Consider the following 72089-nt stretch of genomic DNA (forward strand, 5'->3'; position numbering starts at 1 on the left):
AAATAGGTGCCAGATATTTCTCCAGCAAAGAGGAGTTTATCAGGGATCAGCAGAGAACTGCAATTCAGGGTCTGCAGCCATGGTGAGCCACCTGCAATCCCTGAACAGCAAGGGAAGGAGAAGGCTTTTATAGAGAGGAATAGGAAGTTGGGAGGGCTATAGTAAACAAAGAGTTCATGGCTTTTCATTGGCTGAGTCCTTGTCAGAAAAGAAGAGGAGTCTTTCTTCTTCCTGTTGGACTCTGCTATCATTGCAGGGTGTGAGAGTTTCCCCTTCTGGTCTCCTAACTCTACTTAATTGGGGTTTCTATTTATTAATTTTTACATTTCTTCTTTTGATCAAGATCTTTCTCTGAAAGCATCACTGAGTAAGAGTCAGGTTTTCTAGTTTTAGTGGCTTTTTGTCCCTCAATGTCAGGAAAGACCTTTCCTTGGTGTAGTGTCTCACATAAAAGGGAAAGTGCACAGATTGGAAAACTGTTCAGGTCACACTAAAGTAACAAAGAGGGGTAGGAGGGAGAACTGTCAGGCACTTTTTATGTAAAATCCATATGTTATCAAGATCACAGATACTGGAGATCATCTGAAGTGTTACGCCATCATCAAAGGTTTGGCAACAAACTTCCAACAAGCCTGATACAGATATCTCGAGAAAGCTGTCTCATCAGATGTCATCTGTTTCAATTCCAGAAAATCTTTACTTTCAAGTTGCCAAATAATTTTCAGGTCCAGTCGGGGTCTGGTACTTTCTTTAGCTGTGTCACATGAATCCAAGAATCTATTCCTAGGAGTTTGGGAGCACAAGTCTGGTTAGCGGTACCTGATGGGGCCCTTTCCAGTGAGGTTGAAGAGAGTCCTTCTGAAGGTGTCTTTTCCAAATATATATAAAGGTTTGACCATAAGAGAGAAATTTGGAATTCAGTTTCGGCAGTAACCAACTAGACTGAGAAAACCTCAGAGTTGGTTCTTAGTTTGGGGTTTTGAAAAACTTAGGACACCTTGAAGTCTATCTGGATTTAGGTGTAGCCCTTGTTCTAATATCAGATGTCCTAAATATCCAACTTGGGATTGGGCAAACTGTAATTTTTCTTTGCCAACCTTACCTCCCTTTAAGGCTAAAAGTTTTAGCAGAGGAGGGTTGAGATGGAGAGAAAACAAGCAAATCATCCACATATTGCAAGAAGGTAGAACCTCTAGGGAAGTTTATATCATCCGGATCAACTTTTAGGATTTGTGAGAAATAAGGACCCTCAGTAAAACGCTGAGGCATTACTGTTCAGGTGAATTATTTTTATTCCCAAGTGAGGCAAAAAAGTATTAGCTAGCCTCAACAACTGGGATACTGAAGAATGTACTCAGTTACGGAAAAGAATTGACTTTTGGTGGGAATGGATGTTGGTAATGTATAAGGGTTAGGAACAACAGGGTATCGAGAGATAATAATGCTGTTTGTTGCTCAGATCTCCTGGACCTCCACCCTCAGCCCTTAGGTTTTCTCATTGGTTACAGGGGAGTATTACAGAAGCTAGTACACGGATAATGAGGCAATAAGCCTTGTAATCTTCTATTATGGGCTTTATTCCTTGAATTGCTTCTTTACTTATGGGTATTGATTAATTCTGAAAAGAGGTTTTGAGGGATCTATTTGAATCTTAATAGGAGGTGTGCTGTGAATTTTGCCAAAATCAGTTGACTATTTTGCCCCTAAGGAAAGTGGCAGCCAATTCAATAGGGACAAATGATCAGTGTTTTCAGAATCTGTTCTAGTACCATCACCAGAGACAGAACAAATAAAATATATCTAAGAGTCATTTAATTCACCTGGTAGTTACTTTGATGACTACTGTCAAATTCTAGAATTATTTCCCCCTTTTGAGGGAAAAAAACTGTGGCATGATACTCCTTTTAGAATTCTCAGCCTAATAAATTGATAGGGGTGGAGGAACTAAGAAGAAAAGGGTTTGTATCTCCCAAAGGGCCTAAACAAAAAGCAACAGGTTCAGAGACAGGATCCTCTTGAGGTTCATTAAAGATCCCACTATTTAAACTATTTTCGAATTCGGAGGCAGGAGCTGCTTTATAGTAGTGGGGCTGAGCACCAAGAGTGGAGCTCCAGTGTCATTTAGGGCTGGAGGAGATTCATCCACAATCTGGAGAAAAGTCCTCAAGCCAATTAAGAAAGAGGATTGGAAAGAGCTCCTGTAGCTCTTCAGATCCCCATTATTGAGAATTGGAAGGATATGAGAAAGGCTGGTTAGAGGGCTGAAAGCACTAAAGTGCTTAAATATGTAACAATCTCTTTTTCAATGTTCTGGCTTTTTGCAATAATAGCAGAAACTAGGAGGGTTTTGCTTTCATTTAGGAGCCTCCATTTGTTGAAGTTGAAGATTAAGAATTTTGGTGGCCTTCCTTTGACGTGACTCATCTAGAATGTGAGAGAGATGCTTTGCCAGCTAAACTAAATTTGGAGTGGACCTAGCTTCCCATTTCATCCTGGTACTTCTTGTCCTGGTTCAGTCCAATAATAAACATAGAGTTAAAGCTACCTGGGTGAAATCAACATCTTAAAGAACACCAGAATTTTCTTCAAAATCAATCTGAAGTCGATTGTAATAATCATGAACAGGTTCATCAGATTTTTGTGTGCAATCCTGAATTTTGTTCAACGGGCTCTGGAAAAGCCTTAGGAATTGCTCAGTGAAGTAGCCTAGCAATTGCTTGAGCCTGATCATGTAATAAGTTACCAGACTGGCCTCCCAGTTGTAATTCTAGAGATCTTTTAGAATTTTCCTAATTAGCAATTTTTATCCAATGCTGGGCCTGGCCCTCACCAACAAGCATATGAACTAGCTGATATAAGCCAGAGAATCCAGGTTGGTAAGTTTGAATAACTATATTAAACGCCTCAGAAAATTTCTGAGGATCTTCATTTACTTTGGGAAAATCTTTGACTATGGCTTGAAGTTCAGCTTTAGTCCAGGGAATATAAGAAATTAAGTGTTTAGCCTCTGTATCTTCAGATGGTTTGGTTTTAAAGGGACAGGTTCTGACAAGATCAGAGGAAAAGGGAGTGGGAAGAGTTTCAGAGAAAAGGAGAAGTTTGGCAAGAGAGTTAGCATAGGGGGATTGAGGGTATAGAGGAGGCATAGGCAGCATAGAAGGGAAGGAGGAAGTTGGTACAGGAGGTGAAATCCGATCATGGGAGCTGAGGGAGAGAAACGTGATGGTGCCAGAGGTGGAGCCTGAGATAATGAAGTCAAGGAAGAGGAACCTGAGGCTTTGGGGCCCTTCTACCTTTCTTTAATCATTTGTTTGCCTCAGTTAATCTTAAAATCTTATTTTGCAGAGAGGCAATTTCAGACTCTTAATAACATTGGGAACCAACTTAAGTATTCCACTCAATTCTGGACATTTTTTTTTTTTTTTTTGGCGGTACGCGGGCCTTTCACTGTCGTGGCCTCTCCCGTTGCGGAGCACAGTCTCCGGACGCGCAGGCTCAGCGGCCATGGCTCACGGGCCCAGCCGCTCCGCGGCATGTGGGATCTTCCCGGACCGGGGCACGAACCCGTGTGCCCTGCATCGGCAGGCGGACTCTCAACCACTGCGCCACCAGGGAAGCCCCAATTCTGGACATTTTTGAGCTATTGTTATCCAATTTAGTTTTAAGAAACTAAAGTTTGGGGATTTTAGAAGTTCCTCATAATGGCCACTGATATTCTAAATTGCCTTTCGTCAGATCAGTCCATTTCACTAGAAATGTGCAAAAGGAAAAACCATGGCTTTTAAATATAAAATCAGCTGGAGTCCTTGCAGGAGGTGCACCCTCAAAATACTTAGATAACTGGGATCCCATTTCTCAGGGGTTTTCCTCTAGAGTAAAGAACAATTTTCCCACAGCTTAAACAGCTCTCAGCACAAACAGCTCAGTTCAAACAGCTTGCAAGCTAATCCCAGCCAGTCCTATGGAGACAGCTTGGTCCCCGAGGAGGACAGTCTCCAGAGGACAGCCCTTTCCAAAGAAATAGACTGAAGGCTGAAAATCAGGCACAGTTTCAAAGAACAACCCCTGTTCCAAAGGGAATGGGCTGATGGCTAACCAGCTTCAGTGAAACAGTCTGATCTCAAAATCAGACAGAAGTGCCAAAGGAGTACTTGCATACAGAACAAGGCCTTAGCAGGAAAGACAAAACATTAAAATAGATCCTGAAAAAAACCTGGTGAGCTTCAAACACAGAGGGCATGAGCTCGGATCCAGGAGAAAGATGTAACTTCAAACCTCAGGGCGAATGAGAGAGCAGTGAGTGACATTGGGCTCAATGTGGGTACCGCACCTGTTTCCTCACCAGCCCCAGAGGTATCTGGCATTTTCACTGGTCCCCCTGTAGGCCACCAAAATGTTCACTTAAAACAAATAGACTGCCAGATATTTTCCTAGTAAAGATGGGTTTATTCTCAGCATCTGCAGAGAATTACAATTCAGGGTCTGCACCCATGGTGAGCCACCTGCAAGTCCCCGCACAGCAAGGGAAGGAGAACACTCATAGAGGGGAAAAGGAAGTTGGGAGGGCTGTAGGAAACAAAGAGTCCATGGCTTTTCATTAGCTGAGCCTTTACCAGGAAAAATAAGGAGTCTTTCTTCTTCTCATTGGGCTCTATCATTGCAGAGTATGAGAGCTTCCCCTTCTACTCTCTCAACTCTATTTAATAAATTGGGGTTTCTGTTTAATTTTTACAGATTTTATACCTAAAGCACAGGCAACATAATAAAAAATAAACAAGTGGGATGATATCAAGCTAAAAGGCTTCTGCACAACAAAAGAAACAAACCACAAAGTGAAAACATAACCTACAGAATGGGAAAAAATATTTGCAAACCATATATCTGACAAGGGGTTAATATCTAAAAGAAATATAAGGAACTCATACAACTCAATAGCAAAAGGCAAATAATCCCATTAAAAATGGGCAAAAGGCCTGAATAGACATTTTTCTAAAGAAGATATACAAATGGCCAACAGGTACATGAGAAGATGCTCAACATCACCAGTCATTAGGGAAATGTAAATCAAAACCACAATGAGATATCACTTCAGATCTGTTAGAATGGCCATCATCAAAATGACAAATGCTGGTGAGGGTGTGGAGAAAAGGGAACACTTGTACACTCTTGATGAGACCGTAAACTGGTACAGCCATGATGAAAAACTGTATGGAGGATCCTCAAAAAATTACAAATAAATCTACCATGTGACCCAGAAATTCCACTTCTGGGAATATATTCAAAGGAAAGAATTTGGGAAAGAATATCTCGAAAAGATATCTGCAACCCCCATGTTCATAGCAGCATTATTTACAATAGCCAAAGTATGAAAATATCTTAAGTGTCCATCAATGGATGAATGGATAAAGAAGCTGTGGTATATGTACACAATGGAATATTATTCAGCCATAAAAAATGAGGAAATCCTGTCATTTACAACAACATGCATAGACCTTGAGGGCATTATGTTAAGTGAAATAAGTCAGACAGGGAGAGACAAATATTGTATGATCTCTCTTACATGTGGTGTCTTAAAAAACCAAACAAACAAACAAAACCTCATAGGAAAAGAGATCAGATTTGTGATTACCAAAGATACAGTGTGGGGAGAGACAGAATTGAAGGAAGATGGTCAAAAGGTACAAACTTCTAGTTACAAGATAAATAAGTACTACAGATGTAATGTACAACATGGTGACTATAGTTAATACTGTATGACATGTATGAAATTTAACAGAATAAATCCTGAAAGATCTCATCACAAGAAAAGATTTTTTTTTGATTTTTCATTGTATCTATATGAGATTATGGATGCTAACTAAGTTTACTGCAGTAATTATTTCACAATATATATGCAATTCAAACCATTATGCTGTTTGCCTTAAACTTATTTGGTGATATGTGTCAATTATATCCCAGCATAACTGAAAAAGAGAAAAGAGAACTCAGGTTTTTTTCTTTCTTTGTTCCACCACACACGATTCCTTCTATGGCTGCTCGGCTTTATGAACCTAGAATGGCTGCCAAAAAGCAAGACAGCAGTGGTCCTTGCTCAAGTCAAGTGGGGAGACAGTAATAAAGAGAAATCAATGGACCGATTCCAGGAACCCCAAGCAATCCTCTCCTCTTGAACCACACTCTGTCCTTCCTTTCCTTTCCTCCTTTTCTTCCTTCCTGCATCTATTCTGTCTTTCCCTCTTTCCTCCCTTTTTTCCCTCCCTCCCCCTCTCCCTTCTTTCCTTCTTTTTTCCCTTTTCTCTTTCTTTTTTCCTCTCTTTCTGTGCCCTTCATTCTTTCAACAACAATCACTTATTGAGTGTCTGCCATAGGCCTGTCACTGTCCTAAGCTTTAGGGATACATCAGTGCACAAAACAGTAAAAAATCCTGCCTTCATACAGCTTCCATTCTAGTGGAGCCAAGCTGCTCCCACAACTAAACAAATCACTGGTCAGAAGAAAGAGATGACGATGCTTAGAGACTGACCCGTGCAGACCCAATACACCTCATATATTTTTGAGATCTCTTATAGATATCAAATCTTCAAGCATCTCAGAGTCTATAGCAGGGAGAAATCATGCCCTATTTCTCAATATCTGCCTTATTTGGGGCTTGTCAGACAAAAAATTTAGTTCTTCAATGGCGTGCACTACGTAGTCATCACCAGACATATTTGTTTATTTTATGTTACAATATGTTGTTAGTAAAATTTAAGCTCATTTGCTTTCTTTGGTTGTCATTTTAAAATCCCAGACCTTGCATTTATCTTGGTTCATTATGTAAAAATAATTTAATGTTTTAATCATGGACTACATGATATACTATAACAGTAATCTTTAAATGCCCTTTTCATTAAAATTTTATATTGCACACAAGACCTATAAGTCCCTGCTGCTACAGCACATCATCTCATAACTTTATCTAATAACAATGTCTGGTGGTGATTTTCAATTAAATTGAGTCACTCGTAATACATAAGAGTAAATGGATCTGAGCCAAGGTTGCTGATTCCACTTCGAGGGTGGCTTCACGATCCTACCAAAGCAGAGTCTCACCTCAGTTTCCACAAAATCCTGACTCCCATCAGAGTAAAGCAATATGTGAATAGCCCAGAACTAAACTGTAAGTTTATTTTAATTATAGTATCACTTCAATATAAATTAGACAGAAAAATTTGTAGTAAGATCAATAATTTAAATTGCTGGGAGATTTCACAATTGAAAGACCACTTTCACTGTCAATTTTATTTCAATCTGTGTCAACCAGATCATACCAGTCACCAAATATACCTACAAAATCTTGGGACTAATGAGCATGGGTCATGTGTCAGACTGCCATAACAAAAACCACAGGCTAGGTGGCATAAACAACAGGAATTTTTTTCTCACAGCCCTGGAGGTTGAAGTTCCAGATCAAGGTCTGGCAGAATTTGGTTTCTGCTGAGCTCTCCTTCTGGCTTGCAGACAGCTGACTTCTCGCTGCAGTCCTCACACAGCCTTTTCTCTGAGCAAGTGGACAGAGGGAGAGAGGAGAGAGCTCTTTCTTCCTCTTATAAGGCCATCAATTGTATCGGATTAGGACGCCACCTTGTGACCTCATTTAATCTTAATTCTCTCCTAACAGCCGTATCTCCAACTACAATCACATTGGGAACTGGGGCTTCAAAATATGAATTTGGGAGGGGACAAAATTAAGACCACAGACCAGTAGGTCAATAGACTATCCCATCACCCCAACTACAAATTCAGAGCTGGAATCCAAAAGCTTTGTGGGAAATATTCTATTAACTTAGCTAAGTCCATGTAAAAGTCTCTATACTCAATTCATAGTCAAAATCTATCGAACAGTTGATCTTCTGTGATGAACTTATTGACTGATTAGAGTAAGATGATTGTCTACATGTTGAGTAGGAGGCTGGGTGCCTACAGCAGCTGGTAAAATAATAGAAAAAATAAAAGATGGTCCTCTACTCCTGTGAATTACTATACCAGGTGAAATAATCATCCTAAAATTTTAAATAATTAGCCTTCTCATGTAGGTTGGTAGAGAAGTAATATATAGAAATCTAATGTGTTCTAAAGTATGAGATGCCTGGATAGAATCATAATTTATCAATATCTGAGGATTTAAAACAGATATTTGGCTAATTTAACAAAACAATTGATACAGTAATTTATAGTAGAAAAATCTGATAAAACAAAATGAGTATCGCTCTTTAGAAGAGTTGCCAAAGAAAATGTGGAAAGAGAAGGATAAATGTAAAACTGCTTACCTTAGCAACTGAATAATTTCATATAGATTCATTGGGTACTGGGCCACTACCATATTTCCCAAACAATTCATAAAACATGTCCTGGACATTTTTCTCATTTTTGGTAACATATTTGCCAAATGTTTTACTAAAGACATTTACTAGACATTGAATTGTATTAATATATTTATATCATATCGCATTTTTCTCTTTTTGCTTTTAGATCTATAGGCTTGCTGACCTCAGAGGAGAAAAGGAATAAAAATAAAAATGGGAGCATTTGCTCATTTTATTGTGTAGTTTGTTTTTTGTTTTTTTTGCGGTACGCGGGCCTCTCACTGCTGTGGTCTCTCCCGTTGCGGAGCACAGGCTCCAGACACGCAGGCCCAGCGGCCATGGCTCACGGGCCCAGCCGCTCCGCGGCATGTGGGATCCTCCCGGACCGGGGCACGAACCCGTGTCCCCTGCATCGGCAGGTGGACTTCTCAACCACTGCGCCGCCAGGGAAGCCCTGTGTAGTTTTAAATTCTTGGAAATTACATGTGATTTGGGACTCAAGTTACTAACAATTCTGTGCTGTTGAAATTATGCATCCAAGCAGAGGTAACTAATGCAAGGCAGGAGAGGTATGGGCATTTACACCTACATTCTGATGGAATGTTAAAGAGTCAGGACTGTGAATGTATGTACTTTCTGCTTTTGATAAGGTGGCTGGGAAAGCCTTATGACACTTTACTGCACCTGGATTTAATATGACTATGGAATTGCATCACAGCATGGCATATTCCTGCACCAGAATTGCTGTTCTTATAAGCAAACATAGTAAATCCTTACTATAAAAAATATAAAATAAAATAGTCATTATGCATTTCCATCCTGAGGGTCCAATATACGACTGGGATTTAGAGTCACAGTTACAGCAGAGAGAAAGTTAGAACTAATATTTTTCCACTGACCAGGACACTTCAATTTCAGCAACAAATAGTGACTGAATCAATAAGGCATGTATTATTAAAAAGACAGTTTACATTTTCCAATCATAAACAAAATCGTAACAGGAAGGCTTATGGAGAAATGATGCTGTGATTTAGTTTAAGTGTTTAAGCATAATTTCATAAACATAAGTGAACAGAAGGTTTTCTAGAAGAAGCAGACTAGAAGCTGTTTCCATTTCCATAGCACACCTACTCACTGGATGTCATGGAATGCCACTGACTTGTGAATACGGACCTACACCTCCACACAGCCTCCAGAAGCGAGGACGCTGTCAATGACCCCATAAGTGTGTGGCCGTGCACCCATAAAAGTCTTACTTCTCGTGCACCTACACACAGACTTCACACTACCTCTCAGGACATGGCACCCTGGCTCTCAATTCTCGTGGTCTTACTCCACAAAGAATCATCTTCCTGTCATTTCATCATCATTCCTTTTCACTGTAACACTCCTATTCTTCCATTTTCTCCTGTAAACACCAACATTTGTTTTTCTTTCTTTTGCCTTCAATGGAAGAAATCTTTTTTCTTTTTTTTAACTTTTTATTTTTCATTGGAGTTGATTTACAATGTTGTGTTAGTTTCAGCTGTGCAGCAAAGTGATTCAGTCATACATATACATGTATCTCTTCTTTTTCAAATTATTTTCCCATTTAGGTTGTTACATAATGTTGAGCAGAGTTCCCTGTGCTATACAGGAGGTCCTCGTTGGTTATCTATTTTAAATATAGCAGTGTGTACATGTCCATCCCAAACTCCCTAACTATCCCTCCCCTCGACACTTCCCCCCGGTAACCATAAGTTTGTTCTCTAAGTCTGTGAGTCTGTTTCTGTTTTCTAAATAAGTTCGTTTATATCATTTTTTTAAATTCCGCATATAAGGGATATCATACGATATTTCTCTTTCTCTGTCTGACCAACATCTTACCACTTGTAACTCAGTCTGAATTTTCTCATTCATCACACCTTGCCTAGTTTTCTCCATTATTTTCTCCCTATCATCCCTACCAACAGCCTCCATCCTCAGTGTTCTGGATGGTATCCCTTTACCTCTTTTGGTAAATGCCTCTTTTTTTCTTAAGGGTTTTTATTTCTCTTTATTTCTTTAAAATCACTGAACTTAGGACTTGATGATCCATGACCCCGACAGCCCTCTCACGTGATCGTTACTTTCTTCCATTGCTCTCCATTTAGTAGACAAATATTATTGCTGCAGGCCATTAATTTGTCGTCTGCTAGTCTCCTAACCTTGTGTTCATCATTTTATACATTTTATATAGATCCATCTCCACCTTCTCAGCTAAGTTTAGTACCCAGCTCATAGGCATCTTTGCAAATTCTCTGCCTTCCTCTAAGTGATTTCAACAGCCATATCAGTAATGCCTCAGGCTCCTTCACTGTCTCCAGTCGCAGATAACAGTCTTGTTTACTTAACTCAGCAATTACTTGTAGTATTCCTATATTTTAAAATACTTCGGCCAAGTTGGGAAGCTTCAACTCTGTGTTCATTTTCTGTTGCTGCTGTGACAAATGACTACAAACTTAGTGCAAACAATGGAAGTTTATTCTCTTGCAGTTCTGGAGGCCAGAAGTCTGAAAAGGCCTCATAAGTCTAAAACCAAGGTGTCAACACCTGGATTCCTTCTGGACGTTCCAGAAAAGAATCCATTCCTTGCCTCTTCCAGCTTCTGGTGGTGGCTACAGCCACACAACTCCAGCTGCTACTTTCGTTCATCATTTTGCCTTCTCCTCTTCTGTCATCCCATGTGCTTCTGCCTCCTTGTAACTACACTCGTGATTACACGTATGTTCACCTAGACAATCAAGTATAAGTTCCCTTTCTGAAGATGCTTAACTTAATCAAATCTATAAAGTCAATCTTGTCATACAAAGTAACGTTCCCAGGTTCCAAGGGTTAAAATGTGCATATCTTTGGGGGCAATTGTTCAGCTACCACAGGCTAAATGCCCCAAGCACAACATGGCCATTCGTAGGAATCATCAGGAAACATCTCCAGAAACAATGGCAGTAACAAACACCAAAGTCAGGGAGCCAGTTTCTACATGATGTCAGCATAGCGAGGCGTCATTAGGCACCAAAAGGAGGGACCAATGGCAATGGCAAGGCATTAGCAGTGTCTGACCATCCACGGCATGGTTACTCTATGTGATCTGGTGTGCCCTGGTTAAACACAGGATTAGCAATTTTATTTTCATCACGTTTTCTTTGTCCTGGTCTCTGAGGATTATGTGCCCTGTACCCACCATGCTCAGTTTCTGACACTCCCTTTCCTGCATTTCTTCTCTCTACCTGAAACACCTTTTATTTAATCTTCCACCTATTCCTGTGCTAGATACCCAAATTCCCAGCCTTTCTTTGGATCTTTCTCTACCTTTTCCCTCACGTGTTAATCTTTTTTCTCTGATTTTTTTTTTAATATTTATTTATTTGGCTGTGCCGGGTCTTAGTTGCGGCACGAGGGATGGCATGCGGGATCTTTATTTGCGGCATGCGGGATCTAGTTCCCTGACCAGGGATGGAACCTGGGTCCCCTATATTGGGAGCGCGGAGCCTCAACCACTGGACCACCAGGGAAGTCCCTAATGGGAGTAATAAATGTTTAAAACAGGAGTTCTGATTTTTAATGAGAGTTCAATAAATAGGCATTTTGGACACTGTGTTGTAAATATACATCTTTTCACATAGTAGCTATAACCACCACAAAGGTTTTATACAAGTTTAGGATTCAAACTACTTGTTTATGAAAGTGTATTTATTACAGAAGGTGAGACAACAGTTCCACCTGGCAGCCTAATCCATATAGCTCAGGAAGACAAGCTCCACAAAGCACCTGACCATTAAATGCTTGAAGCTGTCCTTGGAGAAGCAGTTTCTTTCTCGACTATGCAGAAATTAGGTTATCCCTGAACCATGAAATTTGATTGTTCTTATCCTAATATGCATAAAACTACATTTTAGGTTCTTCTGGGCATGGGTGTCATTTGTTCAGAATAATTATTTCTGCATGACACAGGATTGTGTACATCTAGAGAGCTATAGCAACAACAATGTATAACTGCAAAAGGTGATTGCTGAACAAATATTGGTCAACTTTTTAAAAACTCAAATGAAGAATTTGTCTCAATTACAACCAAACAGTAGTGAATTCCAACTATGAATTTTGCGTTACAGTCAAAGTAATTTTCATTATTTGTTCTAAGTATGTAAAAGCCGTTCTAGAGAGAGGCTTTGTTCCTGTATTATAATACAGATAAAAAGAACCGTTGTCATCCCTCTATGACCCTTACATACAAATAATCACTTATCCTTAACTTTACCATTTTAACTTAAAGACATTTCAATAATAATCTTTCCTAAACTTAATAAAAACTACTCCGTGATTCTTTCTAAAAGCAACTATCAAAGTTTGCATGAATTTTGCTACTTGACATGGTTCCCTCAAATTCAATTTTTGTATAACTATTTAAATTTCTTTCTTCTCATTATCTAATAGATTTTGAGGAAGGAAATTGAGAATTTTAGCTTTTAACAAAGGTTGTGTTGGATTTTTGATTCTAAAGTGAGGCAATTCTGAAATTAAATATATGAATTATGACTGATAAAAAAATACATAGGTAGCAATACACAGGTATCTATAAATACCAAGAATTGAGAAGATTGTATTAATGAACCAGGGAAAAAATACTTTGAGATGAAATAGTCACAAGAATAGAAGCACACAGTATAGAAACATGATTTGGATACTTATCTTAGTCTTTACTCCAGTGTGTACCTCACAAATAGAGGCAAGGAAAACTCTCAAACTTGAGAACGTAAAAAGAAAGCCTTAAAAATTACATCCACAGTCTTTTAAAATGTAAACAGGAGGTTTTGTACACAATACAGTGCATGTCAGAATAGAAATGATTACCACAGATAGTTAAGAAAGAAGAATTTTAGTGCTAATCAGAGGAAAAGAGCACTTGAAATCAAAAGCTAATTACTCAGTATATAAATGTATGAATATGCGCATTAATGTAGCTTGCTAGGATTTTTTGAGTTACTTAAAAAGGCAATTTTAAGTGTTTTTACTTAAGTTAGCTAGTCATTTTAGTAAATTAGTAAGCAATTCAGTAAATAGTTAATAATTTATATATTTTTATGTTAATCCTCAAACAACAACTTGTGGGAATTATATCCAATTGTACTCCGTTCTGGTAAAATTGTTGAGCCATGCAGGTATCAGTAAAAAGAGGGAACCAAGAACTTTAAAAATGCCACTAAGCCATCTTGCCTGACTGCTTATAAACTACCAATGCCACTCATGACGGCTGAACATATATCAGGATATTCCCAGATATGAAAGCAGATAAATGTTAAGAATTCAAACTTCCTTCTAATACAAATTTTTAAAATCAAACAAATGTAGCCTATTGACCACCAGATAAGGTTTGTTGAGTAAACACATGTAGTTATTTTTACTTCCTCCTAAAATTTGATTAAAACTTCAGCGAAGAGTCTTTTAAGGTATAAACCTATTACAACAAACAGAGTAAGAGAAGAAAACAGAGCAACTATTTTAGAAGTTGGATGGCAGATGGAAAAATGGTAACTAATTTAGCACATTGAGAAAGCTGAATCTGAAACTGCTGGTATGAAAAGTTTAAGAAGCAACCTCATTTAAACATAGATCCCTAAAAACCTGAATAACTGGCGGAAGAATATATTTTTGGAAATGAATTAAATGAACACTAAAAGCATAAGAATTGGTTGAAAACTTGCTTTAAAAGCATTAAGACCCAGATCTTCTCTATTCAAAGGCTCGAGGTTACTGTTTCTCTCTTTCACTGACAGAGAACTATGGTTATATTTTGTGACAGCTTTATTGTGATATAACTCACATATCATACAATTTACCCATTTAAAGTATATAATTCAATAGTTTATAGTAAACTCATAGAATTGTGTAACTGTCATTACCATCAATTTTAGAACATTTTAATTACCTCAAAAGAAGCCCCAGACTCACTAACTACTACCCAATTCCCCCATTCCTCCCAGCTCTAAGAAATCATTAATCAAATTAATTAAAATTCATTAAATTTTAAATTAATTAAGCTTTCTGTCCTTATGTATTTACCTAATCTAGACATTTAATATACATTAATTAATCCAATATATGCCCTTTTATGAAGCTTCCTTCACTTAGCATAACACTTTTAACTCATCCATGTTGCAGTATGTAGCAGTACTTCGTTCCTTTGTATTGCAGAATAGCATTCCATTGTCCGTATATACCACATTTTGTTTACCCACTTTTCCACTGATGGCCATTTGAGTTGTTCCCACTTTGGGGCTATTATGAACAAAGCTGCTGTGAATATTTGTGTACATGCTTTTGTGCAAACATATGTTTTATTTCCCTTCGGTATATACCTAGAAGTGAAATTCTTACGACATGTGGTAATTCTGTTTATCATTTTTAAAAACTAACAGACTGTTTTCAAAAGTGGCTGCACAATTTTACATCCCACCAGAAATGCATGATATCTCCGACTTCACATCCTCACAAAAACTTGCTATTGTCTGTCTTGTTCATTTAGTCATCCTCATGGGTATGTCATTGTGATTCGTATTTGCACTTTAGAGGATATATATTTTTTGAGATAGTATCAAAATTCTCCCACCCTGTGAGAGTCCACACATACAGAGGAATTAAGTACAAAACTGTGTATTGAATATGGAAAGCTTCACTCTGCTCCCCAAACTCTGGCAGCTACGTGCATATCATCCAGGCAGGTGAACGGAAAAAAATCCTCAGGCACTCTGAATAGCCCAGGAGTAAGTGGCTACGATACGGACAGCAAACATTCCTCAAACAAATATCCCACAATAAAGTTCGAAATTGATAAGCCCCACCCATACACTCAGAGCTTCCCATCAACTTTTCACTGTTTTAATTTTAAATATGAGCTCTCAGCCAAGGATTACTACCCATTTTTAAAAGCCTATAAAATCAAGGTAAAAACCAGCCAAAACAGGAAAAAAGTAATTTGGGCTAAAAGAAAAACAAGTAAGAACTATGTAGGGAGGAGAAGACTTTGAAAAGATAATAAATCTTAACTATCATTAACATTCTGAGAGAAACAAGTTATTGCATCCATGAACCCACATCCTATACACAGGATGCTATATAAAGAAATATTCAGAAAACAAAAAGTAATAGCTTTCAGAGTTTACAAAAAAAGTAGACATGAAAAACTCAGTGGATAGTTCAGAAGAAGGAAATTTTCTAGAAAGTATGCCAAAAAGATAAGAAAATGAAAAATAGGAGAATAAGTGAAAAATAGTAGAAAACCTTCAGTAGATTCAATATCGAAATAATAGATGTTCCAGAAATAAAAAGCTGAGAAAATAGAGAGAAGAAACCAATAACATCATTCAAGACATTTTCAAGGTGCAGAAGGACCTGAGTGTCCCGTTTGAGAGAGTCCACAAAGAACCACAGTGAAATTTCATAACACTAGAAGCAAAGAGAAGATCCTTCAAACATCCAGAAAAGAATATGCAAAGACAGGCTTCTGGAGGCAGTGAAAGGAGTGTAGTAAACTTTTGATCATCTCCTCAAATCCCTTCATGCAAAAAATATTATTTAAAGAACAATTAAGACACTTCAAGAAAATAATATAACAACCAATGATACCTTCAATAAAATGAGATAATAAGGAACCATTCAGGTGGGGCTAAAATACCAACAACAGCACAGCTCTTCTAGCTCCAACTGTTATCCAGTGTTAACAGTGATGAGGAAAAATACAGAAAGATGTTATAAGCCACAGAACAGAGTAATCACCAATTAAATACTCACCCCCATAAGGAGAGGAACACAGAAACACTGAACGGAACCCTATGTGAGTAAATCTGAGAACAGTCAACGAACTTTGCAGAAGTCCTCTTAGGCTCCAAATAAGAGGCTAGTGCACAGAAACTCCAGGACACCACTAAGAGGAATGTAAGAAATTCAAATAATGCAAAAGAGGCTGAATCACCAGTGGAATGCAAAAATATCCAATAAGTCTTCCCTTTTATTCACACTAAAGTAAAACTGCAGAAGCAGAAGTCACACTGGGAGAAGGGAGAACACTGGGGATCACAGGAGAAATGAGGTTGAGATACTGTGTGGCAGAAGAAACCAAGAGAGCATAGAATACTGTGACAGCAACCTAGAATGTTTAACAGTGAGATCACCAGCTCAAAGAGCAAGGCTGGTAGAGTTCTGGACAATATAGATACAGAGGCAGGAAACTTACCTGAATCAGATCAGGCTAAGCCCTGGGAGATGTATAAGTGGCTAAAACATTAGATAGATGGATGGATAGATAGATTGATGATACATAGATAGAACTAAAGGAGGAAGAAAGAGGAAGGAAGGAAGGAAGGAAGGATGGGAGGGAGGGAAGGAGGGAGGGAGGGAGGGAGGGAAAAAGAAAAGCTCTTGAACTCTGAGGGGGAAAAGCTACTTCCACCCATCCATGCCTCCTGTACAGAAACATCTTCCCTAAAATCCAGGAAACTCAATCTCATGTAAACATGTGAAATAAATAAAAAATAAGATTACAATCAAAACCCATATAAAGACATAAAGTTAAAGATGAAAAAAATCCAAATTATCTCACAACAGATAATGAAAAACACTAACAAACCATGACTACAAAGAAAATGAAAGTAGCATATTATTTCAGAAAGGGATACAGAAATTAAGAAAATTATCAAAGCTCTGAAAGGACAGCATAAGTCAAGATGAGAACATCTCAGATGACATGACTGGACAGCAGAAGGCTATAAATTTTTTCGAAAGCTAACAGAACTTGGGACTTCTCTGGTGGTCCAGTGATTAAGACTCTGCACTCCCAATGCAGGAGGCTTGGGTTCAACCCCTGGTCGGAGAACTAGATTCCACATGCATGCTGCAACTAAGAAGCCTGCAAGCCCTAACTAAAGATCTCATGCGCCACAACTAAGACCCGGTGCAGGCAAAATAAATAAATAAATATTAAAAAAAAGAAAGAAAGAAAGAAAGAAAGCTAATAGAACTCATGAATAAAAGAGAAGAAAATGAAAAATTGGAAATGAAGACTAAATTCAAAGAAACACAATATACAAGTATAAAGTAAAGTAAGAGAAATAGAGGAGAGAAGAGAAAGAAGTTACTCTTATGAAAAAGAAATAAAGATAAAAAGAAATTTTTTAAAAGCAGAAGATAAAGAGAATACACAAAAAAAAGCTCATTTGGGTATAACTGAAAACACCTAAAGAAGGCAAATAAAACAATTGAACAAAACAAAAATTTTAAGTACAATAAAAAATTTTTTTCTTGTATCTACATATTGAGCGCTGGCAAAATATGGCCCAGTGTAGTCAACACCAACCTATATTTAGTAAAGCTACCACTGGACTTTAATGATATGGCGGGGGAGGGAGGGAATTGAGGACATTCAGACAAATGCACTATATCACCAATATGAAAAAAAAAATGTTAGATTGGCCCCAGAGTTTCCAATAACATTTTATAACCACAGCAAGTAGAGCCTATCTCCATATCTGACCCAGTCTCACACACTCCCTCTCCCCAAACACTTCCCTTATGTTCAGCGTTCAAGGTAGATTATCAGCAAAATCTCTATTTTGAACCTCTTTTCTGAAAATTCCCTCCACTTTCTTGCTCCAGTGGAAACTTGATGATTCCCTGATGCCACTGCTTCTCCTCGATCCCTCTCAAATGGAGCCTGTGTCCTCTCCTTGCCTTTTAACATGTAGGAATGGGTATCTTCCTTACTCCATACAGCTGCTTCCAGATCATTAAACTTCTCTCCAGGCTCCTGTGAAGCCCACTGCATCAGTCTAAACCATCGCATGGTGGGCTGGATATTGGACCCCCAAAATATCCAGGTCCTAACCCCTGGAACCTGTGAATATTTTCTTACATGGTAAAGTCTTCGCAGATGTGAGTAAGTTAAAGATCTTATATGGGGAGGGAGGGTATCCTGGATTATCCATGTCAGGTACACCCTAAATGTAATAACAAATATAAGAGGGAGACAGAGATCTGAGAAAAGAAGTGGAGAAGGTAGTGTGACAATAGAAGCAGAGATTTGAATGACATGTTTTGAAGATGCAAGGAGACACAAGGCAAGGAATACAGGAAGCCACTGAAAGCTGAAAAAGACCCAGAAATAGATCCTTCATTCAGAGCCTCCAGAAGGAACCAGCCCTGTTGACACTTGGACATTTTGGAATGTGATTTTGGAATTCTGACTTCCAGAATCACAAGTTGGTGGTACTTCTTTACAGCAGCAATAGGAAACGAATATATCCCATTTGGATGCAGTCATCTACAGCCGTCCAGGCCACCGAGTCTCAGCTCGTTCCTAGAAGATTGTAACACCTGGCTTAATATCTTACCCAGTGACACTATGCTTTAATATTTATTATTACAATATCCACGGATGCTAAGATATTTCGCTGACACTTCCCAAATCCTGGCCTCTTAATTCCTTGCCCTCTTCACCCCCAATAATCCTGTCTCACGCAGGGGAGAGTGAGCTTGTCAGAGTGAGCACCTGTCTCTCCCAGCTGTGCAGGACTCTGCCTTTTCCCTCTGACCCCATCCAGGGTGCTGAGCCTTGAGCTGTATGATTAGGGGGCAGGGAGAGGCTGGGAGACTGGCAGGTAAGATTCTCTGGGGGCATGAAAGACACATGGGTCCTACTAACCAGGTCATAGCCTCCAACAAAAAGTCCTCCCACAAGTCTCTGGGGCACCTCTCCTGTGAATCCTCCCAACTGGCCATGGGCACCCCGATACCTCATGTGATTCACCCACCCACCTCTGCTCCCTGCTCCCTGTGCAGGCTCCCAGTGGTGGCTAGAGGGAACTTTGGCAGAAGGCTAGTGAGCAAGCAAAGAAAGCCAGCCCAAATCTGCAGGTTAGGGAGAGACGACAAACTTAAGCTGTAGCACTGCCCTGGGGAAAGCAAAAGGGAAGCTGTCAGCACTCAACCTGGTGTGTTGCAGGATTGAGAGAAGTGCACAAGCTCAGGAATTCTACAAGAGTGCTATTGTCGTCACTCGCCACTCGTCTTATCCAACCTATGAGTATTTGACACAGTTTATCACAGGCCTCCTTCAAACACTTTCTTCATGTGGGCTCCAGGACAATTGCTCTGCTCTCCTCCTAACTCCCTGGTTACTTATTCCCAGTTTACTGGCTTGTCCATTTATTCATTTATTTACCAACTCTTTAGGTATTGACACTTTCTCTGAATATCAGATACTATTCTAGGTGCTGGAAATACAGCAATAAACAAAACAGACAAAAATTTCTGACTTAGGGGAGCCACATTCTAGTGACATAACATTAGTTTATCGATAGAGAGGGAAAGAATTCCTTTGCTTCTTTACTTCCCTTGGTCTCTGCTCAAATATCCCGTGATCATAATTTCAGAGAAGGCATCTCTGATATGGGTATTTGTCATCACACAAACCTCCCACTTCTTTCCCCGCTTCTCAATTAATTTTTCTCTCAAGCGCTTATCACCGTCTGATGAATTACATATTTTACTTATTTATTTATATCCTGCTCTTCTCACTGAAATGTTAAGCACCTCAAAGCCAGGGCCTTTATCTCTTTTGTTCATTGCTCCAACCCCGGCATACAGCACAAAGTAGAAGGTCACAAACGACTCGTTGACTCTGTAATCCTGAAGAGCCGCAATATCACATTTCATAGATGAGGTTTTATACAGCTGATCAAAATCACACAGTAGGTAGGCACTGGCAAAGCCCAGAAGCCTAATAAAGAAACCTTCCTCTTTTCTTCACTCTACCTTTAACCAGCCCTGCAAAAAACTGTCATTGCCAAAGAAGAGGGGGAAAATCATGCGAACCATTGCCCTTCAGTTGCTTTTTATAATATAAAAAAAGTAGAAGATATTGAAAAAGCTGGGAATCTTTTGAAAAATTAACAGTCTTCAGCCCATTTAGTGTTTAGACCTATGTTGAGTGTCTAAAAGAAAGTGCATACAAAGGCAGAGCGTCCAGGCCAACTTGTCTCATTCTTTCCCTTTCCCTTTCTTCATATGCCTTGTAGCTTGATTCACTCCAGTGGAAGAGTACAAATATTCACTGACCTATTTGGTATGGATAATGAACAACCCACCGGTGTGAGATACTCAGAGGCTGAAATGTGAAAGGAAGTTACTTGGAAGGAAGAATGCACAGAAATAGGAGTGATATTGAGAAGGCAAGGCAGCGCTCGTGTCAAGGAGCTGCCCTGGAAATCAGTGCTGGCATTGTCCCACTGAGTGCTGCACTGAGGAACGCAGACCACTAGTTACGTCTAAAACTGTAAAAATATCGAGGTTGTACACAGTTACATAGTTATTTGATTCTATACCATTTTGAATTTTTGTTAAAAGTTTAGGTCTCAGATTTATCCAAAAGTACTTTTATTTCTTCAATATTTTCTGAAGAAGTTATCCATCTGATACAGGAAGGCATTTCTACTCTCATTATCTATTTTAAATAGTCAATCCCTTAACTGCCAACACTAGCCAAACGAAGAATTAAGGTAAAATTTGAAGACTACTGGGATGGTTGTCAACTATTTTATTTTAAAAATTATCTGTGTTGTGCCTCTTCACTTCACTTGAACTCTGAGAATGCTGACCAGACTGCAAACTCCTTGTCCTAACTGGATAAACTTCCTTGGACTGTGAGGGAATGGAGAAACAGAGGAAGGTGTTAGATATTTCTCCGTCCTACTAGGGCACAGGACTCTGAATTATTCCCACAAACAATGTCCAGAAACCTGAAGAAAATAATTAGTGAAACTCTAGAATAAGCCATCAAGTTAGGGAAAGAGTAGAACAACTCAGTATAGCCTCGTTGGTGGTTGAAGAATAACCCCCAAGGCCGGTCTATGATTCTGTTAACACAGCTTCCAGAGAGCTCTGGGGAACCAGCCCTGTTTCCTGTTCTATAGCCTCAAGTTCAGGAACTTACCTGGACAGGACTTATTCAGCCAGGAAAGCACAAGGGTAATAAATGAGAGATGTATTCATGCCTGAGTGTTCTGCTCTCTGCTTTTCTCAGCTATCACCTTATATATTGTGTATAAGACTGAGAATTATGAGATAAATACAGCTAACTCAGAAGAGGCGGTCCTCTCAACACACATCCAGATGACTTAGGTATAGTTTGTAGACATGCCCCAGCCTCAAACATATGACATGTAGAATGCTGACTTGGGGAATGGGGCTGGCCATTGTGCCTCCTGAGATTCTGAAGGGCTCTCGCTGACTCAGACATTGCCCTCCACTACTGTCAACCCTGCTGACATCTGGAAGCTAACATCTCCATAAATGTCCTGAGGACCACTGCTGACTGTACCAACTTCCCTCCGTATTATTTGGAAAAGGAAATCTTATTTGATTGACCCAACAAGTGTATTTGTCTTTCTGCTAGTACAAATCTACTGGGACAATTGACAATTGTCAATACAGAGTTTGTGCTTGGAATTCAACATTTTGCAGTGGGGCTTCAGCTGACAGGAAAGGAAAAGCCCTGTTTTAATATCTTCTTCTACACACATGCATGTTAAGTCATACAGAGAGCTTTATACATACACATATATACATGTATGTATAAAATATGTATGAAATTTATATAGACATATATTTATACATGTATGTATATTTGCATATATGCATATATACATTATAATACATTCAAGGAGGTTTCCTAATTGCTTTTAGAGTAAGAATGGTGTTACAGAAGGAAAGAAATATAGGCTTAAGTAGTTTATTAAACAAAGATTTTTAAAAAATATAAACATATATGATTTGAAGGGACTTGGCTTGCCCTTTATAGTAAAAATATTTTCCCAAGAATGCAGTTACAGATTTTCATATTTTCAAACTCTTCCAGGGAGACAAGGAAGTACAAAAGCACCACTGAAGGCAGCAGATGTGGGTGATGCCCGAACGCTGCCACTTAGAAAGTTTATGTGAAATTGAACCAGGAGCTGAAAGCTCTGATTCCCAAAACCCCTACTTTCAGAACTGAATTTTCCTCAGTCTGCATCTCACAAAATATTCAAGCCAACTTTGCCAGAAAATCAGGAATCTCAGCATGTGGATGAAATTAAGAAAGATCATATTTTTAGAAAACATATTGGAGTTTTACACTAAGCACTAAGCTATTTAAGATCATTGACTTTAAGATTTAATCAATGAATGGGATTTTGGGCTATAAAAGATGATTATTTAAAATGCAGGGAATTTTCTCTTCCATGAACGTAGTTAAACAGCTCTGATCTTTGTCCTTCGCCCAGCTCTAGATCAAATATGTGTCCCAGGATAAAGCTCTCTGAGCAGAGGTGCAGCCCACAAGCCATGAGGAAAAGAGCTAAATGAAATGTGGACACCAGGTGCCACTCAGGCTGTGTTATCAAAAAAAAAAAAAACTAGTCATCTTATCAGGTATATATCAAGTAATATTTTTAACACTTAACATAGTTGAAGATTATTTATTAAAAGAATTATGGTTTATAAATGTCATTATCATATTGTACTATTTAAAAAGTCAACTGATTATTACTCCTGAAGGATGAAAAAGTCTAGCCAGAAAGCAGCATGCTTTCTAAATAGAACAAAAACCATTAGTTTTGACACTCTTTCTGCTAGAGTACTAATTAATGTGGCATTTGCCTAACAGTGAAGAAACACTCCACCAAAAAAACCTTTATATATATATATATATATGTATAATAAAACTGTGATTGTTTACTATTTGAATTTTATTAGTAAAACTAGTACTGCAAATAGCCTCTTCTTGGCTTGACTTATATTAGACAGGCTTTCCTTCCACATAAATGTATACATGTACAAATATACATTTACCTATGTTTTTTCTTTTAAACCTTTATAAGGCCTTTCCTGCTATGTGCCAGGTACTTGCATGTAAGCCTTATAAAATCCTATGAATCAGGCTTTATTATTCCAATTTTATTGATGAGAATAATGAAACTTGGAACCTGTAGGTAGGTAACTTGCTTAAGGTCTCACATCTAGTGAGTGGTAGAACTGGAACCAAACCCAGGTCTTCTGAATCCAAATCCTAAGTTTGTTCCACCATATGCATGTTATCCAATTATATACACGTACGTGTTTTATCTTGTAAAATTATGCAGGAAGAGAAAATGGTCTCTGGAAAATCCAAACATAGAGGTAAGTTGAACTGAGTGTGTCTTTCCTTTTTCCTCTGTGTCCCTAACTCTCCTTCTTTTGGTTATACATTTGGCACTGCAGAATATTAACATTGCCCAGGAAAATTCAGGGAAGTTGAAGGTGAGCAATGAGGATTCTCCTATACTATTAAATACTTTCACAGTTACTCCATTTGACTGGAAGATACAAAGAGGCTTCTCTGTGACATCCATCGCACTGCCCAGAACTGCTCCAAGCTTGGTCTCAGTGACAAATACTTGAAGTTAATCATCTGTTTGTCTCCACATTTCCCTTGAAGACATTGATCAAGCTGTGTTGACAGAGCTGTGATGAAATATCAGGCTCTGGGAAATGCTGAGCTGGCTTTGAATCTACCATTATTTGAGCACAAGGCAACAGCTTGAAAGACATCTGTCATTTTTCTTTGGCTTTAACTCTCCTCTTCAATTTGAGGCCACATATGTTTTAGTCAAAGTTGTAAATTCTATAATTGTCCCAGATTCTTATCATGAAGTTCATGACTGACAATGGGCAAAAACAGACTTTCATGCTAATAATAACATTATTTAAGCAACCAAAGGTCAAAGAATCCTATCATAGTAGGACTCGGGGGATAAAAACTCATTTACGTCCTGTTACCTAAACAGTGAAACAAAACTCCTTTCAGCTTCTTTATATATTATAACATCTTCAAGAAAAAAATGATAAAGAGAAGAATAATGAGAAGATATTTGTCTTACATGGTATTAAAATTATTCCAAAATTTAAAATTAGATATAAATGCTCAAATATACATTTTTCTATTTTGTTTCTGTTTTAAAACAAATTATACTTGCTTATGTTACTCAATATTTTTAGAGGTAATTACATTTCAATATATAACTCTGTATCACTCTTTTATATGGTATACATTTCAATTAATCATCTTTTCCAATAAATTTCATTTAAAACATGTTAAAAAGTAGCAAGCATGCAAAAATTATTATGCTACTGTTGTAGATACAAAAACTAAAGGAAAGAATTTTGTCTCTGATATAGTGATATAACCCCTATTCAGACCCACCCTCTGGTTTATGCTGATACCAACCAGAAACTCTGGGCAGATACAAAAAACACCTAAGGAGTCTAAAGGATAGACAAAAGCAGGTATACTGTGGAAGGTAGGCGAAATTGGAGAAGCAACCAGAATTTTCCTTCCCCCTTTCTTTGTGGCTTTGCCCTGAGGTGGGAGGGACAGTGCAGGCAATGAAATTAGGGGGGAAAAGTAGTGACATATTTGTCCATCAGGTAAACAAAATACAGATATTTTCAGAAAAAAAAAAAACTGTCTCCCACAGACCTGCACTACAAGAAGTGGTAAAGGAGACTCTGGACCAAGATGGCAACCTAAGAGTCTCCTGAATTTCCCTCTTCTCACAGATACACCAAATATACAGCTACACATGGAGCAACTTCCTTTGAGAGAAATCCGGAAATTAATGAATGACTCCCATACAGCGGGTGACTCAGAAAATACTCACATCAAAACTGGCAGGAAGGAAAAAAAAAAAAATTTGCATAGGGCTTCCCTGGTAGCGCAGTGGTTGAGAGTCCGCCTGCCGATGCAGGGGACACGGGTTCGTGACCCGGTCCGGGAAGATCCCACATGCCGCAGAGCAGCTGGGCCCGTGAGCCATGGCCGCTGAGCCTGCGCGTCCGGAGCCTGTGCTCCGCAACGGGAGAGGCCACAACAGTGAGAGGCCCGCGTACCGCAAAAAAAAAAAAAAAAACTGGCAGGAAGGGCTGAGACACACTCTCACAAAAACCCCACCCCTGGCACAGTGGCCTACAACTGGGAGAGGACCCTTATTCCCAGTTCCTCCTAAGTACCATAAGGTTTAGACCACACATCTAGTGCCCCAACTCTTAAGGCTGCCACAGGGGAGACAGGCCCCTAAATCACCTACTTCTGAAAGCCAATGGAGATGTGCTCATGAATGCACAAGACTACAGCAAGTGAAGAAGCAGCAGCTAACAGGTGAAGTGAGTGAGCAGGCTTTCCCAGCAGGGCTAAGCACAGAGGGAGCAACAAACACACCCATCTCCCAGTTCTTGCCTGGATGGAGTTTGACTGCAGACTTCACAAGCTACTGCCTCAGGCTCCTGCTTCTATTTAGTAGCCTCTGGGTACTGACTGCAAACCTTCCCAGAGCCTGAAAGAGCCGGTGGGCACTTCTGTCATGTTCCAACAACAAAACCGAGTCATCAGCATCTCCCTGGAAGGAACCTGTCCAGGCATCTAGCACCTCAATTTTCATGGCTGCTTTCCAAGGGATGGACCCCCAAATCGCCTAGCTCTGACATGCAACAAGACTTGAATTCATGAGTCCCACAAGACTATAGCAAGAGAAGAAGCCGTTTTCAAATGCGCACAGGCGTACTCCCCAAGGCTATAAGCCTAGGCTCAATGCAGAGGAAGCAGGCAAACACTCATCTCCCAGTTTCTCCCTGGAAGGGATCTGACTGCACACTTTCTTAGCTGCTGCCTGAGGGTCCAGCTTCCAGTCAGACTGCACCTAGCTGCTGTCTGTGATCATCCCTTTGGATCATCCCTTTGGCACAACTTCAAATACTGGGAGTCGCTAAAAACAAAGACGATGACTTTGACAATCACAAAGGTTTGAGAAGCAACCTGGAGCTCAAGCTGGGCTGATTGACGAGGTTCATCTCCAAGAGACCAGTCTGTCAGGATGGAGAGAGGTGGCTCTTTTATCTTATGTACAGAAACCAACAGAGTCAATGGAAATGAAGAAATAAGGGAATATATCCCAAACAAAAGAACAAGATTAATCTCCAGGAATCCATCTTAATGAAACGGAGATAAGGGATTTAAGCAAAAGAGAGTTCAAAATAACAGTCATAAAGATGCTCACTGAGCATCAATGAAGAAATCACAAGACAAATTAGAAAATAGTTTTAATTGAATAGTAATGAAAATTCAGCATATCAATTTGTGGGATGCAGCTAAAGCAGTGTGTAGAATGCTTATTTTAGAAAAAAAAATAAAGAAGTGTCTAAGACAATGTCCTATGCTTTCACCTTAAGAATCTATGAAAAGAAGAGTAAAATATATCCAAAATAAATACAGTTGACCCTTGAACAATGTGGGGATTAATCTGCGTATAACTTATAGTGAACTCTCCATATCTGCCATTCCTCCACACCCCAGGTTTCAACCAACCACCGGTGGTGTAGTTCTGTAGTATTTACTATTGAAAAATATCCGTGTATAAATGGATCTGTACAGTTCAATCCCACATTGTTCAAGGGTCAACTGTAGAGGGAACGAAATAATAATGATAAAAGTAGAAACTACTAAAATAGAAAACAGACGAGAGAAAATTAAGAAAGCCAAAAATATTTCTTTGCAAAGATCAACAAAATTGATCAATCTTTAGCTAAACTGCTAAAAATAGAGATAAAGCTTTTTATTTTAAAAAAATAGAGAATGCTGAGCAACTCATTTTATATGGCACGCAAAACTCTAATACCAAACCTGCTGAAGACTTCACACAAAAAACGTATAGACCAGTATCTCTTCTAAACATAGATGCAAAAATCCTGAAGTAAATATTAGCAAACCCAGTTGATCAATGGAGTATATATGCAAATATATACAACATAACCAAGTAGGGTTTACACCATGAGTGTAAGATTGGCTTAAAATTCAAAAGTTATTCAATGCAATTCACCGTAATAACAAAATAAGGAAGATAATATAACCATTTCAATTGAATAAAATTTTTAAAAATTAATACCCAATCATACAAAAACCCTCAACAAACTAAGAGTAGCAGGAAACTTTCTCATTCTGATAGAGGGCATATAAAACATCTACAACTAATGTAGTACTCAACAGTGAAAAACTGCCCCCGAACGCCTTGTATAGGAAAAAGCTAAAGACACCTACATGCACCATTTCTTGTCAAATTGTAGTTAATGTCCTAGAAATTACAATAAAGCTATATAAAAAAAAAAAGAAAATGAAAGTAAAAACACAAAGAACAGAAGGAAAAAATAATATTGTCTCTATACCCCTATGATTGTACATGGAAAAAAATCCAAAAACAATTACTCAAATTAATACATTAGATATGCAAACGTGTAAGATAATGTTAACTGTATTTTGTTAATCAATTGCATTTTTCTACACTACCAGTAAAAAGGCAATCAGCTTGACTTATGATAACATCTAAATCACAAAATATCTAGGAATAAATTTAACCAAAGGAGCCCAAAACTTCTACAGTGAAAACTATAGAACATTTTGCAAAAATTTAAAAAGATCTAAAGAAATGAAAAGATACAGCATGTTCATGGATTGAAAGACTCAATATATGTCCATTCTTCCCAAAGTGGTCTATAGATTCAATGCATTCCCAATAAAATATTCCAGCAGACATTTTATACAAATTAACAAGCTGATTTTTAAAATTTGTATGGAAATGCATAATTCCTAGCCAAATGATATTTTTAAAGCAGAACAAAGTTGGAGCACCTAATCTACATGATTTCAAGTCACAGTTATCAGGATAGTTTGGTATTGGTGAAAGGGAAGATGTATAAAGATCAATGGAACATAACAGAGAGTTGAGAAATAAAGTCAATTGATTTTCTACAAAGATGCCAAGGCAATTCAATGTTGAAAGGAAAATGCTATTAGTTTTCTTCAAATGTCTGATGAACCTTGGTTGGTGGTGTACATTTATGAAAGAAGGACCATGTCAATTTGCATGGTTAACAGGTATGGGTACTTTGTCTTTGGCCCTTGTAACTTTCTGGCTGTACAACAGGCCTCCCTCCCCTGTACAACAGGAAGGCTGAATGCTGTCTCTGTGTATTTACACTGAGCATGCCTATAGAAGGCCTATAGACCAGCATCCTGAGTCCTAAAATAAAAGGGTCTTTAACTCAGGGTGGGCATGGAGAGTAATTTAAACTGTTTCCCTGCTGAGAAGATGTACTTTCTTTCTACTTCCCTCTCAGACCAAAGCATTCATTCCAGGTGCTCACTCCAGACACATTAGTTAATTTAGAGAGAAATCTAAGGGATGAAAGTGCAAACTCACAAGCAGTGCTTCGGTTGATAACTCCTCCACACTCATCACACGCCTTTGTATGTGTTGCCTCTAAGCTTGAAATATCCTTGGCATTGTTTCCTCTGTCTGCAATAGTTTTCCCAATTGTTTTGAGCTGTGTGTTTCTCTTCTCTTGTTTCTCTGAGATCTCAAAGGCATCTGCTTTTTTATTTTCAGGAACTTCTACCAAAGACTTGTCTGCTAATGGTTTGCTTATTTTAACATCAGTGCTGCTACAGGTTAATTTTTTTAAATACATTTTCTGAAAGTTTAAGGATTTTAGGTTAGGAAGAATGCAAACATATTAGCTCAGTCTGCCAGTATTACCAGAAACAACTTAATGAGTAATTTTCAATGTTTATAATATATAGTGAAATGTGCACTTGTATTCAATATTGTTAGGCATGAAAACAAATGAACATAAATTTTGTACAAATTGTCATAAAAAAATGAGGCATATGAACATGCAATTTTATAACACATATAAATACATTTTAAACATTCATACTCTTTAAATATAAATATTAAAATATATTTTAAACATTTCTTTATAGAAATCTCATACCACTCAGAATGGCCATCATCAAAAAAGCTACAAACAATAAATGTTGAAGAGGGTGTGGAAAAAATGGAACCCTCATGCACTGTTGGTGGGAATGTAAATTGATACAGCCACTATGGAAAACAGTACGGAGGTTCCTTAAAAAACTAAAAACAGAACTACCATATGGCCCAGCAATCCCACTACTGGGCATATACCCTGAGAAAACCATAATTCAAAAAGACACATGCACCCTAATGTTCACTGCAGCACTATTTACAATAGCCAGGACATAGAAGAAAACTAAATGTCCATCGACGAATGAATAAAGAAGATGTGGTACATATATACAATGGAATATTACTCGGCCATTAAAAGGAAGGAAATTGGGTCATTTGTAAAGACATGGATTTGCCTAGAGAGTGTCATACAGAGTGAAATAAGTCAGAAAGGGAAAAACAAATATCGTATATTAACGCAAATATGTGGAATCTCGAAAAATGGTGTATATGATCTTATTTGCAAAGCAGAAATAGAGACACAGACGTAGAGAACAAATGTATGGATACCAAGGGGGAAAGGGGGGTGGGAGGAATTGGGAGATTGGGATTGACACATATACACTATTGATACCATGTATAAAATAGACAACTAATGAGAACATACTATATAGCACAGGGAACTCTACTTAATGCACTGTGGTCACCTCAATGGGAAGGAAATCCAAAAAAGAGGAGATATATGTATATGTATAGTTGATTCATTTTGCTGCACAGTAAAAACTAACAAAACACTGTAAAGCAACTATGCGAAAATAAAAATTAATTAAAAAATATATTCCTAATAGCACTCTACACCAAAAAAAATAAGAAAAAAAAATCACACCTTGAGCAAGGTTGTTTACTCAAGCATTATTTATGAAGGCAAAAAAATAGTACATCCAAGATATCTAACAATGATTAAATAGTGTGTGGCACATCTACATGTTAAAGTATAGTAGTGTATAGAAATAACAATTTTAAATCCAAAAATATTTAATATTATGTGGAAAAGTTCACAAATAATTGATAAAAATCTGAATGTTATACATAGTACTGTGTCAATTTTTCATATATTTAGTTATGTGTACACATTCTTAAAGGACTTGAAGGAAATATATTAAAATGTAATCAGTGGGACTTCCCTGGTGGTGCAATGGTTGAGAATCTGCCTGCCAATGCAAGGGACACGGGCTCAAGCCCTGGTCCAAGAAGATCCCACATGCCACAGAGCAACTAGGCCCGTGCACCACAACTACTGATCCTGTACTCTAGAGCCTGGGAGCCACAACTACTGAGCCTTTGTGCTGCAACTACTGAAGCCCACGCACCTAGAGCCCATGCTCCACAACAAGAGAAGCCACTGCGATGAGAAGCCCACACACTGCAACGAAGAGTAGCCCCCAGTCACTGCAACTAGAGAAAGCCTGCACGCAGCAACGAAGACCCAACACAGCCAAAAAAATTAATAAATTAATTTTAAAAAATGTAATCAGTACCTGGTTGTTGAGTTACTTTAACTTAATCGCTGGCTATTATTGTCTCTTCCATGAAACCTAAAGTATTTGGTTTTTCATTTTCCAACTTTCCAACACAAGCACATATTATTATAATCAGAAAAGACAGTCATAAAAATGTTCTTTTAAAAAGGTAAGTTCATTTTTAAATATTTTTAATATTTGGCAAAAAAAATTTCATTCCCCAAGCTTCAAGTTAATCTAGGTATAGGTCCTTTTTATTGCACTATTTATAATGAAAGCTATTCAGCCTCTCATGGTCAAAATTTTATTTTCAGAGTACCTTCTGGTTAGTTCTGCTTTGTCTTGATGATGCCTATTATTATCTCTGTGTGGAGACTCCATCAAAGTGTTCCTCACGCTACCAAGAAGGATTAATTCAAAGCAAATCCACAAATGTTGATTAACAATAACTGAGAACTCTACATAAAATAATTTTACACCTTATTTTTCAATCTCCTACCTTACTAATGAATTTTTGAAAACTTAAAACTGAAGGCCTTAGAACTGTGGTCTTCTGTGTCTTCTCCTGTCTGTTGGAAATGATTAAGTAGCTTATTAAGACAATTAGATTTGGACCTCTAACTAATCGTTTTTACTGTGGCACAATATCCTATTAGACATCCCCAAATATTGTGGGGCTTTCTTTGTTCAAAGTTCCAGCTAAACTATGTTAATGAAAACCAAGAAACAATGGTAATTAATTATCAAGGATCAGCTCATTTAAAGCACCATCTAGAAGATGGCAGAGTAGAAAGATGTGCGCTCACTCCCTCTTGCATGAGCACCGGAATCACAATTAACCGCTGAAGAATCATCGACAGGAAGACACTGGAACTCACCAAAAAAGCTACCCCACATCCAAAGACAAAGGAGAAGCCGCAATGAGACACTAGGAGAGGCACAATCACAATAAAATCAAATCCCATAACCACTGGGTGGGCGACTCACAAACCGGAGAACAATTACACCACAGAAGTCCATCCACTGGCGTGAAGGTTCTGAGTCCCACATCAGGCTTCCCAACCGGGGGTCCGGAAACAGGAGGAGGAATTCCCAGAGAACCAGACTTTGAAGGCTAGTGGGATTTGATTGCAGGACTTTGATAGGACTGGGGTAAACAGAGACTCCCCTCTTGGAGGGCACACACAAAGTAATGTGCACACTGGGATCCAGGGGGAAGGAGCAGTGACTCCATACGAGACTGAACCAGACCTACCTGCTAGTGTTGGAGGGTCTCCTGCAGAGGTGGGGGCAGCTGTGGCTCACTGCAGGGACAAGGACACTGGCAGCAGAAGTTCTGGGAAGTACTGCTTGCTGTGAGCCCTCCCGGAGTCTGCCATTAGCCCCACCAAAGAGCCTGTAAGCTCCAGTGCTGCATCACCTCAGGCCAAACAACCAACAGGGAGGAAACTCAACCCCACCCATCAGCAGACAAGTGTATTAAAGTTTCACTGAGCTCTGCCCACCAGAGCAACACCCAGTTCTACCCACCACCAATCCCTCCCATCAGAAAGCTTGCACAAGCCTCATAGTTAGCCTCATCCACCAGAGGGCAGACAGCAGAAGCAAGAAGAACTACAATCCTGCAGCCTGTGGAAGGAAAATCACATTCACAGAAAGATAGACAAAACGAAAACGTAGAGCAGTATGTATCAGAAGAAGGAATAAGACAAAATACCAGAAAAACAACTAAATGAAGTGGAGATAGGCAACGTTCCAAAAAAAGAATTCAGAATAATGATAGTGAAGATGATCCAGGACCTCGGAAAAAGAATGGAGGCAAAGATCGAGAAGATGCAAGAAACGTTTAACAAAGACCTAGAAGAATTAAAGAACAAACAGAGATGAACAATACAATAACTGAAATGAAAAATACACGAGAAGGAATCAATAACAGAATAGCTGAGACAGAAGAACGGATAAGTGACCTGGAAGATAGAATGGTCGAATTCACGGCCACAGAACAGAATGAAGAAAAAAGAATGAAAAGAAACGAAGGCAGCCTAAGAGACTTCTTGGACAACATTAAACACACCAGTATTCGCATTTAGAGGTCCGAGAAGGAGAGGAGAGAGAGAAAGGACCCAAGACAATATTTGAAGAGATTATAGTCAAAAACTTCCCTAACATGGGAAAGGAAATACCACCCAAGTGCAGGAAGTGCATAGAGTCCCAGGCAGGACAAACCCAAGGACAAACACACCAAGACACATAGTAATCAAATTGACAAAAATTAAAGACAGAGAAAAATTATTAAATGCAACAAGGGAAAAACGACAAATAACATACAACAGAACTCCATAAGGTTAACAGCTGATTTCTCAGTAGAAACTCTACAAGCCAGAAGGGAGTGGCACAATATATCTAAAGTAATGAAAGGGAAGAACCTGCAACCAAGATCACTGTACCTGGCAAGGATATCATTCAGATTCAGCAGAGAAATCAAAAGCTTTACAGATAAGCAAAAGCTAAGAGAATTCAGCACCACCAAACGAGCTCTATAAAAAATGCTAAAGGAACTTGTCTAAGCGGGAAACACAAGAGAAGAAAAGGACCTACAAAAATAAACCCAAAACAATTAAGAAAAGGGTAATAGGAACAAATATCAGTAATTACCTTAAATGGGAATGGATTAAATGCTCCAACCAAAAGGCACAGGCTCACTGAATGGATACAAAAACAAGACCCATGTATATGCTGTCTACAAGAGACCCACTTCAGACCTAGGGACACATACAGTCTGAAGGTGAGAGTATGGAAAAGATATTTCATGAAAATGGAAATCAAAAGAAAGTTGGAGTAACAATACTCATATCAGATGAAATAGATTTTAAAATAAAGACTGTTTCAAGAGACAAAGAAGGACACTACATAATGATCAAGGGATCAATCTAAGAAGAAGATATAACAATTATATATACACCCAACATAGGAGCACCTCAATACATAAGGCAAATACTAACAGCTATAAAGAGAGGAAATTGACAGTAACACAATAATAGTGGGGGACTTTAACACCTCACTTACACCAATGGACACATCATCAATGCAGAAAATAAATAAGGAAACACAAGCTTTAAATGACACAGTAGGCCAGATAGATTTAATTGCTATTTATAGAACATTCCATCTGAAAACAGCAGACTACACTTTCTTCTCAAGTGCACATGGAACATCCTCCAGGATAGATCACATCTTGGGTCAAAAATCAAGCCTTAGTAAATTTAAGAAAATTGAAATCATATCAAGCATCTTTTCCGACCAAAACGCTGTGAGATTAGAAATCAATTACAGGGGAAAAAGACATAAAAAACACAAGCACATGGAGGCGAAACAATACATTACTAAATAACCAAGAAATCACTGAAGAAATCAAAGAGAAAATCAAAAAACACCTAGAGACAAATGACAATGAAAACATGATGATCCAAAACCTATGGGATGCAGCAAAAGCAGTTCTAAGAGGGAAGTTTAGAGCAATACAAGCCTACCTCAAGAAACAAGAAAAATCTCAAATAAACAAACTAAACTTACACCTAAAGGAACTAGAGAAAGAAGAACAAAAAACACCCAAAGTTAGTAGAAGGAAAGAAATCATAAAGATCAGAGCAGAAATAAATGAATTAGAAACAAAGAAGACAATAGCAAAGATCAATAAAACTAAAAGCTGGTTCTTCGAGAAGAACAAAGTTGAGAAACCTTTAGCCAGACTCATCAAGAAAAAGAGGGAGAGGACTCAAATCAATAAATTAGAAATGAAAAAGGAGAAGTGACAACGGACACCACAGAAATATAAAGCATCATAAGAGACTACTACAAGCAAATCTATGCCAATAAAATGGACAACCTGGAAGAAAGGAACAACTACTTAGAAAGGTATAACCTTCCAAGACTCAATGAGGAAGAAATAAAAATATGAACAGAACAATCACAAGTAATGAAATTGAAACTGTGATTAAAAATTTTCCAACAAACAAAGTCCAGGACAAGGTGGCTTCACAGGTGAATTCTATCAACATTTAGCGAGGAGCTAACACCCATCCTTCTCAAACTCTTCCTAAAAATTGCAGAGGAAGGAACACTCCCAAACTCATTCCTGAAACCAAAACCAGACAAAGATACTACAAAAAAAAAGAAAATTACAGACAGTATCACTGATGAACATAGATGTAAAAATTCTCAACAAAATGCTAGCAAACAGAATGCAACAACACATTAAAAGGATCATACACCATGATCAAGTGGGATTTATCCCAGGGATGCAAGGATTCTTCAGTACATGCAAATCAATCAATGTGATACACCATATTAACAAATTGAAGAATAAAAAACCATATGATTTTCTCAACAGATGCAGAAAAAGCTTTTGACAAAATTCAACACTCATTTATGATAAAAACTCTCCAGAAAGTGGGCATAGAGGGAACCTACCTCAACATAATAAGGCCATATATGACAAACCCACAGCAGACATCATTCTGAATGGGGAAAAACTGAAAGCATTTCCTCTAAGATCAGGAAGAAGACAAGGTTGCCCACTCTCACTGCTATTATTCAACATAGTTGTGGAAGTCCATGGCAATCAGAGAAGAAAAAGAAATAAAAGGAATACAAATTGGAAAAGAAGAAGTAAAACTGTCACTGTTTGCAGATGACATGATACTATACATAGAGAATCCTAAAAATGCCACCAGAAAACTACTAGAGCTAATCAATCAATTTGGTAAAGTTGCAGGATATAAAATTAATGCACAGATATCTCTTGCATTCCTATACACTAACAATGAAAGATCAGAAAGAGAAATTAAGGAAACAGTCTCATTCACCATTGCAACAGAAAAATAAAATACCTAGGAATAAACCTTCCTAAGGAGGTAAAAGACCTATACTCAGAAAACTATAAGACACTGATGAAAGAAATCAAAGATGACACAAACAGATGGAGAGATATACCATGTTCTTGGATTGGAAGAATCAATATTGTGAAAATGACTATACTACCCATAGCAATCTACAGATTCAATGCAATCCCTATCAAATTACCAATGGCATTTTTTACAGAACTAGAGCAAAAAAATCTTAAAATTTGTATGGAGACACAAATGACCCTGAATACCCAAAGCAATCTTGAGGGGAAAAAATGGAGCTGGAGGAATCAGACTCCCTGACTTCATACTATACTACAAAGCTACAGTATAATCAAAGCAAGTGGTACTGCACAGAAACAGAAATATTGATCAATGGAACAGGATAGAAAGCCCAGAGATAAACGCATACACCTATGGTCAACTAATCTATGACAAAGGAGGAAAGGATATACAATGGAGAAAGACGATCTCTTCAATAAGTAGTGATGCGAAAACTGGGCAGCTACATGTAAAAGAACGAAATTAGAACACTCCCTAACACCATACACAAAAATCAAATCAAAATGGATTAAAGACCTAAATGTAAGACTGGACACTATAAAACTCTTAGAGGAAAGCATAGGAAAAACACTCTTTGACATAAATCACAGCAAGATCTTTCTGACCCACCTCCTAGAGTAATGGAAATAAAAAACAAAAATAAACAACTGGGACCTAATGAAACTTAAAAGCTTTTGCACAGCGAAGGAAACTCTAAACAAGACGAAAAGACGACCCTCAGAATGAGAGAAAATATTTGCAAACAAATCAACAGACAAAGGATTAATCTCCAAAATATATAAACAGCACATGGAGCTCAATATTAAAAAAACAAACAACCCAATCAAAAAAAGGGCAGAAGACCTAAATAGACATTTCTCCAAAGAAGGCACACAGATGGCCAAGAAGCTCATGAAAAGCTGCTCAACATCACTAATTATTAGAGAAATGCATGTCAAAACTACAATGAGGTATCACCTCACACCAGTCAGAATGGGCATCATCAGACAATCTACAAACAACAAATGCTGGAGAGGGTGTGGAGAAAAAGGAACCCTCTTGCACTGTTGGTGGGAATGTAAATTGATACAGCCACTATGGAAAACAGTATGGAGGTTCCTTAAAAAACTAAAAATAGAATTACCATATGACCCAGCAATCCCACTACTGGGCATATAACCAGAGAAAACCATAATTCAAAAAGACACATGCACCCCAGTGTTCATTGCAGTGCTATTTACAATAGCTGGGTCATGGAAGTAAACTAAATGCCCATTGACAGGCAAATGGATAAAGAAGATGTGGTACACATATACAATGGAATATTACTCAGCTATAAAAGGGAACGAAATTGGGTCATTTGTAGAGACATGGATGGACCTAGAGAGTGTCATACAGAGTGAAGTAAGTCAGAAAGAGAAAAACAAATGTCATTTATCAACACATATATATGGAATCTAGAAAAATGGTACAGATGAACCAGTATGCAAGGCAGAAATTGAGACACAGATGTAGAGAACAAATATACGGACACCAAGACGAGAAAACGGGGGGGGGGTGGTGGGATGAATTGGGAGATTTGGATTGACATATATACACTAATATGTATAAAATTGATAACTATTAAAAATAATAAATAAAGCACAGTCTCTTTCCTTCTTCCTCCCATCCTCTATCTCTCATGTCAGAATCTGGATATTGACAAAAAGTTGTGGTATGAAGAAGTCAATTTTCCCTGTTTTTATTTAAGGTAATTAAGTTAAACTTCGTATGGTTTCTAGATTTTAAAATCCCTCCTCATCCATGTCTGGCTAACTTTCCTTTCAACAGTTCTCAGCTTAAATGTCGCTTTATCACAATCACACATAGCCAATTGTTTGATTATGTGCCTAATGACTGTCTTCCTCACTAAACTGTTGTTCTTATGACACCAGAAACCCTACCTGCCTTTTACCCTATTGAACTTCTTATACTTACCTGACACATGGCAGGTGCATGATAAAAATTTCATGAATGGGTTAATTATAAATCATCTTTTCCTTCTTGTCACAGTTTAGTCAAATTTAGGGACAGTTCATAAAAACAAATTTTACTCAACATTTAGCTTTTCGCATCTTTTAAAAATTTTGTTTAATTCTATACACAAGGAAGTAAAATAATTGGAAGAGTACTGGATTAGTGTTTGGAGACATATCTGCCTGTGCTGGCTGTCATTTCTTAGTCATGTAGTCATGTGATCTTGGCTAGTCAATTATATTCTCTGAGTTATAATTTCCTAATCTACAAATTGAAAGTAATAATACTTTTCCCATATGCTTTACATAGTTCTTAAAAGGATCAAGAGAGAATTAAAGTGAAATTACTTTACAAACTCTAAAATACAAACCAAAAGTAAGAGGATGTCATTCTAACAGTTTTTATATATGGAGGCTTTTCATTTTTATTGATTGCCTCTCAACACATACATAAAAAAAAACACTTGTAGGTGAAAATGAAAACCATTATAGCACTCTGTTATAGCCCATCTCATTATAACATCACTGAATACACCACTGACCTGTCACCTAGCTAAAAGAATCAATTACAGCAAAAGCATAAATTTTCAGCACTGTTTCTCAAGCAAGACCAAGAAGTTCCACAGTGCTTTTATATTTGATGTAAAGAATTTTCAAAGGAAATAATGAAATTGAGCCTCACCAAAAAGTGCACTCTCTTTCCCTGTCCCTCTGTCTTTCCTTCCTCCCAGAGGTCTGAGAATTGAATTTACAGTGATAGAATCATCCAGAAATGGGTCTGGCCATCAGACATACAAGCTAAAAACAGAAATGTCTTTAAATGATTAAAGATTGAAAGCTTTTCCTCTAAGAGCAGAAACAAGAAAGGGTGCCCACTCTTACCGCTTCTATTTTAACATAGTATTGGAAGTCCTAGCTGGAGCAATCAGGCAAGAAAAAGAAACAAACTCTTCCAAATTGGAAAGGAAGAAGTAAAATTGGTTGTTTGCAGATGACATTATCTTATACATAGCAAACCCTAAAAGCTCTATCAAAAATCTATTAGAAATAATAAACGAATTCAGTAAGGATGCAGGTCACAAAATCAACATACAAAAATCAGCTGCATGTATACACACTAACAACAAACTATCTGAAAAAGAAACATTCTCATTTACAATAGCATCAAACAGAATAAAATACTTAGGAATAAATTTAACCAAGAAGGTGAAAGATCTATACACTGAAAACTACAAAATATTGTTGAAATAAATTGAAGAAGACACAAATAAGCAGAAAGATATCTTATGTTCATGGATCAGATGAGTAAATATTTTCTAAATGACCATACTATCAAAAGCCATGCAATCCCTATCAAAATCCAATGGCATTATTTACAGAAAGAAAAAAAAATCCTAAAATTTGAATGGAACCACAAAAGACCCTGCATAGCCAAAGCAATCTTACAAAGCAAAAAGTTGGACTCATCACACTTCCTGATTTCAAACTGTACTGAAAAGCTATAATAATCAAAACAGTATGGTAAAAACCAGTATGGCATAAAAAGACACATATACCAATGAAATAGAATGAAAAACCCAGAAATAAACCCACAAAGATACAGTCAACTAATATTTGACAAGGGAACCAACAATATTCAATGGGGAAAAGACAGTCTCTTCAAACAATGGTGTTGAGAAAACTTGACAGTCATATGCAAAAAGTGAAACAACATAAAATGAAATGTATCTTAAACCACTCACAAAAACTAATTCAAAATTGATTAAAGACTTAAGAGTAAGACTTGAAGCCATAAAACTCCTAGAAGAAAACAGGAAAATCTCCTTGACAGTCTTGGCAATGAATTGTTAGATATGACACCAAAAGCATGAACAACAAAAGCAAAAATGTACTAAGGGACTACATTAAACAAAGCTTCTGCAAACCATCAACAAAATGAAAAGGTAACCTATGAAAAGAAAGAAAATATTTTCAAATCATACATCTGATAAATATCCCATACATGCCAGTGAATCATACAACTCAATAGCAAGAAACAAAAAACCTAATTTAAACATGGGCAAAGGACCAGAAGTAGACATTTTTCCAAAGAAGACACACAAATGGTGAGAACACACATGAAAAAATGCTCACTAATCATCAGAGAAATGCAAATGAAAACTACAATGAGATGTCATCTCACACCTGTTAGGATAACTATTATCAAATAGATAAGAGATAAGTCCTAGCAAGGATGTGGAGAAAAGGGAACACTTGCACACTGTTGCTTGAAATGTAAATTGGTGCAGCCTCTATGAAAACCAGTATAGAGGTTCCCTGAAAATTAAAAAAAGAACTACCATATGATCTAGCAATTCCACTTCCATCCAAAGGAAATGAAATCATGATCTTGAAGAGATATCTGCACCCCCATGTTCATTGCAGCATTATTCACAATAACCAAGAAATGGAAACAACCTAAGTGCCCATCACAAATGAATGAATAAAGAAAATGTGGTATATATATACAATATATATATGATCTCACTTAAAACAAACAAACAAACAAACAACCCATAGCAAGATAGAGTAGATTTGTGGTTCCTAGGGGCAGGGAGTAGGTGTGTGGAACATGGGTCAAGGTGGTCAAATAGTACAAGCTTCCAGTTATAAGATGAGTAAGTTTTGAGGATTTAATGTATAGCGTGGTGACTATGGTTAACAATACTACATTGTTCACTTCAAAGTTGCTGAGAGAGAAAATCTTAAAAGTTCTCACAACATACACACTAAAAAATGGTAACTATGTGAGGTAATAACTGTGTTAACTAACTTTATCAAGGTAATCATTTTGTAATATATATGCATATCAAATCATCATGTTGTACTCATAAAATTTACACAATGTCATATTTCAATTATATCTCAATAAAGCTGGGGGAAAATATTAAATGTCAGCATATTAAGTCAATCCATCTTTCAGGGGGTGGACTTCATCAACCTAATAGATAAAGAATAATGTATAAAATTAGAATTCCAATTTAAAAATAGAAATAGTGTTGTCCAACCTCCTTAAACACATCAGCAAAAGCAGTTCTCTCTCCCAAAGGCAGATCCTCAAGGAAAGTCAAACCTTAATGGGAAGAGTCCTTGGTGAGAACAGAATCACAACAAAAATAAGTTATATAATTTAAGTAATGGCTTGAAGCATGAATCTCCACAATAAATCCATTAGCCAATATGTTCTTTCTGTGTTTAGAATTGACACAGTCTCTGTCTGCTTCTCTGGGTCAACTTTTCCTAACTTCATGCTGAATAATGTCTCCATTGACTATCATTTTTCCTTTAGATGTATTTAGGTATTCAGTCAAGTCTTACTCTGACCCTGCCAGTAAACCTGTTTTTTTTATTTTTTCATTTGACTATGTATTTCTGCTCTGAGCCACTATCTATTGATTTTATAATTTAACTCTCAAACGACAATCTCATTATCCCTGTTTAAAAGCTCTTAGGGGTACTTCACAGCTGCCCCCAAGTACCACCTTCAATAAAAACGAGAAAAAAAAAAACAACATTATCCAGATATAAGCTGAATTGCCTATTGGTCAAAAGACATTGAATTATTAAGCTAGATCTCAACTATAGGAAAGAAAAAACAATAAAAGTGGTATCTGGACAAAATTATATTAAATAACAAGACTAGTGAAGATCTCAAGAGATTTTTTTATGACCTGTTTTGACAAATGATTCAACTAGATCTTAGGGAACATAGAATAGCTTTTCATTTAAGGCATTAATGTGGGTAATGAAGTAGCAAAATAAATGAAAATTTATTTCTTACACCTTATTAATTCACATTAAGAGACTGACTTTCATTTATAATTCAACAGTACTACACTTTTTCATTGATATCTGACTGTACATTTATAAAGCATCACCACCGATAAGCAATTAATTTTAATAATAAAATATTGAAAACATATTTGGGTTACCAATCATCTCATGAATGAGACTTTTAATAGAGTCACAAACTGTATAAAAAAGAATATGGACAATGGTACAACTCAAATATCTACAAATCTAATGACTGGGATAAGATGTCAAAAAGACGATCTAGGAGCATATAATTAAAGAAACAAGTTTTCGTTTTGTTATGAATTTTTATAGATTACACTGTCTTAGTGGAAGTTAAGATGATAGGCATTAATGTCACATTAATGTATTTTGGGTTATCACCAAGGAAAGTAAATTTTATGTCTATATTATAAATCTCTATTTTAGAAAAACGTATTCATAGTTTTAATAGATATCTCCAAAAGAGAGCAGGATTTTTTTTCAATAAAATATTTAAAAAAGAGAGAAACCCACAATGATACACAAGAAAGGATGCTTTTTTGCCTCTGTCCTAGGTTATATGAATTCTAGTAACATTTTAATAATTGTTATCACACTCATTGTTGTAATAGGAGCATAAGTCCAAGATAATTGCCACAGCATGCCTGCGTTTATTTCAAGCCCATTTTACTATTCATTCATGCCAGACTCATCCCCCAAAAGATTTACGTTTGGTTTTTTTGCCATTTTGGGTGTGTCAAAAGAAAGCATGCAAACATCCAAAATTCTGTACCTTGAGGGAAAGCTACTTTGTAGCATAGTTTTTAATCTATGTGAAGAAAAAGCTCTCACACACTTCAATCTATAAATTTTTGGGGGTGGAGAGGGCGGCAGTTGTATTTATCAAATGTAAATTCCTAATCCCTAGGTGTTTTATCCTTGAAATCAAGCATGTTTCTGAACCAGTAACCCCACCACCCCTTAGCTTCTGATAATAGACTACACCTCATTTTGCTAGTTAGCCATGTTATCAACATCATGGATTAAAATGTCACATAGGGTGATGTCAACATCATGGTGGCATAAGACTCTCCTTTTGTCTCTCTTCTTCAATGTGCAACTGGTAAAACGTCCATAACTCAACAAAGGTTTCTCTGCCCAACACACCAGGATGCCAGAGAGATCCACATATATGTAGAGCTAAAAGTGACTGTTAGAACATATAGAAGAGATGGATCTAGGGGAAAAGAGGTTGTGGCCACAATTCCAGGCCTCCCAGCCATGGTGCCTGAACTCACAGCTCCAGAGAACCCAGCAGCAGCAGGGGAAGTGGCACACACAGCAAAGGCCCCCCAGCCACAGAAGGGCCTATGGCCACATAGAACAGGGCAGCAGCAGGGGCAGGTCATAACCCCAGTTCCAAGGGGGTGCCCATGATTCTGCCCCCCCCACCAGCACCCATGATGGCAGCACCAGCAAAGCTGACAACCCTATAGGTGGAGGTAACCAGGCCCCCACCACCACTCTCCCCTAGCCCCTGCCACAGTGGCAGGGCCAGCCACCCACATGACCCCGGACACAACAGAGGTACCTGCCATCCCAGTGCCCCTGGCAACGATGCCAGGGACAGCAGCAACACTGTCAGCACCAAGGCACCAGAGACCCTGGAAGCACAAGCAGTGATGAAGAGGTCACTGGCAACGCCTTGGGCCACAGCAGTGGAGGGTAGAAAGTGCCAACTCTCAAATACAGCCAGAGGCAGTACAGGTATGAGAAACCAAAAACTTGAGTTAGAGTGCCACCTACCGAAAAACAGAAGAAAGTCCTCTTATTACCAACCTGCTGGATTGTTAGAATCAAAGTAAAACCTTTACCTAAATAAGAAAGGTGTTCACTACTTCAAATGCACCAGCAGAGGAACAACTCATCCAGCACCATGAAAAACCAAGGGAACATTATATCACCAAAGGAAAATGACAATTCTCCAGGAACCAAACTTAAAGTCAAACTTAAAGCAGATTGCAATCTAACTGATAAAGAAATCAAAATAGCTGTCATGAAGAAACTTAACAAGCTACAAGAAAACTTAGAAAGGCAGTTCAATGATCTCTGGAATAAAATTAATGAAGAGAAGAAATACTTTATTGAAGAGACTGAAATTCTAAAAAAGAACCAAACAGAAATTTGGGAGCTGAAGAACTCAATAAATGAGATGAAGAACGCAATAGAAAGAAGCAGAAAGAGAGCAGACCATATGGAAGAGAGAATTAGTGAGCCTGAAAATAGAAATCTAGAAATAATTCAGGTATAAGACAAGAGAGATGAAGATTTTTAAAAATGAAGAAGTTATATGAGAACTAACTGACTCCATTAGGAAAGGCAACATAAGGATAATGGGATCCCAGAAAGAGACGAGAGGGAGAAGGAAACAGGGTTTATTTAAAGAAATAATAGCTGAGAACGTCCCAAACCTGGGGAAGGAACTGGACATAGAAGTCCATGAGGTTAAGAGAACACCTAATCATCTCAATGCAAAAAGGCCTTCTTCAAGACACATATTAAAACTATCAAAAGTCATTGATAAAGAAAGAGTTTTAAAGGTAGCCAGGCAAAAAAAGACAGTAACATACAAGGGAGCCCCCAGTAGGTTATAAGCGTATTTCCCAGCAGAAACTCTACAGGCCAGGAGGGAGTGGAATGACATGTTCAAAATATTGAAAGATAAAAATTTTCAGACAAGAATATTTTATCCAGCAAAGTTATCCTTCAGATAGAAGAAGAAATAAAGACTTTCCCGACAAAGATGGACAGAGGAGATGAAGATACATTTTTCCAAAGAAGACATGCAGATGGCCAACAGACACATGAAAAGATGTTCAACATCACTAATTATTAGGAAAATGCAAATAAAAACCACAGTAAGATATCACCTCACACCCACTAGAATGGTATTATCAAAAAGAAAAGAAATAACATGTGTTGGAGAGGATATGGAGAAAAGGGAACCCTCACACATGGTTGGTGGGAGTGTAAATTGGCGCAGCCACTATGGAAAACATTATAGAGATTACTCAAAAAATTAAGAATAGACTACCATGTGATCCAGCTATTTCACCTCTGCGTACTTAACCAAAGAAGGGAAAACACTAATTCAAAAAACTAAGTGTTACCCCTATTTTCACTGCAGCATTATTTACAAAAGCCAAGATATGGAAACAACCTAAATGCCCAAAAAAGAATGAATGGATAAAGAAGATGTGTTTTATATGAATATATATATATATATTTATACAATGAAATATTACTCAGTCACTTAAAAAGATGAAATCTTGCCATTTTTGAGTACATGGATTGACCTTGAGAATATTATGCTAAGTGAAATGAGTCAGATGGAGAAAGACAAATACCATAATATTTCACTCATATATGTAATGTACTTCTTAAAATGAAGAAAGAAAACAAAACAAAAACAAACACATAGATACAGAGAGCAGGCTGGTGGTTACTAGCGGGGAAGGAGGGTGGAGGAGGGTGAAATGGGTGAAAAAGGTTACCCAAAGAGGGTATGGTGACAGAAAATTGAAATGAAATGAAATGAAATGAAAATGAAATGAAATGAAATGAAATGAAATGAAATGAAAATTAGACTTTTGTTGGTGAGTGTGTCAAGAGCTACTCTGAGCTTTCTGTCCTACATGACCAAGAGAATCATCAACTGAGGGTAGGTAGTAGGAGCTGGCTTGGGAGATGGGAACATGAAAGTCAAGAGAAAAATGGATTTGGGTTTGGATGTATTGAGTTTGAATTATTAGCAGGATATCCATAAAGAGATGTTTAGTGGCACTTGGACATTCGAGGGATTATGTCTGACATGGTGATATCTTGAGCATAGATAAATCCCAGAAAATGAGCACAGAATCAGAAGAAATTACCATCTCTTATGATGCTCACACCTTAAGGGTAGATAAAGAAAGAGAGGCTAGGTGAAGAAAGTAGACCGAAATAGGAACCAAGTCAATAGAATGCAGCATTACAAAAATTAAGGGAAGACTTTCTAGAAGTTTACAACCAACAAGATTTAATGCTGTAGAGAGATTCCATACAAAGATGATGGAAAAGGAGCAAATGATGAGGAAATTTTCCCATAATGTCCTAAGTGAAACAATGGAAAGTACTGTTTCAGTAGGGTAGTAAGGAATGAAGTCAAGCTAGAAAGTCGATGAAATGTGAGAAAACAATAAGTCAACCTCACTTGATCACTCCTTCCCAGTGAAATATTCTCAAATAGTACCAGGCTATTGGTCATTCCAAGGTTTGTCTGTCTTCCTACTTGATGTGGACCCAAGGTCCAGTCAGTGTAACTATTTACAGTCATCCTTGAGACTTTGACCCACTCACCTGATCCCCACAGCACCTCACCAAATTTTGCCCTTGCTTATCTGAAATTCTGGGAAGATTTTTTCCTCCACTCCAGCTGCTAGATTGTCTGAAATAAATGAAGAAAACTATTTTACCATGCAAATGATTCCTTTAAACCTTTATGTTTTTAACAAAACTGGGTCAAAAATATTGCTCAAAATCTGTTTACTTATCTCTAGCTGAATAAATGGCCAAGCTAATTATCAACTTCCTTACTTCAAACATATTTCTAAGCTCCAGTTTACTCATACTAAGCTGAGCATAGTAATAGTTTTCTCGTAGGTTATTGTGAATATTGGACTTTGTATATACAAATTGCTTTGCCTGGTTCATAACGCATAATAGGTACTCTATAAATTGGTGTTGTAATTAATACCATGAATATTAGGTAAATTATTTAACAGTATATGTTCTAGAGATTTTTATCATCCTAATGTACTCCTCCTTTGTCCTTATATGAAGATTTATTGACAATGTCCATTCATTTAAATATTTATTGAGCACAGACACATGGTAGGTATGCAACATGAACAAGACAGACAAGTGTCCTAATCTCATGGATTCTACATTCTAGAGGTGCTGGTGGATATTAAATAACTAAAGAAATGCTTAGATCAAAATAATTTTAGGCAGTAGTAAATGTTATGATGAAAATAATCAGACTGATAAAGTAAGAATGATGGTTGTGGGGAGGAGAAGGGATGATTATGAATAGATAACATAAATATAACAGTCATAAATATAAACTTCTTCAATTCAGTTCCTCCACACTTTAAATTTTCTTTCAAACTCCAACTGTTCTTTCATAGCTGCCTCCTCTATAAAAGTATGATTTGTTTCTATTCTTTAATCAGAACCAATCCTGTTGAGCTCACCTATCTTTATCACCAAGTTTTCCTTATAATCTCTTCTTATATATTCACTTTTTCCTTAGAATAGTTTCTTTCACTGAGTCTATGATTATAATGTCATAGAAATTACTGTGTATTATTTTAGTAAATCTTTAAAGTTGAAATTCATTACCTCTTTTCTCTCATAATATACCAATTACATTTTAAATATTTAGCAATCTAAACCAACTCTAAATTTGACCACTTGTAGACAAGTGTTAGCAATGGAAATATGATACTACCTGCACTAGTAACAAAAACAATGAACAAAATAGGAAAATTTTTTGAGAAAGAACTTCTGAGACATACCAACTTTGAGGAATTTGAGAAGCAGAGAAAAATAGAAGACCTGAACCATCTGTGCTTGAAGGTAAAAACATCTGAGATAGTACATAGCCAACGGGAGAGTTAACATTCAAGTGGGCCCATCTCTTTATTCATAGGTAGAGACACAACATCCAGGCCCACACCACACCTCACATCGTACATAAATAAGCCATTTACAAACCCAACCTATGAAAGAAAAAACACATGACATTTCTTCTAAAAATACAATCACAGACAAAAATTACAGAATTTTCAACACTCAAAACTATTAACTCAGTTTTAACTTTGTGTCCATATTCATAAATACCCTTTAGATATTTCTCATCTCTTCTGCTACTGGCTTATGCCTTCTTGTGCACTGCATGCTTACGCTCAGAAAAATAAATACAAAAACTGTCAGCTCAGCCTGGTGGAAAGGGAAGAAAAATGGAGTATAATCGCATAAATCTTCTGAATAGGCTAACATTCACCACTGTTTATTAATCTCTTTAATAGCCTGTTCCTTGAACAAAACAAGAAGCAAGATTTTTCAGAGCACTCCAAATAACTGTTTAGCTATTGGCTCAGACAGATTTACTCACATAAACCTCTCAAGGTTTGTTTCTTTAAGAAGTGGAACTCACTGTGTAATTTGGCTCAAAACCAACAATCTTGCAAGTGTCAATTTCCTTGCAGTTTTTGGTTTAGGACAATTTTAGCTGAGTATTAAACATAGTGCACAGACACCACAGAAGCCTGGACATAATCTAGGTGTTAAACTTGAGGGGAAAAAAAGAGAGAAGAAAAGGAAGACAAGGATATCAGGACAGATGTGGAAGGAAGAGAATAAAAATATTTCAGAATTCTTCCAACCCACTCAGATGATGCCAAGGAACCAAACATAGCTCTGCCCCTTCTGAGGAGCTGTGGGTAGTACCGGCAAGGTCTGACACAAGTATCATGTCTCTTAAACATCTAACTTTTTAAGTGTATTTAAGAAATATATCACTAACAGCTAATGCTCATATACTCAATTATATCTATAGAGACAGATAACATATATCATAATATTATCATAGGGAAAACAGTTACTCAGGTCACAGACCCACTGCTTTCAGTTTCTTATAGTACAAACCAATTTCTTCCATTTCCTTTTCATTAAAGTATTGGTATAAAAATACAGTGAAATGGAATAAATGGTTTCGTTTAAGTGATGTTTCCCCAGGGGAAAGCTTATTGACAAAAACATAGTATCAGGTACAATGTGCTAAAGAACTGATTTACTTTATTCTTCATTCAGTATGAACTACAGAACAATGCACAGGCATAAAAACAGGCTAACCATAGATCTGAGGGCAATATTTGACAAAATAATTACCAGTTTCCTTCTAAAATGATTTCTCTGGTATGCAGTAAAGTTGTTTGTTACAACACATTATCCTCAACTGCTTCTCAGGATATTTGTAGTAAATAATTTGTACTCATGGTTCTAAAGAGATGATGCAGAACTTCTAATGAAAGCATGAAATATTCTGATAGCTCTGAGGTTCTTTTACAAGCTAAGTCTTCAAACTTTCCCACCAAGCTTTAATTCCATTTCTATCTGTCCAGAGGAAAACATATTATTCTGATTTTCATTCTGCTTCCTGAAGTTCTCAGTTGGCTTTCCTCATATTCTTCATTAGTTCAGTGTTCTCCACCATGTTTCTCGCCCTAGCCACCCCACTTTTGTGATCATCTCTCCACCACTCTGTCAATAACCACAGGACTCATTAAAGAAAGAGGATGCCAAAAGTTATTTTGGACAAAGGGAATGGACGTGGCATTAAGAGTTGTAAACATCTACAGATTCCAGGTGATAGAATTTAAATTTTGGTACCATTTTTCAAGTTAAAAATAGGAAAATGATAAAAGTTTTTACACAGCAAAGGAAACCATAAACAAGACAAAAAGACAACCCTCAGAATGGGAGAAAATATTTACAAATGAAGCAACTGACAAAGGATTAATCTCCAAAATGTACAAACAGCTCATAAATAGACATTTCTCCAAAGAAGATATACAGATGGCCAACAAACACATGAAAAGATGCTCAAATCAGTAATTATTAGAGAAGTGCAAATCAAAACTATGATGCGGTATCACCTCACGCCGGTCAGAATGGCCATTATCAAAAAATCCACAAAAAATAAATGCTGGAGTGGGTGTGGAGAAAAGGGAACCCTCACACACTGTTGGTGGGAATGTAACTTGTTACAGCCACTATGGAGAACAGTATGGAGGTACCCTAAAAAATAGAACTATCATATGACCCAGCAATCCCACTACTGGGCATATACCCTGAGAAAACCATAATTCAAAAAGAGTCATGTACCCCAATGTTCACTGCAGCACTATTTACAATAGCCAGGACATGGAAACAACCTAAGTGTCCATCGACAGATGAATGGATAAAGATGTGGTACATATATACAATTGAATATTACTTGGCCATAAAAAGGAATGAAATTGGGTCATTTGTAGAGATGTGGATGGACCTAGAGTCTGTCATACAGAGTGAAGTAAGTCAGAAAGAGAAAAAGAAATATCGTATATTAACACATATATGTGCAATCTAGAAAGATGGCACAGATTAACCTATTTGCAGGGCAGAAATAGAGACTCAGACATAGAGAACAGACATGTGGACACAGCAGGGTAAGGGGATGGTGGGACTAAGTGGGAGATTAGGACTGACATATATACACTACCATGTGTAAAATAGGTAGCTAGTGGGAACCTGCTGTGTAGCACAGGGAGCTCAGCTTGGTGCTCTTTGATGACATAGATGTGTACGATTGGGGGGGGGTGGGAGTGAGGTCCAAGAGGGAGGGGATATATGTGTACATATAGCTGATTCACTTCGTTGTACAAGAGAAACTAACACAACATTGTAAAGCAACTATACTCTAATTAAAAAAAAAAAAAGGAAAGAAGAAAAAGAAATAAGTAAGGCACACAGGCAGGAAGGAAGAAAGGATTCCTTTCAAGAACTGGACCTCCTTTCCCTGGGTTCCATGTTGTCATTTATCTTCATGTTTTCTCTCATTTTGCTAAAGCTCATTCTGCAGTAACTAATGTATATGTATATTAAATCATCACATTGTACATCTTAAAAAAATCACATTGTACAACCTAAATATGTATAACTTTTATTTGTCAATCATACCTCTATAAAGTTGGAGAAAAAAGAGCACAAGAATTAATAATGATTGTTTTCAATCCGGAAATATATTTATTCTACACAGATATTTGTATAATAGTTTGGGTATATAATTGTAAGTTGAAAACTATGTTCCTTTTGAATTTTAAGCTATCTCTCCATAATATTCTTACCCCAATGTTGCTTTCAACAATTCTAATGTTATTTTGATTCTAGAGTCTTTAGAGGTAAACGTGCATCCTTTTTCTTTTTTTGTTTTAATTCTCTCTTTGGAAAGTTTGGGAGCCTCTACTTTTTCTAGAACTTCTGAAAATTCATTAAAATGTGCTTTGATGTGAATCCTTTTTTGTTGGGCTCCTGCTGGGTTCTTCTAACTTGGAGACCCTTGTATGTCAGTTCTGGAAATATTTTTTGTCTTCTATCTCTTGAGCAATTTCCTAATGTCTGTTTTCTTTCCTCTCTCTTTATGCAATATCTATGAGCTGAATGCTGGAACTCCTAGATTGATCATTTAATTTTCTTACCTCTTTTCTTCTATTCTCCATTTCTTTATCTTTTGATTCTATTTTCCCAGGGATTCTCTCCATATCTATTTGGTTTTTCTAAATGATTTTATTTTAATTTCCGAGAACACTTTCTGAGTCTGTTTATTTATATAAGCATCATACTTTTGCTTTTATTTTTTTGTTTGTAGTGGATGCACTATTTCTTGTCTTTCTGAGGATTTCAATTACAACCATTGCTTTTGTTTAAGTGTTTCCTATTTCTCCCTTCATTGTCTTTGTTTCTTTTGGTTTTCTTTAAAAAAATTTGTCACACACATAAGTTGCTGTGACTTGTGTACAGAAGTTCAGAGCTTCACATGTTCTGTTTCCTCTGAACATTAATGGCGAGTCTCCTACTTGGGAGAGAGAAACCTAGTATCCAGGAGACCTAAAGGTCTAACTGCACCTGGTACAGATTTTTCTCCACTCCAAGAACCATTACTAACTTAATGAGTCAGGGAACAACTTGAGAGTGAGTTTTGCGAGCTGCACTGGTCTTCAGTGAGGTCTGCTATAACGAGCAAATTCACATACTGGAAATAAAAGTCACAGCACTCACAAAGAGCTTTCTTGACATCTGCCTTGATTCTTTCGTGGTGTTTGTGCATGTGTGTCACTCTCCCCTTGCTCACTAGACCCCAGTCACATTCATCTTCTTTCAAATGCTTATTTTAGAATTAAGACAATACTTCTGTATATAGACTGTATACAGCAGGTACAGACTAAAGGAGCAACCCCCAAACTTATGACCAAATAGAACCCCATTGTCTAAGGAACCATAAACCTTTATAACATATCTATTCAAATAACATAAGGTAAATCAATTCATTGTTGACCATAGGAAATCATATATGTAATATAGTGTGCTTAAAAATGGATGTTCCATAAAGACATGTTGATTGATTGGATGTTTTTAAAAGGATTCACCTGTAGAATTCCTTTAAATAACTATTCCAAGCACTATATAGGATTGGCTAAAACAATGTTCACAAACGTGATCATTACATAAAACTAAGGATGTAAACTAAATCCATATTTCTGTAAACCTAGTTTTTGCATGCTAATATTTCTGTGACAATAGTAAAGAGTTTCTATGATTCAAATATTTTATGTTCTCGAGATTTGGCAGTGATTATCCTGCCCAGGTTCCCTTCTCTGAGAGCTGCCACCACCTGCCCCTGGAGTCATGTTTGTACTTCAGGTCTGCAATCCATGGCTATAACCCGCTGGGCAGTTTACATAAGGACTAGTAATGAAAAGACTGGGCTGAACTATTGAGGGTTTCTCTCCAGCAATTTGGAATAGGATCAAAGAGCAGAAAAGTCAGTCAATGGTGGCTGCTTCTTTGTCACATGATGTAGGCTCCTAGGTCAAAAGATCCCACTCTGAGGAAGCTGTGATAGAGAGCTATGCAAACAGAGTAAAAAAAAAAACATTCTTTGAGAAGAAAAGGACAATGAGAGATGCCTTGAAATGGTCCCATGTATTACCAGCACATGCTAAGAAAATCTGTCCTGGATCCTAGTGAATATCAGTTCAAGTTCCTGTCATGATGCCCTCACTACCTTCCTACCCTTGGATCCATGGGAAAATCCTGTACCCTCCTCCTTAAGCCCTTTTTCTATAAAAACAAAATAAATCACTATATGCAAAGGCATGATTACTATTTTATTGATGCCGACACACCTGACAACTGCCAGATAAATGTTACAATTAGTGTTGTATTTCTTCATATCCTCCTTCACTTCCTGAATTTATTTTGATGTAAATGAGAGCTGTACCTCTCAAAGGACTAAAAGGAAATCAAAGAGTACAACTTTCCCTCAGAGAACATATGGTCCTGCTGAAAGTTCCTTTGAGTTTTGCCCTTAGAGTGAGGAAGCTTTCTAAGGATGAATTTATGAGTGTGGACCGTGGTGTCATCGTGTGTGTCAGTGGGCATGTATTTAAGCTGCCACATATAAATCCTGCAGTTAAGAGCCTGCATGAAAATTAAATTACCAAGTTAAAATATAGCTTGAAGAAATAATTATCAATCCAGTGTGCATTTATGCTGAGAAATGTTTAGTCTATTGTAAATGAGCCACCATGGTGTTATATTACAACATGCCCAGAATTACAGAATGATGTATATGAACTCCTGTGCCTCAAGGAATAAGCATATTAGCACAAAGGAACATGAAATAGAATTACAGGACTGATAACTGAGTGTATGTAACATACTTTCACAGAATCATGTAATAACAACAATAATAATAAGTAATATATGTATAATACTCTACTGTGTTAAAATCCTCTTTAATATACTTTAACGTTACCTTATTGGAACTTCCCACCAACCCTGTGAAGTACATAGTCACGATTATTTCCTAAAGAAGAGCCTGAAGTTCAGAGATGCTAAGTCACTTGATTAAGTTACACAGTTTGGAAATGGAAGAGCCTGAATTCAACCCCAAAATTCTTATATCAAAATTTGTTGTTCTTTTACTACATGCTATTGCCATCTAAAGTTTAAAAAAGAAAAATGTAAGCTAGCAAGGATGCAAATCACTTTAACGCTTCATTTTTTTTTTCAGAATGAAGTCACAATCTGTAATATGGCTCAATAACTAAGCAATCAACACACCATAAAGAAGGAGACTGTGCACTACCCTCCGTGCTGCCCAGATGAAGGCCTGTTCTCCATGTCCAAAGGCTTTGCTGCTCTTCAGGATTTCTCCCAGAACTGTCAGTAGCAGTGTGAGGCATGAGGTCAGCTCTGGGTAGTTGGTCACTGGCAACCAGGATTAGCAAACAAGAAAGCTACAACAAGCAGTATCCACAGTCCGGTCAAAACAGAGGAGCCCCTCTGCCACTGTGTAGGGAGGCCATTATAAGGCCATAGCAGGAGTAATATGAAACTGAAATAACACTTTGAAAATAAATACACAAACCCCTGAATTACTCTTATCATACTTGCCCTTGTCTTTTCACTGTTTACAAAAACAAAAACAGACACATGCTCTTCTTGTCCTCATTCCCTGACCATAGGTAAGTGCCTTCCTTTCATATCCTTGCTCTGTAAAAATAGGGATAGCAATTCCTACCTCATGAAATGGTTGAGAATAGTTTAAAATAGAATGCATGTAAAGTGCTGAGAACCATGGGTAGCAAGAAAAAGGCTCAATAACTATTGTTATTTTTATCATTTTTATTAAGAACCAAAACCACACAGCCCGATGTCTACATTAACTGGACTCTCCCAAAAAACTCTTGCCCAAGAGGATGAAAGTACAAATAACTATTTTTAATTTCAGGAACTTCCTCCAAATCCATATATCCAGAACTTTCAGCAAGCCCTAATTACCTCCCTTCTCAGGATAGTAGACCACTCAATCGGACTTGTCAAATGATTACTTATGCTTCCACACTCCGTCAGAAATCCTGGCTTCACTGTGGCCACAGATTCTAAACTATTATGTCATGAACTTTGTCAAATCCCCATCAGTTTACTGCATGGAAGGACCTTACACTGACTCCAGAAACCTCACAAATATCCTGGCCCTCACCTGCCCCCTCAGAAATATTCATAAGATTTCCACAAGACACTGATCTTCCTTACTGGGTTAAGAATAAATGTAGTTTAGCTCTATGATGGTGCTCTTTTTGGTGAGTCAGCAGTTAACATTATTATTATTATCTTGTATATCTTTCATCTCTATAATCATGTGTTTTCCAAATATTGCCCAAGGGGCTCTGAGACACTGAAGTGAACTCACATGGTGCAGTGGGACGTGGGAATTTTTGAGGAAAACACTGCAATCCCTGACATCCATCAGACACCGTATGGGCAATTTTAACATGAGATTGTTATGTTCCTTTCAAGACATCATATCTTTGTGAAACTGGATTTACAATGGTTGCTGTGATAAAAATCAAGTACTACACGGTAGTGTGAAAAGAAAAATGAGGCTGATGGTGATACCAAAATTTGAGAAGCGGTGCAGCACTCAACAGGCATACACGTCTCATTAGTAAGTAGTTAGGCTATTTTGGAGTGAAATAAAATGTTTTTTCTTTTAATGTATGTGCATTATGTATTCAAACGGCTATTAAGTTGTTAGGACTTAAATATTTATTAAGTTGTTTATTCCTACCTACTTCATAAATGGAACTATGTGTTTTTTCTTTTGGTCTGGGCATATTATAAGAAAAGCTCACCAAGACACTAACGGCACTGGGAGTGAAGAAAGTTTAGGAACGTCTGCTCTAACCTAGTCTCTGTGCAACTGTGACTGGACAGAATTTAAAGAAAAATCTAAATCCAGGGTAAATTGCCTTTGAGGCTCTCTCCAACGTTCAAACCTACCAGTCTTTCCATGGGTTTCTCCTTTCCTCAAACGTCCTCATATGAATTCCTAGATGCCCAGAACTTCCCCTACACCCCAAGGAAAGTTCCCATTCTGATTAGCAGGGAGATTAAATTTATACACTGTAGAGATGGAGTTGCTTCTCTCTGTCAACTTAGTTCTTTCATTCAACAAATATTTGCTGAATAGCAGATAGAGGTTAAGCACAGTTCTAGACTGGAGATACATGGGTTAGCGAACTTATTATGTTAATAGTTCTAAAACCTTGGAAGCTCATTTGTAATTGGCTAAAGATTTTCCAGAATAAATGCACACTGGAATGATCATAATTTCTAAATTGGGTATCTAATCCAAGTAAATAGCAGAATTTTCAGCCAAGAGATACAGACATACCACCTATTCTGTTCACATTAAATTTAGGCCAGAACTGGGGTTAGTTATGAAACTTTCAAATGTGTTTTTCCAGCTTTGAAAGAAACATACACGTGAATGACCAGTCCTATTTTCATTTTCTTGCTTCACTTCATACACATTCCAAGAGTTTTCATCAAAATGATGCATTTCTTTCATGGAATCAGCTCTGGGTCATCCAGCTCTTCTATCAAGACCAAGTGATGATCTGTTCTCTAAGTTAAGCTAATACTTTCTTGCTGTAGCTCAAATTTTCTTTTTCTGAGAGCCTCCTGGATACAAGTTCAAATTACCTTTAATATTAGAATGTTCTGAATTATCTTCTGAATATACTCTTAATTTTGTTTTTCCCACCCCCCAAAAAATTCAGGAAATATTTTTTCAAGTTTACAGAGAACTACATTTTATCAATTAATAATAGCCTAGTAAAGATGCAGAAAGTTTAATTTCTTCATGGAGGCTCCAGATTGTTCTGTCTATATGTTCTATTTTCCTTGTAACAAACTCAGACAAAGGGAGAGTTGCCTCCAAACTGATCCTTCATTTACAAAACAAAGAAACAAATGAGAGACTCAGAGCTTTTGGATGCGGAGCTCCTGTTTTGGCTTGACAATGAATATATGTAGTTTTCAAACCCCAATAAGCAGGGCAGTACCTTGTTGGATCCACGGGACAAATTCAAACGCACTGAAGTATTATATTATAATTTACAATGAAAAACAGAATAAAGGAAAATATCATTCCCTCTGAAAGTCTGAACAAACCTGTTCCCTTTTCACTCCTCTTAGAGTATTACTGTCAGGTAAGGTTAAGGGGGGCCCACAAAACCTTCGGGTCTTAAAGCCATGCCAAACCAAGAACAAGGTTAGTAATTTTTAGGGTCCACATTTTTCTTCTTCACACCAAACTGGTACAATAAGAGAATGACACAGTGACAGGAAAGGGAGTCGCCAAACCAGCAACCCCTTGTGACAGTAAGTGATTCTGTTTCCTAAGGGGAAGTGAGGGATGGAGAGCTTCAGCAAATGGAGCAATTTTAAGTCCCAAGGTCCAGTGTTTCCTAAGTGAAGACAGGAAAAACTCAATACGAAATTCTGCCTGAATGAAGCCTCAAAACCATGAGGGACAAATTTGCAAAAACAGATATTGAATCTGTGCTTCTGTCTCCTTGCCTGACAACAGTGTCCAAACAGCACACGCGCGCGCGCACACACACGCACATAAACACACACACACACACACACACACACACACACACACTGCAAGAAGAGGCTCAGATGAGAAAAACTCCTCAATTGTTTCCAATATGTTTAAGTTCCCAAGGCTTACTGTAAAAATCATTAATGTCAAAGAAAATTAATAATAACGTGCATGCAGTTAGCTCTGAGCAGTTTTAAAGTCAGCTGTTTTCATTCCCATTGTCCTAAGTCTCCCCTTTCCCAGCGTTCCCAGCACAGCTCTCCCTAAGTGGACTCAGTAATTCTTGTCTCTTCCTCTGCCCACTGCCCACACCCTCCCATCCAAACCCACTTGTTTATACCTTCATATGAACTCAAGTCACTGTGCAACTTCTCCTAGGGATTTGGGGGTTAAACTTTATCTCCCCAAATGATGTAAATGGCCGTGACCCTCATTGAGGAGATGGAAGACATACATGAAACAGGTAAGGAAGTTGCCAAAATTATCTTTCTGCTAATGACTTATAAACATGCAGGATTAAAAATCTTCTTTCTGTTTTTATCCTCAGGGACTCTATAATGGAGAAACTACTTGTTACATTTTCTTACCTTCAACATTTCTTCCTGCATCTTAGCTTCGTAAAAACTTATACAGGGCTTCCCTGGTGGCGCAGTGGTTGGGAGTCCACCTGCCGATGCAGGGGACACGGGTTCGTGCCCTGGTCCGGGAGGATCCCGCGTGCCGCGGAGCGGCTGGGCCCGTGAGCCGTGGCCACTGGGCCTGTGCGTCCGGAGCCTGTGCTCCGCGGCGGGAGGGATCGCAGCAGTGAGAGGCCCGCGTACCGCAAAAACAAAACAAAACAAAAAAACTCCTGGACCTACCAGGGGCTAGTTTCACTTCAACCTTACTCTGGACTGCCTTTTGGCAAATTCTACATGCCCAAAGGGGTTGCTGGTTAGATTGTTTCTGAACTGGAGTGTGCAGCTGAGGTTCTGATTGTTAGGTAAGAGTTCTGATTAATTCCACCTATCTATAGCCCTGCCACAGCACCAGGAGCTGATTATGCTAGATTAACAAACAAAGCAATTCAATTTGAAAAACAGATGTTTAGTCTCTGTGCTCTCCAGGCTCTCACAGCAGGGAGTCAGCCTCGCAGCCCAGAACCTTTTACATATTTGCATGCTTGTGTCCCGCTGGAGAAAAGCCCAGGTGTTTGTGTGAAGGACTCTGTTGGATGCGTAGCCTACTGAGTGAGGAAAAACGTTACACGCAGTTGTTGTCCTGAACTCGGAGAGACAGAGTGTCATTTCCTTGGAATGCAAGGCATTGTCATGTCCCAGAATGAATGAGCTGATGATCTGACTCTGGTCTGAGCAGTGAGAACAGTAATGGGGATTCAGAGCTCTCAATGGCATGGTCCACACATCCGGCACTTCCTTCCTACACACTGTCCCAGTGAAGAAAGGCTTTAAAACTTCCAGGTATATATCCAAAATAATTGAGAACAGGAACTTAAACAGATGCTTGTGTGCCAGTGTTTATAGCAGCATTAGCCACAGTAGCCAAAAGGCAGAAACAACCCAAATGTCCATCAATGGATGAATGGATAAACAAATTGAGGTACAGGCATACAATGGAATATTATTCAGCCACAAAAAGGAATAAAGTTCCGACACAGGCTACAGCAGAGATGGATCTTAAAAGTATTATGCTAAGTGAAATAAGCAGACACAAAAGGACAGAGATTGTATGATTCCACTTATACGAGGTATTTAGAATAGGCAAATTTATAGAGACAGAAAGTAGAATAGAGGTTGCCGGGCGTCACATTGTGGGGAGAAAAGACCAGGGAGTTATCGATCGTTGAACGGGTACAGAGTTTCAGTTTGGGGTGACAAAAAAGTCCTGGAAATGGACAGGGGTGATAGTTACACAACATTGTGAATGTATTCAATGCAACTGTATTGTACAGTTAACAAAGGATTAAGATGGTAAACTTCATGTTATGCATATTTACCACAGTAAAAACTAATTTAAAAAAAGAGTGCTTCATAGTTTTAGTGACAGCATCATTCACAGGTGTTCTATCTATCCAAAGTGAAGTTGAGGTAGCTGAGTGATGTGAAAGAGTGGTTGCTAGTCGTCAATGTTAGAAGTGCTTTATGTTTTTTGTCTGGTGTTTACTTTGCCACATAGATCATACTCCACACTCTCCCATGTCCACAGCTTACTTTAGGCCTTAATCATTTCCCACCTGTTCTGTATTGCAAAAACCTCTAATGGTTTCCCCTAATCATTCATTACTCATTTTATTCTGTATTAAAAAAAAAACTGAAGTCTGATCTTATATCTTAACACTAGTCTCTGCTTTAGTTACCTTCAGTGGCCCCTATAACCTAAAAAGTTACAATCAATGGGACATTATCATTCCCCCCCAACACACTTAGTCTATCCTCTGGCCACTTGCGCCAGCCCCCTCGTCATCACTGCTATGTTCCTGCCAGGCTGGACTTCGTGGTGCCCAGGCCATTTCCTCCATGGGAATGATCTACACCACCACCCTGGCAAAGGCAACCTGAAACAGCTGTCTCCACAGAAGGGATACCCCTGTTGCTCAGTTCTCTTGCCATGAAGAGGCTAGAAGAGCACCAGAGCGACGTGGGATAGTACCCACCACTTTCACATTTCCTTTCCAGCCCAGCCCCTCAGTTGCTTGATATCGCCTTCTTTCAGGTATAACATCTTCAGTAGGTTTCAGTCATGTGTTCCTCTTCCTCGGGAGTAAGTCTGCCATCTCCTTAGCTAACTTGTATATTTTTGTTCCAGTTCAATGGGTGTTGATTTCCAGTTTCACTTTCTGAGGGCAACTCTATCCAGGCTTGCAAGTCAGCTCACTGTCACTTATACATCCCAGCCTGTGCAATATCCCAGCCAGTGCAATCTTTAATCAATCTTCCCACACAGATTCTTCTAGGCTATTTGCTCCATGGAACACTGCCAGGTGATTGATTTCCCTATACCTAGTACCTCTGGGAAATACAGAAACTCTTGCCTCAGTGTGACAGTAAGAAATTTATTATCAGAAAAAAAAATATTGAGATAGAGAGGTAGCTTATTGATTATTATAGACATCTACAGGCACTGAGAATTACTGGATTCTTTAAAACCTAAACTTCATTGCAGCCAAAAACAATGTGTATACCCATTCAATAAGCATTTTACTAAGTACCTACTAGACTCTGTTCTAAATTTGGGAGCAATAAAAATAAATATGACATGGTTCCTGCCCTCAGGTAATGCATGGTAATAGAAGAAGTAGAGATATTAAAGAAGACATGCAATTAGATGTTTTAAGTGCAACGATAGAGCTATTCACAAAATAGTGGGAGGGATAAGGTTAAGTGAACAAAACCTAGTCTGGAAATCCATGACCGTTTTCCCAGACACCTTCATTCATAAACTGAATCTTCAAGAATGAATGAATAGTGGTATAACATAAAGAATCATATTGAGGCATAGGATTAACCATAAAGAACTCTAAGAATTTGGGTAGAAGCATTTTACCTATGCCTAGTCTCTTCTCAGGGATCTTACAGGAGAATAAGCATAAATGGAGGACTTCATGTTTCCTCCATTTTTAACTAATTGATCTTTGGGGGGTTGAAGGCATTAATTTAATCTTAGTTCCTTATGACCAACATGGAGGGTAGAAAAGCAAGAGTATACATTTCCAGTACATAAAATTTAAGTAATTACCACTCAAATGTCTGGCACGGGGGCACCATAAAGTTTTGCCATGCTCTATTTGGAATAGAAAGGGACAAACAGTATCTTGGAAAAGATAGGAACAAAATCCTCTCCTTCTACCAGTTTTCACTAAATGAATTTTCATGATAATGTGGGAGCCTTTGGGGTAAAACTGAGGAAGCATTCTGATGAAACTTTTGTGAATGCTTCTCTGTCTACACCAGGCTTAAATACAGACTTTGCTGATATGTAGGCCATGTCATGTCGAATAGCATGTGGCTACTATAATCTCACAGAATCTGCCAAAAAAAATGCCCTCTGACTTCTTTTCTATTCTTTCAAGTTGCTTCAGACCCTCAAAGGGCCACAACCATGAAACACTTGGAGACACTTCCTAGTAGCCATAACAAGCAGGAATCAGCTAGTCGAGGAGGTGAAGGGGTGACAGCGTTTCAGACAAAGACAGATGCATGGAACCACATGGTCAGCCACATGCCACACAGCAGTGCGGGCTGGAGAGATGATGGGACTGGAAGCAGGTGGGGGCCGACGGAGGGCCTCTTATTCCACAGTAAGAAAACTGATGCTGTACACAATTAAATCATACTGAAGGCTTTAGGAAGGGTAGTGAACATCGACCTGTGTTTGAAGAGTCTAGTCTGCTAGCTGCGTAGAAAATGGAGTTGAAGGGAAATAAAGATTGAATGCCCAGAGACCCTCTAGGAAGCCAGAAAGAGTTTAAGCAAATGAGAACACAGGTAATAGAGACAGACAGGTGGGGACATAATTTTAGAACACTTAGGGATTGATTGGATGTGGCTGGTGAGAGAGAAAGAAGTCTCAAAAACGGCTCCTCAGTTTTTGGTTAGAAGAGCTAAATGGGTAGTGTTATCATCCGTTCATCAGTTGAAATAAAGACTAGAAAGGGAAATACTTTACAGCGGGAAATGAAGAGCTCTATTTAGGCTGTGCTGAGTTTGAAGGGCATATAAGACACACAGCTAAAGATGCTGGGTGTAGAATCTGGACAGAAGAAAGATTTGTCAGGAGCAAGCGTATGGGCTGTACTTAAACCATGAGGCCTCATGAGATCAGCCTAGGAGAGTATGTAGATGGATGAGAAATACTGGCTGACGGCAGAAAACAGAGGCTTGGAGGACAGACACAAAAAGGACTGAGAGTCCAGAGGAGAAAAGGATCACTCATAGGATCACAGAATTCAAGTTTTGAAAGTGATACTTTGAGGAGCACAGCAGAGACCAGCAGAATCCAGTTCAACAGAGAAGCCGAATAGCGTGTGTACAGAAAACACCCATCTGGCAACCGCTGACTTTTTGAAGAGCAACTTCTGACTTTTGAAAGCACAATTTCTGTAAAATGATGGAGGCAGAAACCAATGTGCATTGGGAATAGAGTATATGGAGAATGAGAGAATGAAGGTGACTTTTCTCCTGCTGGTGAGCGAGGATGTGGGGCTTTGTTGCTTCTGAGTTCAGCACCCAATACTCCAGGGCCTCCAATGCAGAAGCAGTGTAAAGACACCTGGTTGTGGTTGTGTTTGTGGTCTTTCTGTTTCCACTTTTACTCTCCACACCTCCAGTTACCTAGACTGTAAGTTCTGTACATTCCACCTTACAGGAGGCAGCAAACAAGATATTCTATCTGCCTGCAGAAAAGAGACATTTCCACAGCCAAAGCCTCTCAGATTTTGCTGGAGAAATTAGAACTCAATCTCTTTCATAGTTACTCATCATCTTATCATCTTATTTTCCTTCTTTCTTGCTTTTCTTGTCATTCAAAGGGAGAGAGGGAGAGAGAGACTGCCTTTCTGTCACCTCGGTCCTCTGCAGTCCTCCGGACACCCACCCCGCCCAGCTCCACAGGACAGAGCTCCGGGACTGCAGGGGCTATGAAAATGTTGCTCACCCCCTGAGAAGTGCTCAGGAATGAAGACATGAATGAATAATGCATCTCTAACACCAGTCTTGTTACACATATTTGCACTCCTCTTTCCTTGTCTAGACTGTAGAATCCTGGCGAACAGGAGCTGATTTATGTTTTGTAGCATTGTTTGCACCCAGTTGTGAACTAGGTAGTTAGACAAAACCCCAAAGAATAAAAATAGCTTCTGCCTTTGAGTAATTAGACGAATTAAATGAACACACATGAAAAAGTTTGGAGAAAATGTTAACACCGATTCTGGCTCTAAAACTATTCGTGGAGATTAGAGATCCGTGTGTCCTGGAATTGGCAGGAAAAGTTTAGCAGAAGAGAGAAAATTTTACTTGTCCCTTTGAGAAGGGGTTGGTTTAAAATAAGTGAAGGGGTTATAAATTCAGCACCTGTGTTGGCATTGCCAAAGGAGCCAGAAGAGCCATTGCAGGAGGAGCCAGAATTAGCCCAGCATAGCACAGTGGCAAGGGCAGGGGAGCCTGAGGTGGATGGGACAGGAAGAGACTGGCAGTGCAGTGGAGATGAAAGCTCATCTTCTTGGAGAGGGAGGACAAGATGACATAGGCTCTATGACTATATTTCAAGCCTGTATTCTTTCCTGGTGAACACGCATAGTGAAAATATTTTATACCGACCGTTCACAGGTTGGAAATCCCAGTTCTTCCTCAGGGTCCTGGTAGAGCTAGTGCAGCTGACTTGGCTGGGTCTCGTGGCTCTCCCACCCCGTATGCTGATGCTGGCGGTGAATCTGGGAGGCAGTCTGGGAGAAACATACAGGAACAGATTTATTTTTCAGAAACGTTTATTTTCTCTTGGCTCACCAATGTTGATACAACTGATAAAATACAACCAGAAAAGCCAGAAGAGATGGGATGAAATGAAGCTGAGTAAAAGTTTGAAAGCGTTTAAAGTGAAAACTCTTGCAATACTGTTCGTTTCCTGTGGACGATAAAATATTTCTGAAATAACTCTAACAGGAATAAAGAAGTCACTAAAAGTCAGTGCTCTTCTCCAAGTGTTTTTAAGTAAGAAAAAAAATGTCCATTCTGTAATAATGTAAAAAAAAAATCTTAATTATGCTTCTTATGGTGTCTATGTTCTATTTTGAAGACTCATCTATGAATTCCATTTTGGCAGTTAGTGACATTTTAATAGCTCATCATACACATGAAAATATTTTTCACAGGGTTTTAGTTTGCCATTCTCACTGTAGTCAGCAAAGAAATCACTGTCGCTCATTTTAACAGTGCTCACTCACAGTGCTTGGCATATACTAGATGCTACATAAATATTTGTTGAGTTCAATTCTCAGGAGATTTACTTGCTTTGCAGCTAAAAATGTAATATAAAATGACTAATTTCTAAAGAACCAACTTTTTTCAGACTCTCAAATGCCACAGCTTAGGATTTGTTTTGTTTGCAGTAACAGCAATGAGATATAATCATAATAATTTACTTCCCTCTACCCAACTACCAGAATTAGAATTTCTCTAATTCTTGATGGACTGGACACAATATAGAACTTTCAGAAATTGAATGTATCAACTAATATTTTTGTATTTATTGACTTTTGAAAACTTAACTTGGTTCCTAAAAAGTTTTGAAGAAATTCCAAATGAAAAACAAAATTAATAACAACAAGATAAGCATCAGTACAGATGTGAGAACATTCTTAATTGGGCCAAACTTAAATAAGGAAATTATTCTGCTTTATTGTAGCATAAAACTTGATTCAGGAGACCTTGAATACATTAAGTAGAACTAAAGTTCAAACAGAATGAAAGAGAGGGTATTTTTCTAGCAGTGTTTCATCACATTTCTCTTAAAAACTTTTCTTGTAGTTGATTTCTAATCTCACAACGTTGTGGTCAGAAAGGATGCTTGATATGATTTCAATTTTCTGAAATTTACCAAGGCTTGCTTTGTAGCCCAGCATGTGATCTATCCTGGAGAATGTTCCATGTGCACTTGAAAAGAATGTGTATTCTGTTGCTTTTGGATGGAATGCTCTATAAATATAAATTAAGTCCATCTGATCTAATATATCATTTAAAGCCTGCGTTTCCTTATTGATTTTCTGTCTGGATGATTTGTCCATGATGTAAGTGGGGTGTTAAAGTCCCCCACAATTATTGTGTTACTGCCTATTTCTCCTTTTATGTCTGTTAACATTTGCCTTATATACTGAGATGCTCCTATATTGGGTGCATATATATCTACTTGTTGGCTATCCATTATTTGTGGCAGTTTAGAAACTTTTTAAAGTTCAGAACAGTTCCTTCAGAGAAAAGGGTTTGCAGAGAAACAGTGTGCAAAACAGATTATTAGAGTTGCTTGGATGGAAAGTGGGGGGAAGCCATGGTCATCTAGGGAATCCTGCAGTCCACAAGGAGTTGGAGGCCAGAAAGAGCTGGGTTCTAAGCACAAAACTCCACTAACTAGACCTTCCAAGCTTCAAAATTCTCAAACATAAAATGGAAAATATTACCTATCTTGTTGAATTGTTATGAGAAGTGAATGAGATGATTGAAGTACTCAGTGCAATAAGTTGCAGTAAGAGGTCACCGAACCATATTATGGCAGAAAATGTTGGCACTCTGCCCCCTCTCCTAGAATCTCCATTCACCATTTTAGTCCATGTCACCCACCACCTCCCCTTCATCAGCACGTACTCTTGCTTTGGGGAGAACCCAGGCCAAGACAGATGAATTGCCTGAAAATGTACATCACCAGTCCACTGCAGTCCAATGGCCCTCACCCTGTGACTGACTGATGGGTGCAGGAGTATTTCACTATCTTGCTTCCTTCAGGATCAAGCTAAAGCCACCTCTGGAACTTGCCCAAGAAGAATACTTCCCTACTTGACATATCACCTTTCCCTGTGTTGCTGCCCTACCCCCAGTAGGTCTCCTGGGTATGCTTCTATAACAAAGCCTTTACATAGGAACACCACTCTCGGGGCCTGCCTCTGGGCAACCCAACCTAAGAGGGGTCAGCGAATGGTTATGAGAATGATATACAAGGTCCTGGATCATATTCCTAATTTCATTTTCAAACACTCAGCCCCATTACATCCTCTCCATGGCTTCTCTAATTCAACCCCAGAGGAGCCAAGGGGCCCCCAAGGCACCATGAATGTGCATGCCTCTCTTCTTTCTGTTTAGAACACCTTTCCCTATGAGAAACACCCACTCATCCTTCAGGACCTAATTCAAATCTCCCCTCCTCTGTGAAACACCCTGAAATCCCAGCAGAAATATCAATACTTGCTCTGTGAGTGCCCTTAAATTTTGTACCTATCTCTCCTATAAAATATGCCATATTGCATTGGTGACTGGGAACTACCTGATCCTGGGTACCTTTGCATTTCACCCAGTTCCTCTCCAGCCATCCTCTACCCACCTTCACCCTAATCACGTACATGGCCAAAACCCTTTCCTCAAACCCTTAGAACCAGATGAGCTTTGGAACTCAAAACCTCCCAGTCTTGGAATAGTATTACAGACCATGTACCACATCTTATAGAACATTCCTGGCAGGTTCTCGGGTGACACTCCCAAACCGAATACAGTGCAGTTTCTTCCTTGAGAGAAATGAGTATTCACACAAAATGAGATAAATAAAAATGCATGTAGCCTCATATCCATTTGGGTTAGGTTTTGCCACTAAATGAATTCAGGCTTTTTAGAGTTTTTTGAATTTCAGATTTATAAATAAAAGGTTGTAGACCTTTAATAGAGGCTCAATATATGTATACTGAACTGGACTGGAGAAAACATCTTCTCGTTGCTGTTTCCACTAAATCTCCTTTCTGCTTACAGCTATTAAGAGCAGATGTTTCAAAGTTCCTGGATACAATTGCTTTTTACCGGAAGCCAAGATGAACTGCCCAAATCACCAGATTTCCCTTCCTGATTCCTGGAGAAATAGATTATGCTACTTTCCTGCTGCTCTGAATGTCAGAACTGTGAAGTCAGTTCTTCTATACGGATATATAAAAATTGCAGAGCCTGGAACACTACTAATTTGACTACCAAATCTGAGGATAGCAAATCACTTAAACACATGCTTTCCTTGGTTTGCACTTGGCTATTAATAATCTCACAGACATGAAAACTAAATCCCTCCAAATGGTGTAATGATATGTGATCACTGGAAGCATCTTAGAGGGCACTTAATTCAATCCCTTCACTTTATAGATGATGAAACCAAGGCTCAGAGAGGTTAACTGACTTTCTCAGGTTCACACAGCAGGTTAGTAGCAAAGCGGAAACTAGAATCAAGATCTCTAGGGTAAGTTTTCTTTTCTCCATGCTATCTTGCCTCAATAAAATAGGACTTCTTCTAACACTGATCCTTTAATCCTTCTATTCTAAAGGCAGTTATCCTATTCTGTTCTCTGAATAACAACATTGCACGCATGGTACCCTTCCTGATTCTCCATACCAAGACTGTCATTTGAAAATGGAGATAATAGCAGCTTCCCCTTTACTGAGTCTACATAATATATCAAGGTCTGCACTCAGAGCCTGATAAAAGGAAGATCTAAGTGGAAGATAATATTACTATAGGTTATGATGGTTCTAACAAACATACATTAAAGGCTTAATAAAATTATTTTTGGAAATATTCTTAGATTTTTAAAAAATTATATTTACAGTAAAGTAAAATATATTAGGCTGATTAATCAAATTCTTAATATAAAATGATTCCAGAGTTCAAGACCCTTATAACCACTTTATTGAAATACTGTCACTCATTTAAATGCTATACACGTTTTAATTTGCCAGCTCTGTAGTATCACTTAAATAGGGATTTTTGAATTAAATTCTAATCATGGAATTTAAACATGAAAATATCAGTTCAAGGAAATAGCTATTTGTAATGTGTATAACGTGAAACTTTAACACAATTTTAAATATTATCACCTTATGTAAAGAGTTGTAAATATTTCCCCCAAACATCAGGTAGCATTAAACCTCAGAAAGAGGTAGTAATTTTTTTAGCTAAGTTTTATCTACAGAAAAACTAAATTACCTGAGTAAAAAAAAGGACTTTGCATCTTTTTTCCTATCACATCATATATCCTGAGAAGTTTTCCTCCTCCACTGGCCACCCTCTTCCTTCCTACTTTAAGGAAAGTGAAGAGAGAGAGACAGACTACAAAAGTGTACTTGTGGGTCCACATGTGCCCAGAGAATGTGAACACACAGGAGAGGTGAAAACACAGAAATGAAAAGGTTAAAACGTCAGTTTCCCTCCAACCTCAGGCCATCTGGACTACAAACAAGAGAATCTAAAAATATTCTCTCATCAGTTCCTTCCTCTAAATAAAGCACTGATTATCTTCAGTGAACACATGTGAATCCCTCCAACACGTCAAAGTTACTGCTAATTGGAAGTAAAATCAACAGTTAGCCATCCTGAGGTGCCCTGTTAAAATGTCCTGTCATCAAACCACTGATGACAGATTTAGTCCCTCTCAAAACTAACAAAGCAGAGTTCAAATGGATGTAATAAATACACCTGAAAGAAAATCCTACAAGAATCCAAGAAGTGAGGACCTGCCCCACTGAGCCTCCTATTGGCAAGAGGGAATCGTCACATTGATTCTTCCATGGACCATGCCAAGTCTCATTTGGGTTTCTCAAGGAAGTGGTATAGCTTCATGTTTCATTTCACTAATGATCAAGTTTCCCAACCAATGTAATTAGAACAGCCAGGTCCCTGAGCACTCTTTGTTTTTGTTTTTTTGGGGTTTTCTTTTGCGGTACGCGGGCCTCTCACTGTGCGACCTCTCCCGTTGCGGAGCACAGGCTCCGGACGCGCAGGCTCAGCGGCCATGGCTCACGGGCCCAGCCGCTCCACGGCATGTGGGATTCTCCCGGACCGGGGCACGAACCCGTGTCCCCTGCATCGGCAGGCGGACCCTCAACCACTGCGCCACCAGGGAAGCCCCCTGAGCACTCTTAATTAATGAGAAATTCAAAGCCAATTCCACACACCATCTAGGTTTAGTTTTCCATTCACCTGTTGCCATTCATTTGAAGGCAGTAAAATCTCTTTGAAATGTTTGTCCCAAAGTAAGATTTTTTACATAAATTTATCTTCAGAATGGCTATTGGCACATAACCCATGGCTGCAAACTGCCCCCCGCCACACTTCTGGCACCTCTATAATCACTTTATGTGAAATGATTTATTCTGTTGATTGTAAGAATAACCAGTACAATGTGAAACGCACTTGAAGTGTCAGGTGGGCAAAAAGATAATGTGAAGGGAATATCTGAGTAAAATCAAATGCAAGGATTTTTGTTTTGTGTTGCTTTTACCCTCCTGTATCTTCACTACCTAGGACAGTCCCCGGCACATACTAAGCACTGTGTAAAAACTTATTGAATGAGTAACTGTCTTCTTTATTACTCACACTTGCCACATAGTCCCAGGTAGTGCCTTTGAAACTCCATTGGCTTCTCTACAGGTCACACCCAGGGAGGCATCAACCCTGCAGGATGGTCCCAAGGAGGCACCCATCTATAGATCACCTCTAGCATCGAGTCAACATGAGACATCTGCTGACCCAAAATAAACATCGCACTCAGCATACTATGCTGGCTTCCATAAAAGTGGCTCCCATTTCAATCAGGATGCTATCTAGAAGTCGCTTTTTTATGCCCATGTGAACAATTGAGGTTTGATGTGTAGCAGCCTGGGTTCAATCGGGAAATAGAAATCACATAATGGGTTAAACAGAGGAAGAGTAATATAAAGAATAAACCATGATAAAAGACAAAATATAAGGAAACTCTATATAGTAGCCTAGGGCGGAGGGAGAGTACTCAAAGAAGAACAAACTTGGGCGGGGGATCCCCTTGCCAAGGCTGGGGATCAGACCCCATTAGAGAAGGTATATTTCAGCCCAAAGGAAGGCAGAAAAGTTTGCTGGTTGGTCCAGCCTGAAGTTGCTCATGGGTGAGCAGGATATAACCCTCCAGAATGGAGGTGAAGAACAGGTGATGCCACACTGGGGGTGTGGGCATGCCGAAGGGGTGGGGGCCCTCTAGGCTGCAGAGGAATCTGGGAGCCAATGCAGTTGGGAGGCCTTTGGACACAGGTACAGGCAGGAAGCTGTTGGGACACCAGCTCTCATTTCAAGAGGGGTGTAGAAAGGCTCTCAGCAAGTGGAGGCTGCAGGGAGGCTGAGGATTCCAGGCCCATGGCTGGGGCAGATCTCCACCAAATGTTTGTACTCTGACACCACTGACACCACCCACCCCCCTCCATCTGCTGCAGCAGGAAACAGCAGGAGAGCCCCTTCTCTGCAGTGTCCCACCAGAGCCCTTTACAGAGAAAAGTGAACATCACACTCACTGTGAAGAAGAGACGCCTTATCACAGGGCATAAATAGAAGGGTGAATCTGGAGCAGAAGGGCAATAAATGAATAATGGCGCAGATCATTATCTCAAAAAATAACACTGTTGCTTGTTTCTGTGCCTGGGCCCGTTGACATGTACAAACATAGCTCTCCATTTGGACACAGTGCAACCCCACAGAGCTGTCTCTCTGAGGAGGCATCTCCCCAGAGGCTGCCTCAGGTGAACTCTCAAACTGGGGGCAAGGTGAAACTTATAACCAAATTAGATTTGGGAACATATTTCTCCTGAAATATATTCAGACAGATCCGTAGAACAATCACTTGTCCTAAACAGCAACTAGAGTTTTCAAGTATAATGATTACAGTTATCATAGAGAATCAATCCATCTCCATTCCCATGAATCTGACTCTACGTCCACCCTGAAATTGTCAACAAAACATTATTTTTTGCTTTATTATCTATAATTACACAGTATTTCAATAACTTGATTGTATTCCTCACCAATGAAAGTCTCACACATATCATCCCAAACTACTTGCTGCATCCACTGCAGTGAAAAGACCACCCCTCTTTGTTGTGGCCCTTGGATCACAGAATCCTTTGGTTGTAAGGCATGTGGGAAGTATGCATACCTCCAGTGGCAAAAAGCATTATAATCCATTAAGGATTTGCAAACTCTCCAGTGAGTTTCCATATATCTAAAATTATAATACGGGAAAGAATCCAAACATCTTCACTTCTAGAAATTCTGCTCATCTCCAGATCTTAGAAACAGATTCTTCAGGAAATCTATTTAATCTTTGATGTATAGTCTTTGGCTTTCCTGAAAGTAACAATTCCTGACCATTGAAAGATTGCCTTAAAACTTTAAACATAGAAGAGGAAAATATGAGACGTCAATGTTTGTTTTTTTAAGATAACCCACCTCTAGAGTTCATACATCTAGCTGTCTTTCCCCAAGAGAAGCAAATCCTTTCGGGTTGCTTTGTGACTCTGGGACTATGGGAGAATCCAGAAGCTCAGAGTCATAAAACCTATTAAATATTCTTCTATGACATAACCTAAGAACTCCAATAAAAATTTTGAAAATATTAGAGTATAAGTGAAGTATTTCTCCCCCAAGAGTGAATAGCATATTGAAGGAAAGTAATTAGCTAATAAAAAGTAGGCTCCCATCTTGAATTTTCTGAACTAATCCTGATTAAACCAATCTTCCTCAAGTATCCCCTTAGTGCATTTCTAAATGTATTTATTTTAAAACAATTTTCACTTAGATTAGCCAAGCATGGTTTGTGGAGGAAGATTTGAATTCCTCTTGAAAAGAGATTTGATGAATTGCTTTTTACTGCCCAGGGAAGGTGTGGAAAACTTGGTGAAAGTTAATGAATAAACATGATGAAAGTTAAATTATATTCTCAGTTTGTAAATTTTGTATTTTCAGCTGTTAATTTACTAAGCAGCTGTCAGAACCTCCATTTTCTTACAGCCCCAAGGAAGCCCGCACCTTGTGCGAACACCTGCAACGAGTAACAATTAGTGAAGCACTAGATGAGAAGAACATATATTTTGATTAGTTATGCCATATGTGCAATTCAAACTCCAGTGATGTAGCTGGGAAAGAATGTTATTTAGAGGCTTAATCTACAGGTATGTTCATCTTTCCTATTCAAACTCCAGGCTCTTTTTAATAAACTGACAAAAGGCAACTGCCCTCGTTGACTTCTAATTATCTATCACATGATTTATGACTAGAACCAGTAAATGTCCATTTCCTGAGAATCATGTCTTCTTCTGACCTACTCTAAGAAGACTCAAATAAGACAGCTCTTCACACATGCCTATTCAGTGGGCAACACTTATAGGAGAAAATAAATGTATTACAATTTGTAGTGATACTAAACTAAATTGTATTAATTAATACCTGTGTGAAATATGCAATCTTAATTGTTCTGGACCAAAATGGCACAAATTAAAGTGAAAAGTCTCCAACTTTTCAGATTTTTCACATAAATCAATGATAGCACACCTTTATTGAGTTTTTATCATGAGCCAGGCCCTGAGCTAAGCACTTTATATACTCTATATACTTTACATGCTGACAATAACCCTAGAATCCATTCTTTCCTCATTTCTAGGAGATGAGACAGTTTAGCAATTATTAATGACTTATCCTAGAACTTAGGAACTTTGT

Source organism: Grampus griseus, assembly GCF_964374135.1.
Source record: "Grampus griseus genome assembly, chromosome: 13".
NCBI lineage: Eukaryota > Metazoa > Chordata > Mammalia > Artiodactyla > Delphinidae > Grampus > Grampus griseus.